This window comes from Corvus cornix, chromosome 3, assembly GCF_000738735.6.
Source record: "Corvus cornix cornix isolate S_Up_H32 chromosome 3, ASM73873v5, whole genome shotgun sequence".
In the NCBI taxonomy this organism is placed as follows: domain Eukaryota; kingdom Metazoa; phylum Chordata; class Aves; order Passeriformes; family Corvidae; genus Corvus; species Corvus cornix.
The window spans coordinates 10,719,088-10,774,534 of NC_047056.1; the positions used below are offsets into that span (position 1 = coordinate 10,719,088).

The 55,447-nt window shown below is 42.7% G+C and overlaps 1 protein-coding gene across 3 annotated transcripts; it reads left to right on the forward strand.

Moving 5' to 3' along the window:
* Positions 1-7,100: 7,100 nt before the first annotated feature.
* PELI1 (pellino E3 ubiquitin protein ligase 1) lies at positions 7,101-51,211 on the forward strand. Of its 3 annotated transcripts, XM_039569333.1 has the most exons (8): positions 7,101-7,387; positions 19,583-19,747; positions 42,874-43,018; positions 43,261-43,390; positions 44,932-45,033; positions 46,958-47,155; positions 47,279-47,467; positions 48,439-51,211. In XM_039569333.1, exons 2-8 carry the CDS (start codon positions 19,693-19,695, stop codon positions 49,003-49,005), a joined length of 1,386 nt encoding a protein of 461 aa, XP_039425267.1. In that variant the 5' UTR covers positions 7,101-7,387; positions 19,583-19,692; the 3' UTR covers positions 49,006-51,211. The 3 variants fall into 3 exon arrangements, with proteins under 3 accessions (XP_039425267.1, XP_039425268.1, XP_010409295.1); XM_039569334.1 differs by lacking the exon at positions 19,583-19,747 and having other exon boundaries at positions 7,258-7,387; XM_010410993.3 differs by lacking the exons at positions 7,101-7,387; positions 19,583-19,747 and adding an exon at positions 33,336-33,490.
* Positions 51,212-55,447: the final 4,236 nt, after the last annotated feature.

Genomic DNA, 55,447 nt, shown 5'->3' on the forward strand with positions numbered 1-55,447 from the left:
CTTGCTGGGAAGGTGGGATGCTGGCTCCTGTTAGCGAGCCTGTACTTTCACAGCTCTGATTCATTCTGCTCAGCAGGCTGCCATACCCCAAGCCTGCAGACACCTTCAGAACAGGGCTTTTTCCTCTACAATACCCCAGTGGTTTCCTTCAGGAGAGCCCAAGTGAAACCGAGGGGCTGAAGGAGAGAAGTTTTCCCAGCTGAAAGACAAGATCATGCCAAATGAAGTTCAGTGACTGTAAATGCAAATTAAAGTGCATTGCCAGGAAATGTTTTGATCCCTTAGGTGAGAGCAAGGGGATTTGGTATCAGTCATATCAGTCCAGGAATGAAACACAGCTATGAATGGCTGAGTATTGACCACAAAACCCAGGTGCAGACCCCAGAGAAGGGGCAAACACAATGGGCACTAGCAGGTCCAGAGAAGAAAGATCAAGAGCTGCCATGTCCCACAGGACTCCTCAGTTGAATGGAGAAACTGAGATTCGAAATACTCAGCATACAACCCTGGAAGCTCATTGACAAAAGCATCTGCAGCTGGTAGGAGCTTTTCAGTTCCTCTCCCAAAGGTGTTACCCATGTCACCAGTGGTGTCTGAGCCTCCCTTTGGGTGCTTCTGGAGCTGCCCAGAAAAGACCTGGTGAGTCCAGCCAGAGTCAGGACACTGTGGGACTCTCTGTAGGCATCTCACAACCCTCAGAATGAAGGGTTGAAGGTGGCTAGGCCAGCCTGGCCTCAGGGGGACTTTTAATCAGGTCCTGGCTGCAAATCTCCCTGGAGCAATGATTAAACAAACCTTGTTTTGACAGAGCCCATGGTGGCCTCCTTCCCTTTAACTTCTTCCTTGGACTGAGAGACTTAAACCATCCAATAAAACACTGTATTAATCATATTGTTGGAGTTAGAAAGCCAAAGAAAGAGTATTACTCTGTTACCATGCAGCCAGCTCATGTGGCTTAAATCATAGCTACAACAAGCAGGCCTTCTGGCAGATGAGTTCTCAGGCAGAAAAGAGAGGATATCTTCCATGACATGCAGAGGGGGAGAAAAAAACCACAAAAAAAACCAGACAAAAAAAGACCCAAACAAAAAAACCAGACCAAAAAAAAAAAAAGATCGCATTGGCTGCTATACTAAATGCAGGCAAAAATATATATACATCTGTGGTTTTGTGTGTTTTCAAGGACTCAGAATTTGATTTGTTTCTTCAGCCAACCCATGGGTAGACATCTTGGACTCAGGCACAGCACAGACTGGTCTCTAAGTGTTAAATTGATAAGGAGACAGTGGCTGTTCCTCTCGAAGGAGGGTATGAGATGGAAGGCTGAAACATCCGGATGGATATGGGTGCTGTGGGTGTCCCCACTGCTTGCCAGTCCTTTTAAAATATGGGTAAGGTACCACCTCAGCGTGTCCCTGCCTCACTCTCCAGTGCTGGCCCTAATGCTGCTGATGTTCTGGGCCAAGCCCCTTCATTTTTCTCTGCCTCAGTTTCCTGATGTGTAAAAGGGGCTGGAGAGCTCAGCTATAAACTGGACCCATCCTATGGGTGCTGGGAGCACTCACATGCTGAAGTTTATGTACTGATTTTCTTACTACTTCACCCTCCAGCAGCTGTAGCGAGCGACGCATGGTGTTTTCATTTCGCCTCATTAAAGGCATTTAAATATGCCTTGCTCAGGTAACACCTGCCTCCCCCATTTTTTGGGCTGTGCTGTGGGTTGGGTGAGGGGGAAATGCTGCCATGTCCCCCTCCCTGGGAAAAGGCTGATGTCCTTCCACACGACAGCTTCAGAGATCGTGTTTTAGGGAAGAACAAAAGAAAGAGAAGAGCGAGGGGAAAAGACTTTAATTTTGGGAGTGCATGTATGGAAAAGCTGGGATGGGTGTTTGCATGGTCCTTGGGAGGACAGCTGTGATGCTGAGCAGCAGCCAAGCACCTTCTCCTGCCTGAGCAACCCAAGAGATGCACCTGGGAGGTGCTGGTGGAGGTCTTGCTTACTGCACCAATTAGGGCAGAGTTGGTGTAGAAATCGCTGCAAATGCAGAACAAATTTTCCCTCCAGATCCACATTCAAGGACAAGCAGTGAAAAACATCCCAGAGCCCATGGGGTGCAATCCCATCCTCAGCGAAGCGACAGCAGGAGGCTTTATGTTCTGCTTAAACCTCCTCTTTTGCAGTTGTATTCAAAGGGAGGTCATCTGAAAGAACTTCATATTTTGTCCCACATCATTAATTAATTAATGTATGTCAGGGGGATTGACACATGTCCATCCAGGTGGCCAATTCCTGTGACACCTCCAGCAGCATCCTGACTAAACACTGTGCTGGTACCACAGCTCCATCCCTGCTTCCCTCCCTCCTTGCTGCTTTTCTGAAGTGCCCCTTGATTTTACAGCTCTGCAAATACACTTTGAGAGGGTAGATGTTTGCTTATTAACTTAAAGCAAATTACATTTCTAAGAACTGGTGGAAGAACATAATTTAATCGGTGTATGCGATCGGCCTGATTGATTGCGGATGATTGCACAGCCACCCCTTTACTCTGCCTGAGTGCAGTGCAGGTGCAAGTGTGCACCACTGGGCATGGAAAAGAAAGAACCACCTGCCAGGCTCAGGGTGCTTCAGTTTTTCTACCATGATTTGATGTTTAGCCCCTGACGAACCCAAGGCTGAGTTTGTAACAAGTTGAAGGAATTAGCACGCTCCTTTGGAAAAGCCCGACATCTGATGATCAGGCAATGTCTGTGCTCAGGGTTACAGCATCATGTCTTGTGTTTGACAAGCTCTTACCTCGTGTCCGCCAGAGCTAAATATTAATTTCCTCAACCCTTACAAGAAGGAATTCAGCATTGGCTTGTAATCTCAAATATTTTCACGCGACTGACTAATGACTTAATCACAGCTCGTGGCACTGAGCCACGCTGATTACCCACGCAGGCAGGAATTGCAGCATGTCGTGGCACCAGCAGCTGCCCAGCACCCTGTCATCATGCTCAGTCCCAGCAGCATCAGTCCCCAATGAAATTTGCTTGGGTGTAGGTTAGAATCCCTTGGAATCCTACGGGCTGGATGAGAAAGGTGATGCGAACTTCAGTTTTGTAACCCAGGGAGGCAGCCGGTTTAGAGAGGCGTGAGGAACCCCCTTGGAGACACAGGTTCTCCCCCAGGAATGAGGGGCCTCTCCAAGGTTTTGGGGAGGACTTGGTGAAGTATTGTGGCAGGCTGAACTTGGCAGCCTGGGTCTGGAAAATGATCTGGGCATGGCCAGGAGATGCACTGAAGAGTTTTGGCCCAGCCATGGTGCTTTAGGGGACGCGGTGTTCAGTAGCGTGGCCCTGAGCCCAGCCAAGTCACTCTGGCTGGGGATCATTTTAATAATATAGACAGGGGCAGTGAGGTGTGAATGAACTGTTGCTGTTGGGGCCATGTGCAGTGAAGAGCAGCACAGAAACCTGGCCAAGAGCCTTCGCTGTTTCCTTGTTGCCGCAGTGAGATCATAGGACGATACGTGCTCTGATGGGAACATTAGAGGGGACCATGTGTCACTTTATTTTGCATCTGACTCAGAGAGCCTGTTCGACACGAACACTGGAACAGCATGTGGCTGTCAGAAAACAGAAAATAGTTGTTTAAATATCAAAGATGATTTCAGGGCTTCAATTCGCTGAGTTGAAGCTCCAAGTTTCAGTGTTGGGAGGGAAAAACCGGTGTGAAATGAGACGGATCAGCAAAGGTGATGCTCTACCTACCTACCCACCCTTCTCCAGGGAATTATCCATGGTGCTGGGTCACCTCAGGCCAGCTTGACTCCCCCAAAACATTGGGTGGTTTATGTTCCAGCTCCCTGCTGTCTCTCCATGTAGTGGTACAAGCTTATGGTACAAGGGTACATGGCAGGATCAGAGGGAAAAGCAGCCCCCAGGCTTCCTGCTAGCAAGGAGCTGAGTTCTGAGGCCCAGTTTTTAGCACCAGCTTCTCCAGACCTCTGGGCATGTCACAGAGGGCTGTAAGCCTTCAGTGGTGATTGCCCTTTTTCCATAGCAAGGGACATGTGTTAAATATAAGGAAATACCAAAAACAGTCACCAAACTCAGCTGTTTCCTTTTTTTTTTTTAAAGTAGGGAGAGAAAAGCTTTCTAAAAATTGTTTCTCCTACAAGAGGAATGCTTTGTAATGCTGATTTGTCTCTTAAGCTTCCTCTGAAACGTCTTTGAGAAAGAAATGAACCCTGAGGCAGGATCAAGATGAAAAGGGAACCAGGAGCAGTGCTGAGCCAGGGGGTTGTGTAAAGGATAAATGCTTGCATGGATATAAGAAGGGATTGGGCCAATTCGTGAAACAGAAGTCCATCATGAAGGTGCTAATCTAGAGTTAAATAAAAGATGGTCAGCAATGGGACACAAGCCCTGGTCTGGCTGCAGGTGCTCTCCCAAGACAGGGCCAGGCTCAGCACTGGCATGGCTGGCACCTGGGGCCCATCCTCAAGGCAGCTGGGACAAGGCTGCAGCAGGGATGCTGGGATACTGGAAATCTCTCACCATCATTTCACCTTATGCAGGAGGGTGCTATGGCCAGGCAAAATCAGGGAAGAGCCTCCCAAGGGTCAAAGTAATAATCCCATCAGATACTACAGAAGAGCACAGCGTGTGACAGCAACCTGGAGCAGCTCTTGGGAGCTGAAGGGGACCCCATTCAACACAGCAAGAGGGATTATTTGTTGTGGCAGGACAAAAAGGCTAGGGGCAAGGCTCTGTACTGTGAATGCCAAGCTCATCCTCTTCCCCCAGGCTTTCTTCAGCATGCTCTGTGTCTGCTTCTGCCAGCTGCACCTAATTCCTATATGGCTTAGTAAAGTGAGCATGGGATGGCAGCGTGAGGCCTTCTGTAATCTGGTCTCAGTATGCCCCAGGCATAATATTCACCTCTCCACACCTCAGTTTCCCCTAGTAAATTGGATAATAATGAGATCTATTACCACTGTCATGTTACATCACATGTGTGGCAAGTGATTCACTACACGCAAAGCTCTGAGTGCGTCAGGCAGCACGCAGGGGTCAGGCAGCAGCCGCTCATTCCAGCATGATGCCTGTCCATGACTGCGGTGCTTTCCCACCTATCCTTTGCCTTCTTCCCATCCCTTTTCCTTCAACTTTTGCCCACCATGTCTGGAAAGGAAGCTCCTGGTCACTGGGTTGAGACATGACTTCCTCACAGGCAGAACTCAGCAGGTTTTCCATGTCGGAGTTGGAGGCAGGAGCTTCTCCACCATGCCTCTGCAGTGCTGTCACCTGCCACCCATCTGCCACGTGCCTGCACATGTGTTCCTTACTCCCTCATGCCTGAGTCCCGTGGGAATGTCCAGCAGCTATGGGGAGATGCGGGGTATGCTCCTGTGCAGGGGTGAGGGTCTGACTTGCGCCGTAGCGAAGGGTGAGGGGATGCCGGTATTGGGAGCTCGGCAAAGAGGAGACTAAAGCATGCCCCCATCAGAGGGCTGGAAACACCTGGGTTGGAAATATGGCAGGGAATAACAAGCTGCCGAGCACAGAGACAAAAGTTATGGCAAATCCAAAGGCAAACCAATAAACGCTCCAAGGAGAGCTCAGTTTTAACACCGGGCTTTGTTCTCAGCAGCCACCAAAAGCCAGGGTGTGATGAATTTACCATCAGGACTATATTTATCTCAGGTGTTTCAAAAGAATACTGCATTTGAGGAAAAAGCTATTTTTGGGATGTGCAGGGTTATGCCAGAGATCATGAGGGATGATCACCTAGACCCGTTTTGTTCTTATAATCTGGGAGCTGTGAGTTATATCTCTTAATCTCTCCTTAAAAACCCCAGGGCCAGTGAAGCTCAGGTTAATGACAGGTAGAGTTTACACAGCCTGGCACCACTAATATTTCTGACCCTGGATAATGCTTCAGCAGCTCATGGTGTGATGACTATGAAAGCATCTCCATTGACTTCATGTGTTGTGCTGGGGAAGGACCACGTTGTTTTCTGAATGATGTGATGATAAAAACTCCCATTTCCCTTAAAAAATCTGTTTCTCACCATGTATAGGAAAAAAATATTTGAAGACCACATCAAGGCTGTGATTTCTGTAAGCTGTGGAAAACATAGAACAAAATCAATTAATATAGTCTTTCTTTACGTGGCTAGAAGGGTGTTTCAGTTGAAAAAAATATATATATACACACATACAGATATGGGTATATACACATACAGACATTTTTCTATACACCTGTATGTATGTACACATACACACACACGTGCACACATGGAATTGTAGAATTATAGAATGTCAAGGGGTTGGAAAGGATCTTAAAGATCCTCTTGTTCCAACACCCTGCCCTGGGCAGGGGGCACCTTCCATTAGACTGGGTGGCTCAAGGCCTTGTCCAACCTGGCTTTGAACACTGCCAGGGTTGGGGCATCCACAACCTCCCCATGCAACCTGTTCCAGTGTCTCACCACTCTCACACTAAAAAAATTCTTCTTAATACCTTACCTAAATTTCCTCTCTTTCAGTTTGTACCCATTATTCTTTGTCCTATTGCTACAGCTTCTCTGTCTCCTGTGGAGGCTCCCCTTCAGACAGTGGAAGGTGGCTGTGAGTTCTCCACTCAGTCTTCTCTGGGCTGAACAGCCTCAACTTTCTCAGCCTGTCTTTGTGCGGGAGGTGCTCCAGTCCTCTTATCAGCTTCATGGCCCCTCTCTGGACTTCTCTGGTCCCACGCCCTTCTTATGTTGGGGACACCACAACCGTGCGCAGTATTCCAGGTGGGGTCTCACAAGAGCAGAATAGAGGGGGAGAACCTGCTGGCCACGCTCCTTCTGAGGCAGCCCGGGGCTCAGGGGGCTTCCAGCGCTGGGCAGCACAGGAAGCGCAGGTGGGTGGATGCACACACACACCTGCGCACAGGTACACACCCGCGCCCCGGTGCGCACATGTGGGGGCACACGGGCTGTACTCAGCGCGGGGCGGGGGGGGACGGGACTACAACTCCCGCCATGCCCCGGGGCGGGGAGGGGGCGTGGCCCCGCTGGGCCCCGCCCCGCTGGTGTGGCGCGCGGTGAGGCGGGGCGGGGGGCGGCGCGCGGCAGTCGGTGTGAGGGTGGCGGAGCCGGCGGCGTCCATCGGCTTCTTCTCCTCGCCGCTTCCCGGCAGCTGCCGCCGCTGCTCCCCGGCCTGTGGCTCGCAGCACCGGCCCGTCGGAGCCCTGCCGGCCGGAGGTGAGCGCTCTGAGGCTTCTTCCCTTGTCGTCCAGTCGGATCTATCGCCCTCCGTGCGGCCGTGAGGAGGCTGAGGCTGCCCCTTCCCCCCGCTCCCGGCCTGCCGGCGTGGGGTGCCTCTTCTGCCCGTTTCCTTCCTCCCTGGGGTGAGTATCGCGCTTGTCGCGACAGAGCCCCATCCGCGCGCTGCTACTGAAGGGGTGGGGGGCCTGCCCGGGGCCTGCCCCCTTCCTTCCTTCCTCGGGCTCCTTCCTCCCCTCCCCGCCGCCCTGCGCGCTTTGTACTGCGCCTCGCAGGGCTCGTTGTTGTGGTTGGTTCTAAAATAATTCTCCATTCTTATTTTTTTTTCCCCCGGGGGTTTGAGAAGTTTTTTGTCTTTCTTTTTTTTTTTTCTTTTTTAATCTTTTTTAATCTTTTTCTTCTTCCCACCCGCCCGGAGTTGGCCCCGCTCTGGAGCTGGATGTGCTGGGGAAGCTCTTTGTCATGGAGCGGCTGCTGAGTGAGCCGTCTGCCCTCGGGAAAAACATCACTTAAAAAAAAAAAAATGGAAAAAAAAAGTCGCTCAATACTTGAACACCAGGGTTCTGTTGAATTCGGGGGTGGATTTTTTTTTGGCGGCGGTGGCGGTATATGTATTTTTCGGGGGTAAGAACGAGCTCTCCCCCCGCCTCCCCCGCGAAGTCCATTGATCGCAGCCTCCCGTGCCGGAGCGCGGAATGGGAGCAGCACGCAGGCGGGTGACAACAAAACAAAGGGAGATTTTGTCTGGCTGTTGTTAACCTGAAAGATCTTGGTGGGAAAGCTTGCTTCTTTTTCTTTGGACTTTTAAAATTTTTTTTAAAACCCTAGCTCTTCCAAATTTGATGTTGTTTTACTCTGGAAAAATCCAGATGGGCGGTGGGTAAGTTGTGTCTTTAATTTTAAGCTTCTTGGGGGAATTGCAGGGTTTCTCTCCCATCTCCTCAGCTATGGCTCTTTTGTGAGCAGCCCGCCGTCCAGCGCAACTTGTGTCCGGCTTTTCTTTTCACTCTTGTTTTCACCTAGTTAAATAATGCGTTTTCAGGAGGATCTAGTACGAAGGGGACATTTCTGCCTGCAACAGCTGTAGAGAAGATATTCAAAAGGCAGGGGAGAGGAGCAGTTGTGTTTTCAGCCGAATAATTTTCGTTCATAAAGGGTATATTTTAAAGCAGTTATGTTTTTATTACCAGAAGGATTTTTCTCTCCCCCCCCCCCCCCCTTGTTTTTGTTTTAACTGCCCCCTCAAAAACTGCAGCTACTTCACCTCTGCAAAATGCAGCTTCTGGAATACATGTGAGGAAAGAGCAGTCTGGCTGTAACGCTGGTGTTTCTGGCCTTAAAGGCCACCCTTTTTTTTTTTTTTTTTTTTTTTCTTTTTTTTTTTTTTCTTTTTTCTTTTTTCTTTTTTTTTTTCCTCTGGGACTCCTCTGCCTTGAAAAAACACTACTTGGCAAGGAAAATTACGAAGCCTTTCAGCTAGCTAGAAGCTGGCGCTTCTGCATCTGAAGGGCGATAGGTTTATTTCTTTTTCATTTTGAACGCGTTTGGGGGCGGGGGGAGACCCGGGGAAAAAAAAAAGGCCGTTTCCGGTTTCTGTTCAGCAGCGTTTCAAATTTTTTTTCCCCACAAAGAAGCAGCCGGATGACCTGTTGATGATACGTCTTCGGTTGCTTTTTGTTCCACAAGGCGCCTGTAGGTTAGTGGAGATGAACAGGCTGCCCAGATCTTCGTTTGCATGTGTTGTGTGGTCTGTGTGGCTTTGGAATGTTTTAAGCCGACAATTTTGGAATGAGTAATGTAGAGCCAAAGTTCAGACCTCTGCACGGGACACCTCCCCTTTTCCTCTCCACCGCTGTCCTTCCCCTCAAGAAAAAGCATGGTTTGTTGAAAATTGAGCATTGGTAGTTGGAAAATTAGACTCTCTTAGTGCTTTGCAAGATCAGTGTCCTAACTCTTTGAAGTCGTGTGAATGGCCTGGCAGGAAGCTTTAGGAATGCATTTTGGTTGTATATAGGTTGCTACCGGGTACCTTAAGCTTCAACATCTCCTGTTTCAAATGAATTAAACATGTAGGAGCACCTACTGTTACGCTGGGTAAAATCGTGTAACGTGTGCCTCATGAATGTTTCCGTTCTTACCAAACACTGGAATTTGTTTCTCAACACAGCAGCTCACCGTGCTAGTGTTCATCTTGGAAATTTACATTCTGAGTAACTACTAGTATTTCAGTTAAAGTAGAACTTAACATACTACCTCTGCTACAACCATTTTGTATTTTGGTAGCAGTATTCGTTTCTATTAAGAAACCAGGCATGGCAAACAGGATCCTTTCACTTCAGCATTTTTAGCTAGTGACTGTGTTTGTAGGTACAAAGTAGAGGATCATGTGCTTGTAGCCAGTGGTATTTAAAACTCTTATTCATTTGTAAGGAGCTAATTAGAACTATTTTTTGATATAAAATGTCTTTTCAGACAGGAACTCTGGAATACAGGAAAGCAGAAAACCCAAAGCTTTTTGTAGATGCTAATCCATGCCCTGAGCTAAGAAAGGAAGAATGAGGGTGTTTCATGAGAAATCAGTCACCTTTAAGTGCATACTTGTAAGCGAAATTACACAGTTGATTAGCAATTCCTGCTGGATGCCAGTAATTGGAGGTACTTGTTGCTGGCTGGTCACTGTGCGCCTTGCTGGTTAGATTGTAAAAGTTTTGACTGAACATCAGGATGAAAAAGTCCGGCTCTTTTGCCTCCTAGACATTCATTCCTTAATCTCCAGATTCACAAGCGTGCTGACAAACTGTCAAAGGAAGTGACAGCAAAGCCATGGGATAGGAAGTAGGTCGAGTGCCGATGAATGCTGCTGAGTTTCAGTGGAAAAAAAAGCAAGCATGTTTCCATCTGATCTTGTTTCTGTTTCCTTTCAATCTACTGGTTAGCAGGATGCCCCAGGAAGTGTCACACTCCTACTGTAGTTCCCCAGTCCTACTGAAATTAATATTGCATCTCCAGTCAGGCCCAGTTAGCCTACTTGGATGAAAAGATTCATGGGGAAGAAGGTAAAACAGCAATTTAGTTGTGAAAAATCATGTCAGCTGGGCAAAACTTAAGTGGCTCTGTGCCTCTCAGGAGGTGGTGGGCAGCTCATGGGCTGGATTTCCCTGTCCGTGTGCTGCTGTGGGCTCTCCACTGCGTGCTTGCAGGTGGGCTGGGGCAATAAGGTAGCATCATGGCACATTCTTTGTGGCCTTAATGTTTTGTAATGGATGTGGCTATTAATAGTTACAAGTGATTGTGTTTCTTGTATAAAATGTTTGAATGTATGTATTCAAAAGCCTGCCTTTCAAGTTAAAAAAGATGGAAGCTGTTTGTCCTGCTAGAAATCATCCTAAAACTTAAAAAAAAAGCAAGCTCTACCTTGTTTCTGCCTTCTGCTAAAAGTAGTAAAAACTCTTTGACAATAACTTGATTTGCAGAAAAATGACAGCCTTGCACTATGAGTATATTCTTTTACAAGTATCCTGTATTTATATTGGTTTGAAAAGAAACTTTTTCTTCAGGTAGGCAGAGGTTCCTGGGTGCTTTGCACGAGTGAATGCACAGCTTATGGGCTGCCTAGGTGAGCTCTGTGCCATGGACTTCTTTTGCTGACACGTGATGTGATTTGGAGCACCAAATGTTCCTAGCTGCTCAAAGTGACCTTTCTGGAATAACCCTGTAGTGTGATGAGTGATTGTGAAATAGTTGACTGGAAGCTACAGGCTTTGCAGGAAAAAGCTATTGTCCTCTGCTGGCACCCTGTGCTGGAGGTAGGTGCTCATCAATACCAATCCTGCTCCAGCAATGTCTCCTGGCTGGCGTGTGAGGTGTAAGTGCTGTGAGGTGGCATTTGGGGATGTGGGCTCAAGTGTGAACAAGTCAGCAGCTTGTTTGGTTGAGACTGAATGCAGTGCCTGGGTGAAAGTGTTTGGTTAAGGACTGATGGTATCCTCTGGAGGTTGCCATGCAGGAGCACGGCTCAGTGCATGAGCAGGTAATAAAAGTTAATCTGCTGACCTTGGTTTTAATCCATGCTGCTGAATTTAATCACAGTGACTTGAATGCCACTCATGGTACTTATGTAAATGCTGAATTTTGGGCTTGAATCTCATACTCAAAAGCAGAGTGGACTAAACCTTGGAGTGAATTTCTGGCTGTGGTTTCAGGATTGGGAGTATCCTATAATTTTACTCTTCTAATTAAAGCTATATTGCAGGTTTTGGATTAGGAGCAGTCAAAACCTCTTACTCTGGTCCAGTAATCGTATTCTTGTCAGGAAGAGGATTTGTTCAATTCACACTCCCTTTCCTTGTTCACCTGTATATGTTATAGAAGACTTGGGACATGTGTCAAGGTTGGCTCAAAACACTCTTGATCTGCCTTGACGTTGGCTAGACAGCTATGCCAACCAGATGTTTTTCTGTGCCAACCCTGTTTGTAGAAGTTAATTCCATAAATGTGTTTTTAGAAGGGAGAAAAGCGTTCCTTGTGAGAAGTTTTTTTAATAGTACAGAGTTAATTGGGGCAGGGAGGTGCCAGTCTGGCTACATTAGGGTGTGTATGTATGTGTGAACAGCAAGGAGGGTATTGAAAGGCTATAGTTAAAAAGACCCAAACCAGAAATGGTCTTTAGAATATTTTTTGATATTGTTAAGGGTAGTTGATAATATGGATAGCTTCTAGATAATGGTGTTTTGTGGATTGATTGAGGTTTTGAGTGAATGGGATCTATAAGAAAAATACTGTGTGGGTACTTGCAGGTTACGGGTTTGGAGTAAGTTAGTCAGGTAGGATTCTCTGGGGGATAGTCTGTTGGAGCTAGGACTTGAAGATACAAAACAGCAAACAAACAAAACAAAAAAAAACCAACCCAAAGCAACCAAAATACAGAAAAATAATAAAACACAAATCCCTCCCTAGCCAGAATTTTGTTTTAAGTAGACCACCATCAATGGGTTTTTTCCTTCTATTGCCAGTTGATTCATCTGTCTGGATGTACTTAGCTGCTTGTATTTCAAGTTTGTAATGTTTCTGTAACTATGTAACCCTTTGGGCTTCATTACAAATGCTTACAAATATTCTTTTCTGAGCTGGGGTACCTATTTTCCTTATTGCATGGGCAAGGTAGGGAATAGAGATTGAATTTTAGGGCACTGATTTGTTTTTTGTTGAAAAGACTGTTAAGATTTGACACCAATGGAGCTCAAGGCCTGCAAGAATTTGTGAAGCCATAGTGAGAACAAACTTGGTGATGTGGTTTGTACATCTCACACTGTCCTGCTTGTCTCTTCAGTGTTTCTGCTTAATTGTCTGAACCGTGCAGTGAGCAACAGGAAAGTCACAGCTGTTGAGTTAGCTTGTCCCTGCCAGCTTATCCCCACGGACGATAACCCCTTGATCTGGGCTGAAAACACTAATGGCTTCATTGTTTTTTGGGTCAGGGCAGTCAAACTGGCATCTCTGGGTTAGATCTAGCTCAAAACATTTCAACCAGCCAGTCATCTTTGCCCAGGAACTGATCTGTCTGGAACAGCTTGCGAGGCACCCAGGTGGAACTGTGAACTTTTGGAAAGGGAGCTCGTGTGCCTGTGTAGCCTGCACATATGGCTTCCTTACACTGTAAGGAAAGGTTTAACCAGTCACAAAGTTAGGCTTAGGGTTCCATATGTTCGTAGTTCCTCTCCTTGAGTCAAGATCATGCCTTTCCAACAGGTCTGCCCCAAAGTGCCCACTTTCTCTGCTCCCAGATCCTTCTGCTTTTAATAGTCTAGCAGTATTAAACAGTAAAGACTAGATTTTTAAAATCATACAAGCTCAAGTACTGCATCTGTATTTTCTTTGTCCTAAGACAAATTATTCGCGTTAAATGATAAAAGTGGTCCCTGAAGAATTTCCGCTAAGAAATCTCAAGGCTCCTCTTCTCTTTAAGTGTTAATATATATACTGAGATTTTTGTCTTGTGCTACCTTGATATCCTTTCCACTTATGTGAAGCAGTTGTAGTTCCATACAATATTTTTACAAGAATAATTATCGCCTTAATTGTGGTTTAACACAAGTTTCAAAAGGGAAAATAAGCAGTGATCCTTATGTCAGATCATGGAGCTGAACTCTTTATTTGGTATGAGGCTAGGGGTAAAAATGCAAAATACATGGAGTTTTACTGTAAGTAATTTACTTACTTCTAAAGAACTTGTTGCTCATTTTCCTTCTTTAATGCCCCTCCTGGGATAAACTGCTATATTCTAAAAATGTCAGTTGTGTCATTTTCCACTAATTATTTTTCTTTGTTCAGCTTTGTTTACTTTTTTCCTGACCCACTTCAAATACTCTGAGGAGTGCTCAATGTGGAAGAAAGTAAATGCAGGCAGATATTAGAGTTGCTGTGTTTAGATCGCTGCTGTATTTTAAGGTTAGCAGAAGATAACTTCGAACTTCTGTGCTGCAGTGCAAGAGAGTAAAGTGGCCGCAACCCTTATTAATATTGGAGGTAGGGTATGTGCTCCCTCTTGGATTTGGATCTGACTCCTTTTTGCTGGGCAACTGCAGTCTTTTGAATTTAGGAAAGAAAATGGAACGTGCTAACAAATCTTCTGATAGAAACTGGGAGAGTTCCTCCTGTGTAGGAAACCAGAGTGCTTGACTTAATATTTGAGAAGCCAGAGTTATGGACTGTTCAGTCAATACTGCTGTTTTCATCTTCATGATCAAGCTTTCATGGTAATTAGGTTTCAGATTTAGGATGCTGCTTTCAGAAGTCCACAAAAAACTGTATCATGCCCACAAGTGGCACGAGCACATTGTCTGTGCAGTTGAGTAGTTACAGTGCAGAAGATAAGAGTCAAACTATAAAACAAGTCGTTGTGGTAACACCTAATTTCAACACCCGCTAATTGTGGGGGTATTTATTTAATGTACTTTGAATAAAGAGCTGGGAGAGAACCAGCTCAAATGGCCTGAAACTTAGAGACAGTCGGTTAAAAACTACTTTTTAACAGGACAAAGGTCTAACAGTTTTTCAGTTTTTCAGTTTGGTAATGCAGAGAACCAGAAGGCCCAAGAGCAGACACTTAATGTTTCATTTGTTCTTTTTTTCTCATGTGATAATGTTGAGGCAAATTTGTGATGGTAGTGCTGACATTTCAGATAAAGACTGCTTCCTGCTCCAGTCTGCTGTGCTTGTGCCTCTTAGAGTTACAAGACTGTGTTTTAATATACATACATACATACATATAGATAGATAGATATACATATCATATATATTTATAACTGCACTTTGTACTCTGGGAGTAGCAGACCAAGCTTTAGACAAATTACATTGTAATGCATATTAGTCTGAAGACAGTTGATCACCCCTTTGTGCTTAGATGGCTTTCATGGCCAAGTCATCATCTCTTGATTCCTGTGGTAGGTGGATCCATCATACTGGATCTTTGGTTTGTTTGTTTTTTTTAAATAATAAGGTAATTACTATGCTGCTGGTAGCCCACATCAGTTGTTTTAGTATTTATTAGGTACTGCATTTGGTGGATGTGAACTATCATTCCAGTTGAGCTTTCCCTTTTGGTGCAGGTGAACTGTTGCCTGCGGGGTGAGGTTTCTGTAAACTGCTCAAGGTTATTCCTAAGGGCTGGAGTGCACCATGATGAGGGTAACAGCTTGGTGGGGTTTTTTCTCTTGTCTTTTTTAAAAGAAGTGATGTATTACTGTACTGAGGCTATCAGCCACCTGCTGAAATTGAGGAACTCAACTTGATCATGCAGGCAAGTAAATGCACAAATAGCTTTTATTTTTATCGTTTTTTTTTTCTTGCACGTGTGCATATTTATACAGTCAGTACTGTGGCTAGTATTTTAGCTTTGTCAGAGGGTTTCTGAAGAGCAGATGTGAACATAGGGTAGGTTCTTATACCTCTCACTGCTGGCTGAGAAAGGTCAGCGTGCTCTAGTAGAAAGTGTGGGCTTGTAAGCCATTTGTGACTTAGATACAGCAACTACTTTTGAATTTCTATGCCGATATATATAGGCTATTTAATTTTTTCCTCACTGAAATAAGCTTTCATATATCCCTCTTCTGAGATATACATAGGCAGCAAGAGGAACCTCTGCCTCAAGAGGGGAAGTGTTACAAGAATTTTTGCTGCCTTTCCCTTACTCTCCAACTTTGGGGAGGGACTTGTTCAAGTTGCCAGTTTCTAAACAGGAGCAGAGAGAGGAGCCTGATCCAAAAGGTGAGGGAAGAGTTAACGCTTACTTTAAAGCCAAGAGAGACCAGTCATAGGGAGAAGTGAACATTATCATCTTAATAATCACGTGTCTGGTGTCTTTCAGTCTCTTGGAGTCCACAATAGCAAGTAGTGTAGACATTCTGCTATTATTTTACAGCTATTAGTGAGGAGGAGTAACAGTCAGATTTATCTGGCTGCTTTATATATTTCAATACCTCAATCACCAAGAAATAACAGCTTTAAAGATTCAGACAGTGCTTGGCTGACATGTAGAGTGAGATGGCATGAGAAGTTTCTTGCCTCACTTTGGGCTGGTGTCAAGTGTAGCATTGCCTATTTCCTCTTCTCTTGCTGCTCCAGTTTCCCAAGGCGGGGTTGCGACTGAAACTAACAAAGCTGGAATTGTGCTCCACTCTCCTGTTCAACTAGAAAGGAGTGCAGGATATAGGAGGTGGCAGGGAGAGGAACCTTTGTGCTGGGATGGTGGATGATGTCTCCAAAGTCCCAGATGGATGTTAGGCTTGTGTCCTTATTTTAAAAAAGGTAAGGAACTCACAGGTTGTTGATGCTTAATTTGTTAATGTTTGGAGGCTGCTACGGAAATGCAAATAACTATTCAGTTACTAATCTAACCTTGCCCTGCTTTGAGGCATGTAAACTGATGAAGTACCAACAAATGTGAAGGTGAGTGAAAAAAATGATAGTGCGGCGTGAGTTGCCTGAGTTCAGGCTTCTCATTTTTCTTCTGCTTTCACTGTGTCAGATGTTTAGAAGTGTCAACATGACTGAGAACTAGGTAGAGCGCTTACATGAGGCACAAGCCTGATGCTGAGCAGGAAAGCAGTGTTTTGGAATGTGGGGAGGTCTAACATCTGTTTGTAACCTTTTGTTACAAGTGGAAGGGATTATAGAATGACAAATGGTGATTCTCTGCCAATGGGCATGTGTTCCATTCAGCATTGCACAAAGCACACCAATTAGATTTAGTACAAATGTTCCCTCAGAAAGATCACCTTGATTTAATTTTTTTTCAGATGCATAAAGTAGAAATGAACTGAGGCTCTCTGTTTGTTCTTTAAAGACTAAGTACTATATTTCTAGCTCTTGGCAGACATTGTCCACAAGTACTTCATGTTCCATTGGGCTTATGCCAAATTTAATGTACCGTGTGTACTGAAAGCATCAAAACCAGGCTTACTTTAATTTTAGATTTTACAGCTACTATTACTGATTTTTCTTAGAGCTGTTCCATCCAATATGCTATCATGTTAATTTTTTTTCCCTGCAGGAGTTTGGGGAAGGATCATGACAGTCTTTATTTCTGTGGCTGGGGACTGTTTATGTGACTGAGAGCTGTAGATCAGACATCTCTGCAGTGGCCAAACTCTCCATTTGTAGAAGCTAAATCAGCACACTGCATTATTTGTGAACTCTTTGCTTTAATACTGACTGGTATGTTGTGACTGAGGGCAGTGTTAACAGAGTCTGTCAACCGTCTTTCAAGAAACTTGATTTTTATAAAATCCCGAGACAGGAAGCTGAACATAGCAAAAATTGTGAACTTTGATTTTTCAGCACTTCCATACTGTATGAATAGAAAGAAGCCTGACAGAAAGACCTTGGATTCCAAAGAGACAAAAAAGGGAAGAGGTAGGGGAGAGAAGCAGAGCACAAGTAGGAGTTATGGTAGGTAGACAAAGAGAGGAAGGAAATAACTGAGGGAAAGAATAGGATATAGTGCAAAACTGCCAACCAGCGTGGGCTGGAGCATTTGTAATGCTGCAGTCCTCAGGTCTGCTGATCCCTGCCTGACAGCTGTGTCTGCTGGCCTCAGATTTTGGCTGTTCATCTTTTATTTTCAACCCTCAAGGCCAAGTAGCTGTGCATAAGCATGGCTTCTGGCCAGGTGGCTCATAACACTCAGAGTGGAACAGGATTCCCTTCCATTGTGTTGATGCGGAGCAGCATGGCATTCGGTGGGGCCTGGGTTTTCCCTTTCACTCCTTCTGCTGAGGCTGCTTTTATTAAATGACAGTCTGTTTTGGTTTCTGCTTTGCAACTTCAACAACTCTAGTAGAGGGTAAAGTTGCTCAGTGCTTCAAAGACCTAAGTAGATAGTCTGTCTCTTGATAGAGACATAAAATCCCAATGACTTCTACATTCCCTGTTAATAGTAATCATTGTAGTTAAAGTGTGGGGGAATTCCTAATTAGTCTGTATTGTAAGCTTACCCCCGGCAGCTGGTGGTTTTTCTTAGGCCTCCTCTTTTGCTGAAGTACTAAGCATGGTTTTAAGTCGGGTGTCTAGTTCTCAGCCATGGTTTATACTTCAGACTTTACTCCATCTCTAAGATCCTGATTAATCTTTGGAAATGTTACTTAAGCTTTGACAACCTTCAGATATTACCTCACGATCTTCAGAGACTGTATTTTGTGACCTACACCTGTCTTCTTATTGCACTCCATGTACTGGGAGTCTCTTTTGGGGCCTGCTCAGTTTCTGCAGGTTATCTTTGCCAGGCAGGGTCAGAAGATGCTTTCCCAGCATGCAACCAAGTCATCAATTCAGAAGAATTATTGGTGGAAGAGTTTTTCAACTGGGCAATAACCTGTATTAATGTTGGTGTACCCCAGGTTTTATTGTAGCAACTGATTATGGTAACTTGCATTAATGTGAACAGACAAAATACTGCCCTGTGAAGAAATGTACAGGAAATGACTAAGCCTTGATGAAGACAGAACTATGGGTTGTTCCAAGAGTGTTTTTGTAACTGAGACAGGATTTTAATTTTTTCATTTATTGCTGTTACTGTGCTTGTTTTCAAGCTTAATTTTAAAACATCCTTCATATAAGCTTAGTTTTAACTCAGTATGCATGCTAATAAGATTACTGTTGTACTGAGCAGTCTTTTACTGATGAATATAGCTTCTGTTACCTAAAAAAACAAAATAAGTTGAATAGAAGAGCAAGTATACAGAAAACAAAATTAGCTCTAGTTGAAAATGAGAGTAGTTAAGTTTCCTTGTTTTTCAAGATTCAACACAGCTTTTAAGTACTGCTCAGAAATAAATTCTTACTTCCTGTTATCTCACTATTAATTGGTCCATGCATTTAAAAATACATAGTTTTACTGTTTTCCTGGAAATGAACACAAAGTCATATGGAAGGTGGTCCCAACTCTTTATTCCTGTCATCTGTTCAGGTGCACTCTGCACTGAGTAAATCCCAGTTGAGAAACAGTTTGGAGCATGGATCTGTGGAAATCATGGTTGTGGAGAACCTTGTGCCATGTAACTGCTGTGCCACAGGCAGGCCTGCTACTTTTGCAGGCAGCAGTGGTTTATGCCACCTTAAAATCGTTTAACTGCAGAATGTGTTCCTACTATACATTAACAACTAAATCCAGGCAATCCTGCAGTGATACAAATAGGTGATAAATAATAGCTCTGTGATGCAGGGCTTCTGTCTTTGCATGCAAAGCTCATGCCTCTCTGCTAGTGGCCAGGTTTGTCAATGAAGAGAAGAATTTGGAAGGGAACTCTGGAGTTCATCTGGTCCAGGTGTCCTTACTCTAAGTAGTTTAAAGTTAAAGCCAGCCTTTTCAGCTCTCTTATTTTGCAGGGTTTTGGATAACACAGCCAGGGTGTCTGCTGACAGCGCTTGTCTAATGCTTACCTGCAACTGGCAGTCTTCTGTAAATGTAAAACTATGGCTTATCCACTATAATGCCAGAACATATTCTTAAATTTCAGTAAATCCTGAGCACACCAACTGGCAACTGAATTCCCTGAATAATTTGGAAGAACTGAGCATTTGAGTTGCTTTGCACTAGAAGTATTGACTGGAGAGAATGGTATATGCTATGGTCAAAGACACGTTTGTTCCAGTAGACACTGAGCTAACCTCTACAAAACCACTCTTTACAGTGGCTGTGAGTGAGAAGTAGATCTCCTACCTGTGCCTCTGCCAGCTGACAGTTCTCAATTGCTGATGCTCCCTGTTGGTGCTGATGTGGATGGGGCTTAACCATATGGTCTCGCTCTGGCTTTCTCTCGCAGTGTTGAAAATCGTTGTCCTGTCTGCACTAGCAGCTAACTGATCTCAGCTCATTGTTGACAGCCACCATCATCAACAGGTCCCTTTCCCTCTGCGTGTGAGCCTTTTGATTATGTATCGTAAATCCAAGTGGAAGTGCGGTTACAATCTCGAGGTGCTTGGACATGGTGAGTTTGCATCTACACAGTTGTTCTACAAGAACAAACTTTTTTACTTGCAAATGAACTTTTCAGATTTTTCGTCTAGAGGATTCAGTAACTACTTCTACGGTTCCTTTCAAATAAAGCTTTTATTTACCTCTGGAAGATTTTGATTGAGATTAGCTGCTAAAAGTACAAGTGTAGAACAATACAAACTATTTCTATTGTCTTGCTGTAACTATCTGTGAAGGTATTTGTTCTCTAATCACTATCTTTTTAAAGAATACATGGAAGATAATGCTTTAAGTAGTTCATTGGACAGTATCTCACTACAGCAACCACTCACAGCTTTTATAAAAATGCAGAGTATTATATTAGCAAGATGCCTTCTAAACCGTACCAAATTTACTTTCTCGTGCCCCAATGTTTGATTTCTAGCTAAGGTTATTTCTAGAGGCTCTGATACAGTATTTACTACCTGCTGAGAGTGATGCCTTCTCCATTTCATTTCCCTGGCCTGTGCACACACATAGCTCCCCCTCCCCAGATCTGAGCTATGCAGTCCTTGGCCTGTCTTTACTCCAGACCTGCTGACCAGAGTTTTTCCATGAGCTGAGTTTTCTCACTAACTCAGGAGAAACAAATTAATTGTGGGAGTTTCCTAAGAGGTTCAGGGAGCTGTGCCTTAAGTTTTGTTATTAGACTGACTATATATCCTTCTGATGTGGTAGGCTTAAAATTCTTGCATTGCTTTCAGTAGCTTTGCCTGTGAATATATCTGTGGCTTGTTCTTTTTCCTTAGCTGTCTGGTTTGAGGACAACAGCTGCTGCCTCCTCTCAGTATTGCTTGAGCCAACTCACAATATACTGTTGTGAGAACATCAACTTTACCTTGCTTAGACCAGTTTTCAAGTGGAGTTAATGTACTAGTGAAATTGAGAGTACAACCTCAAGTACAAAGGGTGTGATTAATAGTGAGAGGACTTTTGGCATGTAACTTTGAAAGTGTTTATGGTTTTATTTTACATCTCAGGGGATTGGAGCAAATAGGCATGAGATGCTAATCATAATAATGTTTTTCATGATCAAAGCTATCAGCGCTTCAATGGCTGCTATTTCTGTTTCAACTGCCAAAGTCCCAAAACTAGCTATGAGCAGTCAGTATTGGTGGTTAACAGCCTGAAACATTTTAGGTATGGGAAATACCACTTCATTATTTCACATGAGTTTGCTGACTTGAATTCATGCTGCATATTTATTTTAGTTTCTGATCAGCCCTGTATTCCACTGTGCCTCTCAATTTTCTGTCAAGTTTCTTTCATGAGTGAATTCTTAGTCCAAAATTCCTTAACTCTGCAAGTGTGTTTCAAAGGGAAGCTCAACAGATAATGCAGTATGGTGTAGAGCTTTTAAAATAATGTAGGCGTTAGAACATAAACTTGAGAGTCTTGTTGGAAAATGCATTAGGAAGAAGATTCTATCTCATGAAACATGGTGGGTCAGAGAGGACTTGCTGTGTTCAAGTACTAGTATATAGGCCAAAAACACTCAGAAAAATTCTAAAGGAGTTGTGAAACAAAGTTGAAGCTGGTGGCTTGAGAAGCTGGAGGGTAGCTGGCATTTAAGTGTTTCATCCCTTCAGAGAAACAGTAGACAACTAAATACTGTAACTGACAGTGAACATTGTCTCTGACAGCATTGTAATTATTTTGAAGGTCTGGGACTTATCCAGAATCAGAGAGGTGAATTAAATTACATGTCCCGCCAAGATTTGCTCTAGTACAGTCTTGCGCTGGTAGGCTGATAGTGATCTTGCTTATGCTGCTGAATTCAGTTGCCTTCAGTGCAGCTGAATCCTTACTTACACCTGCATAGTTGGGCTCAAGAATCAGGTTTGGTGAAGTGACCTCGTAGATGAAGAAAAACAGAACATGGGCTTCAATTTTTTTTTGGCACAGTATGCTTAGAAACAAAGTCCTGCTTCTCAGTACAACTGATCATCTGCTAATCAGATGAGCTCCAAATCTCAGTTTTATTTTTGTGATACATTGGGAAGGTTTAATATAGTAATAGAAAGAGAGAACGAAGTCTGCTGCTTCGTTACTGTGCCAGGAAATAATCCTTCCTCCCTGACCAGTACCTTAGCTGTTCCAGCCATGGCATGATGTAGTTTTATTTTTTTAACAATGGCTTTATTTAGATTATCCTTTTAACTAATGGTTTTGGCATGCTTTAAAAAGACCCTTAAGGAAGAGGATCTTGTTGCAGAATTCCAATCTGGGCTAAACTTACAGACTGCAAGTATTTTTACTTTTTAAAATTTAATTAGATATTCTTCATTTGTGCCACACTAAAAACCATCTTTGGAGCATGTTCAGTTTGCAGGCAGTTACCTGAAAGGCTGAAGTTCTGTCAAAGGATTCAGTCTTCTGTACACTGGAGCTGGTTTAGATTACTCTGTGCATTTGTGGTGAAAAAGAGATTTCATGTTGCTTTTGATTAAGAAGAAAGCTTTTCTTATGATCTTTGATTTCAGTTGGCTGCCACTTCACTGGGAGTTTTGATTGTAATATTTCCATGCCCCTTTATGTTAGGCCTTCTGTTATCTTTGCTTAACTTTTGTATTCTGGACCTTTTTTTTGCCAGTAAAGATAAGCCTTGCTGCTTCAGTATATACAGTCACAGTGGTATTGTTTTGGGGGTGAGAATTGCAGCCTTTCTTTTTCTTACACAATTTTTGTTTTAGGTAGACTTCTCTATTAAAAGTTAAGGAATAAGCACCATGCTATGTCTTCATAAATGAAGACATTTATTTAAATGTATTAATAAAATAATTAGTAAGTAACGTGTGAGGATGTTGGGATGGAAATCACATTTATTATGATTATTAACCTTCTCATATTGCTGAATGGGGGAGGATGACTGGAAAAGACAGGACTAGCTATGAAAAGAAATCCAGTAATTCCTAAACTCTCACCCCCTCATGTTAGGCTCAGACCTGTTTTTAAAAAGAAGGACCTACAACAAGTAAAACATGTAGCTAGTCCTGCAGCTGGACTTTTGTAGTGCAGTAAATATGGAGATGCTTAGTTGTAAGTTTCAATACCAGAAGCAGTAAAATACAGCTCTCTGTCACAAAACTGGGAGTGTGCAGTTGTTCCCAAAAGTGGTGTTTTGCCCCACAGGCACCGAGCTCTAACTCATGGTTCTCGTTGAGCAAGTTTCAGGACTGAAGCTTTGTGTCAACAGCTACACGTCTGCATTTTGGCTATAATATTTACCTCAGTCTTTTAAGTAATTGAAAAAAGTGTATCTAATTTCTGATATGAGAGAGCTACTGTAACTGTTAGATTTTAGATATACAGCTATTTAACTTTCATTATATCTAAAGTTACCGGTTCTTCCCCCCCATGGTATTAAACTATACTTTCAAAATAAAGAGCTTAGGCCACACATTGGTTTTAAAGTGAAAACTTTTATAGAAAATAGGGGGTTTTGTGCTTACCTGTTTTTCTTGTTGTTGGGTTTTTAAAAATTTTTCTGCAATTTAAATGAAGTGCCTCCCTTCTAACAAGGAAAAAAGCCTCAGCTTGGAAGTGGTTACTAAAAGATAAATTTCACCTCAGAAACTAATAAAATTATTGGGACTGATATACTCCTCATGTTGGTTTTGTAACACTGTATAGCGTTGATAACATTTCAGAGTAGGTGACCTTGCATCTTTTTGTCCTAGCAGTCATGTTTGCACGCAAGGAATACCTATTATAAAAGGAGGAGGCCAAGCTTCTGACAGTGCTGTATTTATTGGTACGGTTCAAAGTTTCTTCTGGGGACATGTAATCCACACACTTCCATCAGTGAAATGCTAAAAGTACAGAATGACTTCAGTGTTTTAAAAAGTTTAGGTACAACAGTGGCTGCTAAGCCAGAGAAAGTGTTTCCTTTATGTTTAGAGAATATCTATTCTGCAGCTGGGGTTGATGTTGCTGGAGTGACACTGAGCATGCTTGACAATTTGTTCTGCCACTAAGTTGCATTGAGGCAACACACAGTGAATGCTAAAGGCAGTGCCGATGATCAGCCTTGACAGACTTGTAGCTTTCATCAAAACTCGCCTGACACTTCATAAAGTCATACTGGGTGTCTAGTGTCATATTGGCTCCAATGACTTTGCCATATTGAAGTTCTTTAGTTCTTTTAGTAATGTCTGTTGAATAGTTAATTACATAAATGGTATTCCGTAAATGTTTGAGGGTTTTTTGGTTGTTTTGTTTTACTTTGAGTTTGCATTGGTCCAGAAGCTTGAATGAGTCGGACATCTCTGCCGAATCTGGGCAGTGACTTCTTAACGTGTGTCAAGGTTGCCCATGACAGTTTGTACCCTTGGAGCCTTCTGCTCTGCAAAGGGATGGCCTGACTGGAGACATCCTTAAACATAAGAGTAACTGATGACAAGCAGCAAACTGAATGTGCGTGGATGCTAAAAAGCTAGGAGCAGAGGAATTTTCCAGCTGCTGAAGCATTCTGCGAAGTTTTCCTGTCTCATACAGCTGGCTGAGAAACAGTGAAGACGGTTTTGTAAACTAATTTTCTATCTCTGCACCTGGGGTTTGTTTTCCAGCCTTGTTGTGGTATATTGGAAAAAATATTTTGAATGGGTGTTAGAGAACCTCAGCCAATCCTTCTAAGGGGTGGTTGGTCAAAGGACCAATGACCTCCTACCACTCTTGTGGACCACGTTATATAAACCAGTTTATAATTAATTAAATAGAGTTATTCTCCTGACTTGAATCGTGTCGTTCTTCTCGCCGTTCTCGGTACAACAGCGACATATGTGAGCAGGGCTTCTACAAACCTTTATGAATAGGTGTGAGTGAGGCACCGCTGAGCTCAGCCTGAGTAACTTAGCAATTTGAAGCAATGTTCATAAACAACGTCAGTCCAGAGAGGGCCAATCTAGCCCTAAAAACTTGCAAAGATCACTCCTGAAGAGCCAGATTTCTTGGAATGAATCGGTCTGCACTGAATGGGTGAATGAAAAGGGGCAACTGAAATGGCTCCTCCTGACCAGATTGTTACTGTTAACTTTGCTGTAGTAGAAAAGCAGGGCCCCTAAGGTTTCTGTGGTAGGCACAGATGCACTTGAAGATACCCACACAGGCTATGTTTGGCTATCTGGAGGGCACATCATGGGTTAAAGTGGAGGCTTCTCTTAATCTCTTTCCCAAGGTTCAGAAAGGAAGAAATCTGTACCACATTAACCAGTCAATGTGGTTAATAAATAAGTGATGCTGTAAATCATGTGAAATTTATTTCCAAACTCTCTAAAGTACTACTGTGTTCTGAATCGTCTGGTACTGTTCAAAAATCACTTTGTTGTGGTGCTGTCACAACTGCCCTTTTTTTGTGGCTGTATGCTCTTTTCAATGTATTTGCCCAACAGTGTTTCCCATTTCCTGAATGGAAAAATTCTTTTTTGAGAGAAAACAAGTAATTCTTTGCACAAAGCCTGCCTCTCAACGCATACAGGTACAAAGTGCAAAGTAGAGGTCAGTGCTAGAAGTGAGTTTGCAAGTGTGAAGATACTCCTGTGTGTCAGAAAAATGCCCAAATGAGAAAGAAATGTAGATTTTATTTCATGCTTGTGTTAGTTCAAATCTAGCTCCATCTTTAACTGTTCAACTCTTTTTTTTTTTTGCTTTGGAAGCTTCTCCAGGTAGCTTTGAAATATGAGCTGGTAAGTACAGAGAGCCAGAGTCCTGGCCAAGATGGAGCTTTGGGCATGGCTTTTTGTTTGTTTTGGGTTTTTTTTCAGAAGAAATTGTTGAGCTGTTTTGCTTGAACATTTTATGTCAAGTAAGTAAACTAGTATTAGTTGATGAGAAATACTCTGAACTCGTGTTCTCAAACCTCAATTTTAAGAGTCTTAGTTTCTAGGCCAAATTTTGAAGGTTTATATTCACACAGAATTCTGCTGTGGAATTCTTGTTGCTCAAGAAAGAACTTTTTTGTCTTCGGGAACACTTTCTTTGCTGGTAGAATTACAAAGAGTCAAAGTGCTGCCTTGCTAATGTAATTGCATTAGAGTTTGTAATGTGATGTAGCATCATTGAAAATGCTGGGGCAGTCCATGAAACTACAACTGAACATTTTAACACTGCCTCACAATGGGTGCATCACTTTGGCAGTTGCTGGAAAAATGTTCTGCCACAGTGCCTGTCACTATCCCTGTACTCCACCAATCTAAAGTTACTTTTGTCTTCATCTGCTGAATTTTGTCTGACATATGCTGAGTAGACAAGAAGCAATACAGATTTCAAATGCATGGCTTTTTTGAAAACAAACAGGCCACTCAGTCTCAAAATGCCTTTGCTTATCTTCGATGACCCGTGCTCTAGGGAATATTTCTTCTTGCGGTTGTAACTGAAGGCTGTGCTAATCTAAAGCTGCCATATTGAGCTAGATACTTTCCCTTATTTGAAGGTAATATTTTTCTGTGGACATAGAAAATTGAAAATTTGAAACTAGTGATAACCTTGAAAACCTGCAACTGTAAGTCAAATGTCAAACATAATGATTTCCTTTGGTCTTAATTAAAACTCGACCATATGGTCAGACCAAAGTCCCGTGGGTCCCTATAGAAATAGTACAGCTCCATCTCCATGGCTGAGATATTCTGTCCTGGGCTTTTTTTGGTGGGAATATATTTGGCACAATAATACCAAACATTGCATGTGATAAGCGCCAAGAGTACCTACCAGTTCTCCCTTGTACCTCTAAAGAAGTAACTGTGCTTCTGTCTCAGCCAAGGAGCAGAATTTAGGGATGGCATCTCTAGCACTGAATTGTTACTATTTGGGAATGACCTTTTTGTTGTTAGGTGTTAGTGCCTGCGCAGAGGTAAAGTGCAACTGCCTGTTTATTTTTATAAGCAGTAAACCTCTTACCCAAATTGGATTAGAAGTGTAGGAAGTAACGTATTGTACCTGTCTAGATATGCCAAATCATGCATTTCCCATGGGATTAGAAAGGAAAGAAAAAGATCTGATTGACTGGCATGGGATTCTTTTCCTCTGAGCAATAACAAACTGTGAACAGGCAGGTGGTCTAACATGAGAAGGTTTTGGAACTGTCCTGTTTGAATTGCTGGCTGTCGGAGGTGGCGCACATGGGAACTAAAGTGTGCAAAAAGTTAGTTTTGTGTTTATGGATAAATACAACTTGTATTAGCATAAAAGTTGGTTCACCTTAGTTTTTAAGGGGCAGCTTTTAATGTATCTGGACATACTTCTGTATACCACTATTAGAAGCCTATTGCATGTGATAAGTAATCAATTCTTGTTCTCTTGAGTTACTGCCTAAAGTAACATTTGTTCTGTACCTGAGCTCATAAAACAGCATTTAAAGTATTCCTAAAAAGATGTCCTTGACTGTCAGAAGTACAGGGAACGGAGGTGCTGAACCCCGTGTGTCTGTGCGGAGCTGTAACATCGCCTAGCAGGCCGCTGTGAAAACCTGACCCTTGGCTTGCAGAGAGGAGGCAGCTCTCTGACAGCTCTCCAGAGGAATGTAGGTCATATGCTTTTATGTGCAAATGCTGGAGGTGATATGTTTAGAAAGGACCAAGTTTTCTACCTTGTGTGAAGACTGTCTAAAAGTTTGAAGTGAGGAGGAAGAATGTAGTAAGATGGTTATGTTTAATAGCAGTGATTTGCAAAATATTCAGGTATGAACTATGGACTTGGGACACTGACATGCAGAGGTGAGGGGAGCTGTTTTGATGTTATCCAGCACTTTTTTTACCAGAATTGTGGAGGGACTACAGTCAAAATAGTGAGTGTCAAGAGTTTAGTAAGTGTGGTTAGGAACTGAGAATAAAGCAGAAGGCTGTTGGATAAACTTGGCTTTTTGCTTCACGCGCTCTTTAAAGGTAAATATATTTGCCTTCTTGTAAGAGATCCATTTGTGTGTGAGTTGATTAGAAACTGTACTGAATAGTTTTCAAACTTTGTCCCTCTTAAGATATTTTTTCCCTAGAATGTGAGTGTGGGGACACAGCCAGTTATAGCTGAATTTCCATAGCTGAATACTTTTCCTTTTTTTGCTAATCTGAATGAATAATCTAACATGAAATGTTTTTCATCACTGAGACAAAGGTATTTTTCAGAACTGACAGTGTTACTACTTCTAGCAACTGTCTTAGCATTCTCTGTACAAGTCCGTGGCCAAATGATCTGGCTTTGTGGGAATGAAAAATTTCGGGTAGTGCAGGTTCAGCTAGTTCTGCTATAACCTTAAAGGCTTTGCAAGTACAAAAATCGTGTCTTGGAAATGAATTCAAATTGGGCCTCCCTTTCTTTATTTAGGGGAAACCATAATACCTGAAGCTCAGTGAATCTGGGTTCTGATGCTGCAAGATTGCTGAACAACAGCTAAAAAATTCTTTAAGGAAGTGCTTGTGCATAGCCAAGATTAATTGAACCAGAAATGATCCTAGAGAACTTAAAAAAAAAATCTTTTACAATAGCTTTTTCCAGGTATCTGGAAAATTAGAAGTTTACTGTCTTGGAAAGAAGCCTGGTGTGACTACATCTGTATGGCTCTGACTTGGCAGGTGACTTGCATCAGTTTGACCATTTTGGAAACAAATGTGCTTTCTTCAGAATGAGGAATGCTTTGCCTATCGTTCTTTCAGTCTTGAATTTTTATGAATTCAGCACATCTGGTGCTTCAGGTGGTACTTGAAGCCAGGTGAAGAACCATCTTCCTCTGGTTTCAGCTTGGGATAGAGTTAATTTTCATAGTAGCTGTGTTTTGTGTTTAGGATGAGAATAGTGTGAATGCACTGATGTTTTGGTTGTTGCTGAGCAGTGCTTACTCTGAATCAAGGACTTTACAGGGTCCCATGCTCTGCCATCCAGGAGCTGCCCAAGAATCTGGGAGGGAGCATGGCCAAGACAGGTGACCCAGTCTGGCCAAAGGGATTTCCGTACCAGAGGACATCATGCCTAGTATTATGAACTAGGGGGAATTGGCGGGGAAGGGCTGGGTGCTGCTCAGGGATGGTTTGGGCATCAGTCAGTGGGGTGGTGAGCAATTGTGTGAGCATCACTTTCTTGGATTTCCTTTCTCTCTCCTTTTATGTTATCTCCCTTTTCCTTATGTTTTATTTTAGTTTCTTTCAATTACTTGATTGTTCTTATTTCAACCTGAGGGTTTTACCTTCTTTTCCCTGATTCTCCTGCCTTTCTCACTGGGCAGGGGAGGTGTGAGCAAGCAGCTGCATGGTGCTTGGTGGCTGGATGGGGTTGGTTAAACCACAACATTGTTTTAAGAGCAGCTTAATTCCCAGATGTCTTACTTGGGCAACAGTTGCTGTGTTGAACTGCTCATTGGGCCCCGTTTCTCTTGTGAGGGACTTCCATGGTGTAGCTGAGGAACGGGCACACAAAGATGTAAGGGTGGAACAGGACTTCATAGGAAGTGCTCATTAGGTTTGTCTGATGGCAGAGTATGACTCCTGTGATGGGAAATGCTTCTGTGCAGTGTGATGACTTATTGCCACTCTGTAACTAGGCTCCTTCAGTGACAAATTGCTCCACAGTTGCTTAAGAATTACCATGGCTGGATGAAAGACATTTTAGAGTTGGCAAATCTGTTTGAAGGAACGTTTGTTGTGCCTCAAGAACTTGAGATTCTATTTAGGTCTTTTACCCAGCTGTCCTACAAATCTAATTAACCTCTCCTACCCCTTCCAGAAGTGGTCAGTGTAGAAGAGTTCATAAAGTACCACCTACCCTTCATGTCACAGAAACTTGAGATGCAGAAAAGGGTTCTTATCTCAAAGCTGTAGCTATAACAACGGACCTTTGTTTTCTCAACCCTTGTAAGAACTTTCTTACTCCTTGCCATAAGCCACCACACAGTAGTGTGGGGGATTAGGTCATTTCCTTCCCTTCTCCTCTTCCTGCAGATTATTTGATTAGCATTTCTATTGTATACTCCAAATAGCATGTTCTTGGCTTCAGGCTGATCCCCCCCCCCCCCCCATAATCTCTTTAAAACACTGTAGTATGACTTTTTATTAACGGTGTGACATGGGAACTCTTTGCACAGAGATTACATGTGACGTAACACAATAAAAGATTAATGGGGCTGGTAAATCAGTAATCTTCCCTTCTTTCTTCTTCCCTCATGCACCTGAGGGTAGGCTTCTGGGAACCCCCTAACAGTGTTAGTGCCTTATAACACATGAAATATTTTTCTCTTTTGGATATCATTGGCTTTGATCAGAGTTCAGCCTCTGACTTCTTGGGAAACAAAGTCCAGGTTGTGTGTAGTGTATGTTCAGCATTCAGTATTGAGTGTACAAATATACCTCCCCCATGGGATCATTACATGTCCTGGTCTTCCACATTTTTTGCTTCCTTTTCTGTGTTTCCTTTCCTTCACTCTCTGTTTTTATATACCCTGTGTGCAGTAATTTCAAGCTCTTATCCTGTGTGGGGTTTTTATTCCACTTCTTGCCTGTTCTGTTGAATAAAATTATCAACAGGTGTTTAAAATGTCAGTCTTGAAATTCAGTTGTAATATGCTAATCAGGTTAACTCCAGCATAAGGAGTTTGCCATTCAGGCTTCTTGCCAGTCAGGACACTAGAGGCCATAGTGCTGCCAATTGCCTTTGTCTGTAAGGCTGTCTTTTTAGCTGGAACAGCTAGAAATGCATTCCTCTTCAATGCTCATGTTGAATGTCATGTGAAATCACGTAATTGTGTCAAACTGTACAGCATCTGCCTGTGAGTCAGATAGAAGAACATGACGATACAGCCCTTTATTTCTTTAACAACTTCAAGGAAAGAACCTCCCCTGCAGTTCAGCATCACTTTATGAAATTAGCAGTGATATCTTGGGCTACAGATTGTATTGTTTTAGTCTGGCATGGTATCCGTACTCCAGGGGAAATCAGATAGCTTGCCTAGCGACAGCATGCTGGAAGCATTTGCTTCCAGTCCTCAAGGACTGGCATAGTTCTTGTGATTCCATGAAAATCATTAAACCTTCCTCATCATAAAAGTGGGGGGCAATGTTGACACAAGAACAGTTGAGTAGAGCATGGCTGTGAGTAAACACAGGCAGGGAAACAGTCATTCAAACTCTGTTGGGTGAGATTCAGAGGCAGCCACATAGAAGTGTGCCTAGGGGCAAAATGAACCCTAGAAAAACCTGAATTAAGATGGGGCATGATTAGCTATAAAAAGGACATTGTGTGGTGTTGCCTGATAGCTCCAGAGGGTCACTAATATGAAGGCAGGTAAGGATTGCTATCTGCAGGAGGCTGGGTGGGGTGGTAGAGAGCAAATCCACCTGTAGCTGCTTCTTAGGTGGCTGCAGCATAAAGTGATCTACAAGCTTATTAACCTGAATGCTGAACAGCTGCATCTGTAAAATGAGAATAAAGGAGTTCTAGGAGCAAATCAGTCTTCGAGTTCTGCTTTTCAGGATGAATGCTTTTGAAACAGTACAACTCAAGTTTTACAACTTGTGTGAGAGAAGTAATGCAACCTAGAAGTGGTCATACCAATGTAACTAATCACTGCAGTTAAATACCTGAATACAGAGCACCTTTTGTACTCTTGGTGCCATATCTGTGTGTTAAGTGATACTAATGCAGTCCTGATGTGCTTTTCTTTTTTTTTTCCTTTTAAAACAATCACGAAAGCAAACCCTTAGCCCTGATTAAAACAGCATCCAAGCTGCCAACTTTGTATAGGCTGGGACAAAATAAAAAATACTTGAAAGTGATGGGGGAGGTGGGGTGGTGTGACTCCTCCACCCCAGTAAAAATTGCCATTTTAAGGATCTACAGATTACCAGTGGAATAGCTGGGTTTGTGTGTCAGTAACATGAGGCTGTTGATTTTTGGCAGGGGGGAGGATTCAGCTTAAATCTCAAGATTGGACTTGACAAGTCTCTGGGGTTACTGTTGAGATTGATGCAGAAGGTCCCTATCTATCCCCTCATTTGCATTGGTATAGTGGGATTACAGAATAAACCCACAAACAGATAAGCAAAATTATTTGGGTTGAAATAGTTGGAGATTTGTGTGTGGTTTTGGTTTTTCCCTTAGACCCTTGCCAGTTTAGTAATCTGATAGCTGTGATAATAACCATACCATTTCAACCAGAAGAGTGGAAACAAGGGAGCACCTGTACATCAGTTTTCCTCCAGGCACTTTCCAGTGTTCAGGAGCTGTGGCTCAAACACTTCTGTGGAGTAAAGTGGTATCTTTGTGCTTAGTAATCTACAGTAGGAGGAAAAAAAAGTGTCTTTGAGCCTATGTATAATTTTATTATCCAGAATATCCTATGACAAGGTGTTCTGCAGCTGAATTTTCTGGGTAGGTGACAAGATCCTGTAACAGGACAGCTGTACAGTATTACTTAGGGGAAAGTTGGCTGTGGAGTACAGGTTGAGAAGAGAGAAAATACAGATGCATTCAGCTTGTTTTCAGCAATGAAGCTGAGTTCTGTGGAGCTGTAACTTCTGCTGTTATGGCATTATGAACAGAAAAGCTGTTTTGACAGTTACAGATTTGAGTGTTACCCAGTGGCTATACTGTGAGGTGAACTGGGGAAGAGATCCAGCTAAAAATTCAACAGAGCTGATAACCCAACTTTTTAAAACATTGACAGATCAGTCTATAAAATTGTGTTTAAAAGATTGAGGTGGCAAGCCAAGGAGGGAGCAGCAGAAACAGGAGCAACAGTCACTTGAACAGCTTGGAGATGTGAGATGTCAGGCTGTATCTACATTGCTTGAGCCAGGGTAATCATGTACCCCTTCTTCACCCACTACAGCTGTCATGTAAAACTTGATGTAAAGGTTAAGCTGCTGTGTCATATCATGCTTGCAGCAGCCTCACAGCATTTGCATGATCAGTTCCACGAGGTAGCTTGGAAGCTGTGGTAACTTCATCACCACTTTATGGCTCAGACATTTAAATTATCCCACCCACTGGCTTGATGCAGTGATTTCAATGTTGGTGGAATGAGAAATGAGCTCATAACCTGGTCTGGCACATGCAGATTTGCCTTTCTAAACGTGCATCCTTCAGGAATGAGCTGTTGTAGAATCATTGGCCATGACAGTCCAGTACACACAGGTGGCATCTGCAGGTGTGCCATGTGTCCAGTCCTACAGTGTTAGTGAAAATGGAGATAGCAATGCCTGAAGACTTTCTGCTGGTATAATTCTCACTGTATTAAGAAATTACTCTTTGTGTGGGAGGTGAGGAAAGCTAGCTGGGCTAATAAATTATGGTTAAAAAAAAAAAGAAAAGGTATAGCATGCATGGGTACAGTTATGTAAGAGAAGGAAATAAATCAGTGTTTCTCTGAGAACCTCATCCACAGAGCTGCCAGGCAATTGGGCTGCAGTATTGTTCTCAACACACCCTCTGCTTCCTTTTTTCCTTTTTGGGGCCCGGGATGGATGAATTGATGGAGCAGGAGCAGGATGCCGGCTCTGCTCCAGCCAATGCTGCGTGGTGCCGCGGTGTTTACCCAGCTTACGCAAGGCAGAGCCGGCCCCTCTTGAGGCAGAAGGCGCTTCCCACGGCTGAAGTAAAAGCACACAGAGCAGCCACTCAGTCTGGCAGTTGCTGGGGGTTTAAAGGAGTTGGTGGATTTCGGCTGATTTTTAACAAGATCGAAGGGTTGGATTTTTTCTTCTCTACTGTGTAGGAATACTGAGAGGACGCAAATATCCTGGTAAGTGCTCTGCATGCCATCGCTTTTCCCTTTTAGTGTGGCATTGTTTCAGTCTCTCTTCTAAAAGCCTCCTCAGCTGCAGTGATTTTCAGTGATTCGGTGGAAAGGAAGTCTGAGAGCGGGCAGTGTGTCTGCAGGCTGCCCTTCCACCTCAAAGAGGTAGAGACATTCAAAGTGCACAGCATAATAAGTGCTGGTTGATCATAAGAAGTGTCAGTCACTTCTCATTTTTTGAGTGCAGAGCAAGGTGCCTTAAAACTGTCATTACCTGATAAAATCATACCAAGAGGAATTTCTCATGGAGCTGTTAAATATTTGTGTTGTCTAAACCAAAAATAAAGGCTTTAAATGTAACTGTAACTCCTATTTTTGCTAGATGATGTAGTATGCCATGTGAAAAGGCTTTAGTGTAATACAAACAGCTATTTAGCAGATACTTTGGTACATGAACTGCCTCATCAGGAAGTCAGAGGCTCATAAAAAGCAAAACACTAATGTTCAGGCATGTAGAACAAGAAGTCATTGTGGTTTTTTGCAAGCCCAGGCTCCTCAGCCATACATTTCAGTACAGGTGCATCAGACAGTAGACTTTCCTGGACTTGAAAAGCTCCATTGCTTTATGTAAAAATAAGATGCCTCTGTTTTGGTCTAAGCTCTTAGGAAGTTTTGCTCTCGTGACTGACTCTAGGTGAAAATTGGGACTGCTTTTTTTTTTTTAAGGTAATACTGCATAATTTTTCTGAAGCAGTAGAGAGGATGATGTTAAAAGTTTCTAACTGTAGAGTTCTGTGTAGCAGAACTGTACTTCTGTACTAGTGTTGTACGAAGTTTTTTTCTTTTCTGCTTGTCCTTGTGCGAGGCACTCTCTGAAGATACAAATAGGTATGCTATGGCTAATGAACACCTGACGTTCTCCCAGCATATATACATACCAGTAGTATTGTTTTATGGCTTTTTCATATGAGTTACAGGTTATAAGTAAACTGCATTTGATAATCTGAGTGAAATGAAGGTAAAATCAAAACTATACTTTTTTCAGCATAGCCCACAGAGTTTGTACTAACAGGCAAAGTGCAAGTGCAGCCAAAACTTCATGGAGAAAGCTGCAAATTAATCTTCTGAAGTAGCTTGCATGAGTAACTTTGACAGGTAGTTCAGCTGGTGGAGCAAGGACAAGCTGTGGTGTTTGGCCCTCGTGCCAGAGGGGCTGAGCCCCGTGCCAGGCTCCGCGCGTCATCACCACTATATCCAAAAGCTGCAGGAGATGGGTGGCAAGGGGGTTCAGACTGCGTGTAAATGGAGCAGGTTAACTGGTGAAGAACTTTCTGAGCTAATTAAGGATACAGATAATATTGCAGTGACAGCTTTAAAATAGACACCTTGTGCTAAAAGACAAATGTTTTTGGCTTCCCACACGCAGTCTGAATTACATCATTTATAACCCGTAGGAGGTTATCGTGGTTTCCTCAGGGGAGGATCAGCTGTTACTTTTCATAACTGAAAAAAATTCTGGACTATTTCTTTTTCCAAGGGAATATTTTCCGAACCGATTTTTGTCAGTCTGTTGGAATGGAGCATTATTGATTATATAAATCTGCCAGGTTTAATATACCCAACCCCATTCTCATGTCATCAATGGCAGTTCAGAGTAAGAGAACTGAAGTTAGCAGAGGTCTGATTGAAATGAGGCCCCTGTGCTTAGATGGGTTTTTTTGGTCTTCTGAAGAGGAATGCTATTTTTGAGTACTATCATAAAGTACCGATTTTCATATAGGTGCCTATAATAGAAGTCCTATTCTAAAACACTTCCCTTGTTCATTGAGCAAGGTTGCTTGTCCTCAAGGTGCTGTTCCTGTCTTTCCTGAAATTGCTGCAAACTTCTCAGACTTGTTTCTGAGGCTGGAACAGAATTTGAAGCAGAATGCTAGATGCCAGTTCAACCAAAACTGCTGTTTCTTAGACTGAACAAAGTTACCCGTGGCGTTAGAGCAGAACAGTAGATTTACTCTTGTCTATCAAGTTAATGCCCCTTTCAAAGTGTCTACAGACAATGGGTTTTTGTGTGTGTATGTGCTCTGACTCTTGCATGACTTGCTTCCACGATGACCAGACCACTAATGGCAGATGTCCATGGTAAAAAGATGCTTTCATTCTGTTTGTGACAATGAAAAACTCCTCTACTGAGATTTTACAGATGTTCTCAAGACAGAGTAGTAGATAGTAGATAGCTGTTGCATTGGTTTTATGCTTGGTGTCTTGTGCTGGATCGGCTGCTTGCTCATTTCAGAGCTTGGCCTCATTGTCTTGTTTTTGGTATCTTATTTTTGTCTTGCTTTCATATCATAAGACGCTTGTGTATGTGTAGTGGATGACTAAGCTTATTCTGAGTTACAAAAGAAAAGGTATGCAGTATAGACTAAGGAAATAATAAGCCATACTAAAGTAAAAGGCTGGACTGATACTCCACACTCCCAAGGCTTATTCTTGGAGATTTTTGATGCTGAAAAACTCCCTTTTCTAGAAATAAGGAAGTGAATTATCCTTCCTTAGAAAGGTATTGTATGGCTATTGATCTAAAGTGATAGGCATTTAAATTGCACTAACAGATGCATCACTATACCTTCCCTGTGCATCTGTAGTGAAGGATACAAGCTGTAGGCAGAATGTGGCTAATCTCAAAAGTGGAGTCTAAAACCTGCTGATGTTAAAATTGCAGGTGTGTGTGGGAAGGAAACATTAGCTTGTTTTTTAACTGGAAACTGGGAGAAGTGTTAAAACGATGGTTGATAAACACATGCTCTTTTTACCCAGTGATCACTTCAGTAAAAACGATTTTAATAGCAGCTTACGAAAAGATTAATAGGGAAAAACAGTTAAAGGAGAATAATTTTCCAGTGGTGAAAATTACTTCACCCATCACGTAGAAGAAAGTGATTTCTCAACCTTTGTCTCAGCTTTCAGAAACAGTGATGCAAGGAGCCGATTCCTTGTTGCTCGCACCGGTGGAGATCAGTAACATTATTGATATTGTTTGTGCAACCTGGGCTTGGTGGGAACACATACTCAAACAAGCAGTCAGTCTGCTGGGAATTACTGTGGTTTTTTGGGTTGGTTTTTTTGAGGCTTTGTTTCCCCCCCCCCCTTCTCTCTGATTACTTATTGCCTCCCCCTCCCTCCATGCTTGCAAATATCTTCATCTTGGGGGACTAGTATTCTGTACAGCTTGTATCTCACAGTGACTTTTAACTTTGGTATTCTGGTTGTTTAAATCTGGAAATCAAGATTTTTACTTTGAAGTGGTGAGATGTAACTACAGAAGAGAATACGCAGTGCTGAAATACTGTACATGTATTCAGAGGATTTTGGTTTCTGATCTTGCAGTTGCAGGAGACTTGCCTAGTGGAAACTGGAGTGATAAAGAGCTTAAATGTGTAAATGGATGTTGGCAAACTTGGGTCCTACTTTTATCTTGTCAGGTATTGTCACACTATTCAATGGGAATTGTTTGTTTGCAGTATGGGGTTTTAAATCCAAATAAAGCTGTAGGCAGTAACATGTAAATCTTGAGGGATAAGGACAAAATCTTGTTTTGTTGATAATGGAGTTACTTATAATTTATGTCTAACTGGTCAAAAAGTGCACCTAAAGTGCATATTCCAGTTGCTTGATAAAATTATGTGGACTTCCTAAAATTAATGGTATTCCTTGAATAATTTAGGTTGGGAGGTTGTCTGGTTCAGTCCCTAGACTCAAAATGGAAGTGGACTGCCTTAGATTGGGCTGTTCAGGGCCACATGCAGCTTGGTCTCCAAGGATGGAGATCTCATAACCTCTGTGGATTGGGGGTTCCCCGCCCCACCCCCCCCCCCCAATAGCTAATCAGGATTTTCTGCATTGTAGTTTGTTAGTTGCCTCTTGTTCTGTCACTGCATACCTGTCAGAAGGACTAGGTTCCATTTTGTCCCTATTCCCTCTGGTTTAGCACAGAATTGCTGAGGGAAGAGCTGGATGTGAGAATTGCAAGGGTAGTCAGTGGAGAACAGCAAATAGTATAAAAATAAAAACATTGATAGATAAGATGTCTTGTGCTTTATTTCTAAAAGCAAAAAAAAAAAAAACCCACGCTCAAAAAGTTAAAATATGTAGATGCAGAAAATAAAGATAATATTATAAAAATGGAGGGGAAAATTCCCATTTTTTGCATCTGAATCAGCATATTTTTATTTTAATGTATTCATTGACAGAGGACTTCTTTCTATACTGTGAAAGTGGTTTTCTATGCAGTATTTCAGAAAAGGGCTAGTCTGGCACTAGCTACAGTTGCTAGCAGCCTATAATGCTGTCTCTGTGTTTAGAAAATGACGGTAATTTATTACAAAGAGACTTTTATTCTAGTATTTTTAGCTTTCAGCCGAGTGTTTAATGAATCTCTGCTTGGGCTCATTGAATTTATGTTCTCCCCTCCCCCTGCCCCATTTTAACCATTAAGATACTGCTATTCTTGCCACAATTCCAGAAGCTGTGCTTGGTCTAAGAAATAGCAAACTTATTCACAAGGCGCTGTGCCTTACTGCAAACAAAATCTGAAGACTTGCTGAAGCACCTTAAGACTAGTTGTGAGTGAGTCTCATGATCAGGAAAGGCAGCTGAACGGTTGAGGATGACTGCTAAGCGAGAGCTGGTAGCTCAAAACCAACCAAAATTCAATCTGTCTCTGTCCCCCATGGAAAATGATGTGTTCAATGAAAGTGTGCTCTTAACCTCATGTACTCCGAAGCATGGTTTGTGAGGTCTTCCCAGGGGATAGTCTGGATGCAGGGACCAGTGTTTGCATGAGACAGGAGCGATTACATTGATACGACTTTTCTTTCTACTGGAATGGAGTCGGAAGTCTGTGGCTTGCTTTCTCTGCTATAGCACTCTGCCTTCTGTGACTTTAGTGAGTACTGGAGAAGAGGAAGGCTTGTATGAAACCAGACTTACATTCCTCAAGCAAATTTTAAATGCTTTTCTCAATTTAGTTCTTATCACTTTCTAGTCCTTCAAAACAGTTGCACGTGATAGTATTGAGCAAGTTATCCTCATTGAACTTTCTGCTGTCCCCAGAGGAACCAGTGTTAAGAATAAAAAGGTATTACCTGTTCATGAGTTCTTCCTGTTTTTGATACTGGAGGGTTTTAACTAGTACCTGTTGTGGTTTGGGGCTAATTGCAAACAGTTGTGCTCACCTTTAGCCATGCAAGTTGCATTACTCACAAAATCTTTTCAAATCCATAATACAGGACTGTGCAAAGGTAAGGGTTTTCGGGCTTTGGTCTCTTCTCTTTGGCAGAAGCAGAGATCTTGACGTGAAATGTTTGCTGCTGCCAGTACTATGATTTTTGGAAAAATGTTGGATGAGATGGGATCTTCTAATTGGCATCTTATTCCTTATCAGTGTCAAAGGTTCTTGGAGGAGTTTAGAAGAGTCTGTTGTTCAGAGCTTGCTCCAATGAAGCCTGTTCCACTGATGTTTGGAAATGCTGCTGCAAAAAGCAGAAAAAATGTAACTTGCATGTATTTTGAACAAAAAGTCCATTCCTTGGCTATATACTGGCACTTCAGAGCCAAGTTGTCTTTTTAATTAGCCTTTCATAACTTTTTGAAGAAGTCTCCTATAGTACTGTAGGAATAAAAACTAGTCAGGTTATACTACAAGAGAAGGCCCATTATATATTTTAGTGGATCCCTTTCTTCTACTCAACAGCATTCCTTCCAGTGAGTTCTTCATTCAGCTTTAAATGATCCATAAGCCTGCTCTGTTTCAGGACTGGAGATGTTATCCCATGGCAGATTAGACTCATCTCTAGTGGGACAGCAATTGAGTTTTATTTGCAGACACGAAATTTCCCTTGCACTGATCTTCAGGACCTCATTGGAAGCATATCATTGATCTTTATTATTTTTGGGAAGAAAAATATTTTTCTTTTGGATACAGTGCACCAGGCTGATCACAGTGGAAGAGAAGTAGTGTGTCTGTTGGACTGATTATTTTTTTGGGAGTGCTGAATTTTGTATGTGTTTTGAGTTGAAGTAATCTGAGGGTGTAGTAGTTGTGAAAGTGGCATGTGAAGCTCATAAAGGTTCTGAGATGTATTTTTAAAAAAATGAAGTTCAAACATTCCAGCCAGACTTCTGAAAGTGGATGAGTAAGCTGTGTTATTAATGATGGCTCTAGATTTCTAATGCTCAAACCTTCCTTAAGTCTAATAAGAAGTGGATTTCCATCATGTGCAAAATAAACTTGAGTGGATTTCTTTAAATGTAAAGCAAAAGAAAGTGTTTTAAAGAGGAGCTGAGCGATAGATGTGGGACATCTTTCCTTATACCGAGATTCCCTATATAACTACTTGTATTGCTGAGGTCTGTCCCTGGGAACTGCTGACCCCTTTTATTGTTTCTGCACAGGTCTCTGGCCACTTGTGCAGGTACTGCTTTAGAGTCTCCCCTAACATGTTACTTTCATGAGACTTTGAAGTTGACTCAGTCTGAGACATGTATTTTTTTAGTTTTCCATTAAAATTGTTCACTTGGATGAACAGAGGAAGAGGAGAAGCTGCACCAAACCTGTTCTTGTACTAATGGCTAAAGTTATTTTTAATGTTTGCCTTCCCACTTTCTCTAAGTGAAAGGATTATCTCTTTATCTAACACTTTAATGTGGGGTTATGCTATTTAAATCTTTGGTTGCCGTGTCATGGTATTTCCTAGTCCTGTGCTGTTTCCTAATAGGCACTGCTGTAGGTTTCATGGCAGTATTTCTTGTGAGTTGGTAAATGTCAAGGCAGAGGACAACTGTTGGCCAAGATGAAAGTAGTTGTATGTGAAGAAGCCCGAAATGCAGGGGAGAGGCTGTTGAAGAGATCAATATTCAAGCAGAAAATAGGTTAATCATGTGGGGAGGAGATGAGAACATGAGCTCTTTTAGAAAACAGCTATACAAGCAACTATAATGCAAGAAGATTTTAAAATAAAACAAGAAATGCTGGAGTTGATTGTAAAAATACTTCATAGAAAATATATCCTTATTTTTATATACAGATAAATTACGAAGATTCATACTTCTTAAGTAGAAGTACTTCAGAAGGGAAATGTGTGTAAAGAACTGAGCGCTATTAAACACTAGGATCTATATAGTTCAGTATTAACGTCAGTAAAGCAGCCCCGAGGTGTGTTCACAGGCACATCGTTTCAGAAAGTGTGGTGCTCCAAAGCCGGGTGTGATGCCAGGAGGCAAGGAGGACCCTGGAAGACATGCAAATTGTGAACACAGTTAATGTTGTGGGGCCCTCTTTATCAAATAGGGCAATCTTCAGTGTGTTGTGACTACTGGCATCATACGGATTTAAGGTCACCTTTTCATGTGATAAGTTTGCTTTAATGTCTTTAGTTTAGAATTTTAAAGACAAAGCCTACAACAGTGAGTAACCTCGAAATCTCAGGGGAGTTACCACTACACTTGGGTCAGCAATCTAGAAATGCTTTGGCGCAAACTGTAATCCTTGACTCTCTCCTGTGCAACTGCTGCTGTTCCTGTGTGACAGAGGAAGACTGTTGGATCAGTAAAATGCACTTTGAGCAGCAGCTGAGGATGGGTACCCTAAGGCTTGAACCAGGACAGCTGCTGAGTGAAAGTGCTCACTGCTTCCCAGGCAGCAGAAATAGGTTGGTGTCACTGTCCTGGAGATGGGACACAGACACTTCACAGCAGCATTGTGCACATCGAGTTTATTGTGATGCACTCACACATCTCTCAGTACTGTTGTGATAATGTTAAGTGTGTGCTGGCCACAAAGACAGGCTGCAGTTAACTTGTTTCAAGCACTGTGAAATCTACAGTACCCAGACTTGAAAAACAAAAGAGATTTGGAAAATAATGAGAAATGAAAGGGGAAACAAAAAGGTTTCTATTCAGTCTCCTGGCTGTGTTTTGCAGGCATCATAGCAAACGTTTTGAGTACAGTGTGATGTCTTTGCCTGTGTTTGTGAGAAGCCTTCCCAAATATGTGGAATAGCATGAAGGAGCAAACTTGAGTTTTTAGAGAGCACTGTGAGCTGATTGCAGATGGCAATCAACATATGCATGCTGAATATGAATTTGTAGATTTGAGAAAACATGTTGAAGGCCAAGCTTCTCTGTGAAGGAGCAAAGACTGGGAGAGGGCGTAGAGATAAGGTCAGTAAAGGGATCTTTGCATCAGCTTCTGAACAAATGTGAGCAGGCTGTCAAGCACTGCCACATCTCTTCCTCTGTTCTTACGACATAACATGGGGATAGATAAAATCTGCATGATGACATCTATTCTGCTAATAACTATGGTCTAGTTAAGGTAGAAGAAAGTGGAGATACAGCATTGTAGTTGTGATCAAAGTTGATGACAGGATTCAAAAAGTGCTGTGTGGGTCAAAAAGTGCATTTGCACAGAAGGCAGAATGTTAACCATCAGTACTGAAAAAGATTAGTAGCTCTTCGAGCTGGTGTGGAAACTCACCTGGAAGGACCAAGGGAATGTTCTTATTTCTGTTAAAGAAAGCCTCAAACAGGCTCTCATCAGCTTTATTCTTTATCAAGCAAGTGCTCTGCTGGGTAGGCTTTCTCTAGAGGAAGGTCAGAGATGAGCTGCACAGGTCAAAAGTGTCTGGAAATGCTACTAATGAGAAGCTGTAAAAAATACAGTAAGAACTGTTCCTCAAAGCAGAAGTCTGAGTGAAAAATGCATTTCAAGACTGTTTTCATTAGGAGTTATGTGGAATTCCCTCAGGAAATCTCCTTCAAACAGATGTTTATATCACTTCTGTCTCTGGCTAAACATGAGAGATCACATTGCACACCCTAAACTTTTATGGTAAGCTTGATATCAAATTGTCATACGACTTCCTTCCATCTGCAAATCCAGAAACTTCTTGGAAAGCTCTGAATTAGACACTTCCCATGAAAACTTCTGCCTCTCTAGCTAATGGGCTGGTCTTGCTTTGTGGGGTTTTTTTTCTTTAAATTTAGTACCTATCTGGCTCTACTTCTCAACAGCTGAACGAAATAAATGAAGCTATGTATCATTTATTCTAAAAAGTAGCATGGAGGAAAACAAATGTGTATGTTTTAAGGCCATAGTGGAATTTTCTAAATGCTTTTTTTTTTTTTTTTTTTGTGATCTGGCAGTTCTTCAAGGCAATGCAGCCTTAATTCATGTGGTTTTATATATCTGTTTTTTAAAATTATTTCAGGCAAAACCAAAACATGGAAAACACAAAATATTGTACCTACTGTATCAGATTGGTGTGCAAGTTTGTGTAATTGGAGTAGAGTATTTTCTCTTACACTTAATTTTGATTTTATTTTTACAGGAAATAATGAAAAAAGTGTGCCACAACTCTTGATCAGAGACCTGAAATTTGAGAATAAGTCATTAGCTAAGCTCATGTTTTCTCCTGATCAAGAAAATCATCCATCAAAAGCACCAGTCAAGTATGGTGAATTGATTGTATTGGGGTAAGTGTTTGTGTGTAAGAGAGTCTGAGGGTTTTCTGTGCTGTAATATTGTGTAATTCTGGGCATTGTGTTAATCAGTTCTTGGATTTAAATATGAATAATTGAAAATCTGTAATTAATAACACTATACTAATTAAGAGTACCTAGTGCTTAGAATGAAAGTTCTTGTGGGTCTGTATCTCATGAGGAGCTAAGCAATACAGGAATGATGGACTTTGTTCTTTTTCTGTGCTTTTTGATAGGTACAATGGGTCTCTCCCAAATGGAGATAGAGGAAGAAGGAAAAGTAGGTTTGCTTTATTTAAAAGGCCCAAGGCAAATGGGGTGAAACCCAGCACTGTGCACATTGCCTGTACCCCTCAAGCAGCAAAGGTAAGCTCCATTTCTCTGCTGAAGTCTGTCTCATTTCTCCCAGTGCCATATAGAGAGCTGTCAGGGAACAGCTTAAACAGCATAAAGTTCTGACTGTGAAAAGAATGGTTTGTGTTTATCTAAAGTTTTTTAGTACCTGTCAGTGTTAGCAAGAAACAATTTGGCGAAGATGATTTGTTGCCTAGTCCTTGCCATGGTCAGAAAAAAAAAAATTCGTTTTGAAACATGAATGTTCTGGGCACAGGCTAGTCATAAAACACTTTCTATTTTGCTTTCTTTCCAAACTCGCTACAGACATCTGTTCTAGGCTTTGTGGTTTTGCACTCATTCTGCTTTAGGACTAACTTTGCTTCACATGCAGCTGACTTTTAAATGATCCTTTGCCAAAGCTCTACGTGCACTTGCTGCTCCATCCAATGGGTAGGAGTTCCCCAGGGATCAGGACGGGTGGGTTTGCAGGGCATGTTTCATGGGGCTTGTAATCAGAGTTCCCATTAAGAAGCAGTAAAGGAAGGGCTTAGGCCCTGAAGTTGAACTGTATTTCATGTCAAAATGAATACATTATAGCTAAGGTATTACCTTACCTGCATTGTAGCTATCCAAGTGTGTGTGCAGTTGTGTTCAATAACTAATGGAGCATTTCTACTAAAACAATGGAATTTGAGGATGCTTAGTGGTTGTTTAGAAATTGCCAGTGACAAGATCAGGCCTTTAAACAAATACAGTAGTGTTAAGTGTTTGACTGCCAGAACGCCTTGACGCTTAAGGATATTGACCCTAAATCAGGGAATGCTATGAAGTATTCTGAAATCAAAAGCATTTTACTAACCAAAATTCTTGTAGTAGAATAATGATCATAGGGGATCTGTGAAAAGAACATTTCTTTTTGCAAGTGCTTTATGGTCTGGTAAGTGCTGTTTAGCAGCACTTTTAGAAGTGTTTGTCAGTTCCTAGTAGGTAAATGCAGAATGAACATCTAGACTAACAAACTGAAACCTTTGCTACAACTTCTGCAACCTGTGCTGAGTTTCTCCATTTTACCCTATTTACCACCACTTTTTTGTCTGTGTATCTTAAATCAGTCATTACTGATTTTAGTATTAACTCAAATCCTGTTTTTAGAATGAAGTCCCTAAGTTTTTGTCCTCACCTTACTGTTAGCCAAGTTCACACTGAGGTGACCATGGAGGTGTTACATTCAGTTTTAGCCTTTGCATTTGGTTGTTTTGTCCTTTTGTATTCAGGCTGGTGTTGCTTTAACACAAAACATGACTAATAATATGCCCTGGTTATGTGTATTTAGTTGCAGCATGTGGTGAAGAGACCAGTTTGGTCTGTTGCTGAATTAATCTTTTTTTTTCTTTAATGGCTGGGACTGGGTTTTGTGAAGTTTAACTACAGGTGTGTCATTAACAACCATCTGCCTTAATGCATTAATTAGCACAAGAGCCTGGTGTGTTATATATATATAGTCTGCTTTGCTGCTGTATACTGTAGAATTATTGTGCACTGGTTCAATAATATTTGGCATTTTTCCATAGGCAATAAGTAATAAGGACCAACACAGCATATCTTACACTTTGTCTCGGGCCCAGACAGTCGTAGTTGAATATACACATGACAGCAACACAGATATGTTCCAGGTATGTGAAGTAAATGTGTGTCTTCTCACTTTTGGTAGTTTCAAACAAGGCATCCTCTCAGCAGGCTGTTCCCCTCAGACCCAAAAGTTTGTGTGTGTCAGTTTCTGCGCTCACTCTTCAGAGCAATTTAATTCTGTTCATTCCCAAGGCCATCCTGTGAACAAGGCTGTGTGTCTGTACATCTCATCTCTTTTAGACTTAGGCAAAGGTGAAAGTTTGGATTTTTTGTGACTAATGTTCAAGATTATGATTTTGTCTTTGATTGCTGGTCTGCAAGTCACGTAATCTGTCTCCTAGTCCCTCCTTGCAAAATGAAGAATAAAGGACACCGTTCTCTTTACGCACTTGGAACTTTGCTTCTGGCATTTACAAAGGGATTTGGGATCAGCCAGTTGGAGACAGGGTAGAAGAAATACAATGTGAAACACAGGAAAGCTTTTGGCACAACTAATATGAAAAATACTCTGAACTTCTTTAAGCAAACCCAGAAGTGTCTAAAGCACTGGGAGATGTGAAGAGAGGAGCCTCAGTGCTGATGCTGGCAGATCACAACAACTTTGCTGCAGTTCCTGTGTGTATGACAAGGGACCACAAACACATTTGCAGCTGTGGTGTGCCCTCATATCTTATAATTGTTTCCTGTTTTTCTCAAAAGGAAGGGTTTTGTTTTGGGGTTTTTTTAAATGTGTGCTTTGTGAGTTTTGCTGTCACAGCATTTCGCTGTGACGCCACTGTAGGATCTAAGGAGGTGGGAGGTGTTGGGAAGTGGTGGAGGGGAAGCTGCTTTGCAACTGCAAACACTTACAACAGAGCAAAAGGACTGTAATGAAATCACCGCAGCATAAGCTATTGTCTGTGTGAGTGTTCTCTCTTCAGGCATGCTTTGGCATGTGTGCTGCTCTGAAATCGCCCCTGGCAGTCCCTGTGTACTCACAGGTTATCCTGCCTAAGAAGCAATAGAAAAATACATTCTGACAAAGCAGTTTTAGTCTCATGAAAGCTCTCCAGCCCTCACCAAAAAGCACCTCAAGCTTTTGGGTCTCTTGCTCAGCAGTTAATCAGTCTTAATATAACCACCTATTTTCAAAGAGCCTGAGAGCTTTGGAAGTGAGTGAGTAGTAGTGTGTAAAGGGGGCTTTAAACCCAGCTTTGTGGGTGTTTGGGAAAGGGTTATTACTTTTCTTCTTACTTTGTAAGGAAAAGGACAAGATGAGTTGACTGGAAAAGCAGTGATACTCATGCAGTTCTATCAAACTCAGTAGAGTTGTATGGGACTGCAAAACTCACCGTTCCCTGCAGCCAGAAAAGGAGGCACAGCTACCAAGAAACCTGACTGTAGTCAGATGTTGTTACATTCTTGTGTTCTGTGAGTAAATGTAGCCCCTCTCTGCCACAACCACCTAGTACCTGGTCTTTCACAAAAGGTTTGCTGCTCCTCAGTGCCCACCAGAGCTGAAGAGAGCTCACATAATCTGATTTTCATACATCTGTACCGTGACTTAGTCTGGCACTGTTCAGAATGTTCTGGGCATGCAAAGTGACTGCATGTCACTGTTCTTCCCTCTGACTGCTGTTCCCTGGCTGTTTTGGTGCTCCTGCAGCTGGTCTGCCTGACCTGAGTGTAACCTCTCTGATGAAAAGGCCTTCAATGGGAAATCATCTCAGAATTGATTTAATTGCATCATTTTATTTCTCCTTCCTTCATTTGGCTGTACCCAGCTTTCAGAATAACTTTGATCATTTGGAAGCAGAAAAATTCATCAATTCAGATGAAGCTTTAGAAATTGATAGATTGCTAGACAGGAATGCTTTAAATTGTAACGTCATCATTTTTGTATCATTGCTTTTAAGTGCTTTGAATTTGAATATTCCTAGACCCAAAGACAAACTTCTGACCAGTTGTTTTTTTTTAATCCCTTTCCAGATTGGTCGGTCAACAGAGAGTCCTATAGACTTCGTAGTAACAGACACAGTTCCTGGGAGTCAGAGTAATTCGGATACACAGTCTGTGCAGAGCACTATATCAAGGTTTGCCTGCAGAATCATATGTGAACGAAACCCTCCCTTTACAGCAAGAATATATGCTGCAGGATTTGACTCCTCAAAAAACATTTTCCTTGGGGTAAGGGAATTCTTTTTCTTTTTTTTTTTCCCACTGAAAGTTCAGTGCAGGCTTATTTTTTAAACTAATTCATAGCTCCACTTCAGCCAAATTAAAAGTTCTCATTGATGTAATTTCTTTTAGGAGAAAGCTGCAAAGTGGAAGACATCAGATGGGCAAATGGATGGACTAACAACAAATGGAGTTCTTGTTATGCATCCTCGTAATGGATTCACAGAAGACTCCAAGCCGGGGGTGTGGAGAGAAATTTCTGTGTGTGGGAATGTGTTCAGCCTCCGTGAAACCAGATCAGCTCAACAGAGGGGAAAAATGGTGAGAGGAGTGACCAATGTTTTATGCAACCTGTGTAAAATGGTGCAGCCATGAGGGGTATAGTTTGGGCATAGAGCTGGAATCTGCTGGAATTCTGTGTAGTTGTCAACTCTGCAATTAGTTACACTGCCTTTTATGTGTCTGTGTGCGTGCACAAAGGTGTCTTGCTCAACCTGAATAACTGACTGAGTTTATCTGCAAACTAGTACCTAATTGCGCAGCTAGGCTGCTCTCCTAAATTGAGTTCCCAATCTACTCGGTATTCTGCAAACTCTCCTAGGCCTGTGCACATTCTACAAGTATTTTCCTGGTTTTCCAACTTTTCCTTTTTTATAGAATAATGAAGGATCGTTATAATTTTATTGGATATTCATTTTTATGTTGGCATTCTGAGTTTTCCCTCTTCCTCTTGTTTCCAAAGCATTGGTGACATTTTCAGGAGATATTTGGGTTTGGTGTGATGTTTCAGCAAAGAGGAATGCTACACTGAACACTTTAAGTGACGTATTTAGCTAGGAGTGCTGACTGGAGGAGGGGAAAGCCATGTGTAAAGGGATGTTTTAAGAAAACAGCCTAAAATATGGTGGAGGACTAAACCAGGCTTGTGCTGCTCTTTGAGCCATTTCAAGTAACACAGTTGGGGAGTGCTATAGGGATGTGGAATAGAGAGGAGTTGTTAAGAGGAGCTGTTCTTGACAGTGGGAGAGGAGCTGTTCTTGACTCAGTGTGGTCTATTTTAATGCACACATTAATCTCTTAAGATGTTGGGGTGGGGTTTTTTCAAAAAAAAAAGAAAAAGAGGGCAGAGAGAAGCTGATACTGGGCTCTCTGTGGGTGTCTTGTGTAGACAGTCAGAATTCTGCTGCTTGAAACTGATGGATCTTCCAGGCAGATTTGCATTGTGGAAGTGCACGTTGTTACTCTTCAGAGACCCTTAGGTGACAGCTCTCTGTGTCTGTGTCCATGTGAAGGTTGAGAACGAGACGAACCAGCTGCAGGACGGCTCCCTGATCGACCTGTGCGGAGCGACGCTGCTGTGGCGCACGGCCGAGGGGCTCTCGCGCACGCCGACCGTCAAGCACCTGGAGGCTCTGAGGCAGGAGATCAACGCAGCCAGGCCCCAGTGCCCTGTGGGCTTCAACACCCTGGCCTTCCCCAGCATGAAGAGAAAAGATGTCGTGGACGAAAAGCAGCCGTGGGTGTACCTGAACTGCGGCCACGTGCACGGCTACCACAACTGGGGGAACAAAGAGGAGAGGGACGGCAAGGACCGCGAGTGCCCCATGTGCCGCTCCGTCGGCCCCTACGTGCCTCTGTGGCTCGGGTGTGAAGCGGGATTTTATGTGGATGCCGGACCTCCAACTCATGCATTCAGCCCGTGTGGACACGTGTGCTCAGAAAAGACAACTGCATATTGGTCCCAAATTCCTCTTCCTCACGGTACTCACACTTTTCACGCAGCCTGTCCCTTCTGTGCGCATCAGCTGGCTGGTGAGCAGGGTTACATCAGGCTCATTTTCCAAGGGCCTCTCGACTAACACAGGTGTTCCCAAGGACTGCAGTAAACTGATAAGCTAAGCGATTCTCATTTTTAAACCAACTGTTTTTCGTATTCTCTGGGCTTTGCTGGTTTGCATTAAGATGAAGAATTTTTTGGTTTTTTTGTTACAACAGCTAAATCCCTCTTTATTGAGAAAAGTCTGGAAATAGAAGAAATGGGGAGAGAAGGGGGAGACCTCCTGCTTTTTTTTAGTTAATAACTACTTCAGAAGAGGTGAAGGAAGTGTTGTAGAGTGAACTTCAATGCCTTCAGTTTAATGGTTTTTGAATCATATGCCCACAGTGTTTGAAAGGTGTTTCATTCTTTTTGTATATGGAGGGTAAATAGTTCAAAGAACATTAGTTTACAGCTTGGATGCAAACATTGTAAAATATAACATGTATATTAACTCTTTTCTATTTATCTTTATTATTGAAAATATTTAGAATGTGTAGAGAGTAGCATGGTCATAGTGTGTTACATCCAGCGATTGGATGTATAGAGTAGTTCTGGATGGAGAAGAATGTGGGATGAAAATGGTAGAAAAATCTTTTAATCTAAAATACTGAGTTCTTAGAATAGTTAAAATGCTTTTTAAACAAAGCTAATGCAAATTATGATGGCATAAAGTTGTGCTTTAACTGTGTTGAAAGGTAGCTAAGAAGGACTTCTTAAAATGTCTTTTTGGTAGGACTGTACTTAAGATCTGGTTATGAGGAGAAAATTTACCAGACTCTTTGAATATGCAACTTAGTCTAGATTAAGGATTTTTTTCTCCCTTCACGCTAACACTTCTCTTTATTTAGCATTAGTGACATTTGTGAGGATTTTTCCAATGTTAAACATGAACAGACCTGAAAGATGAGGCTTGTTCTGTTCCTTGCTGTTTGGGGAGGGGGGGGTGGTGAGGGGAGAGGTGGATGCAGCTGGGCACACGTGTGGGGAGCAGTTTGTGACTTGGCCACAGTCCCAGCTTGAGAGGGTTTTGTCAGCTGGATGCTCAGCCTTCCACCTGCTAACTGGTGGGGGGGGCCTCAGGCCTGGCCTTTACCCCTCTGCCAGGTGCAGATGCTCATCTGGGCCACACGTGGAACAGAGGTGGAGCCTGGTACCCAGGGGATGTGTGCCTGTGTCCCTGCACCCTCGCACAGCTGGGCACAGCTGGCAGTCTGTTGGGAGAGCTGGGGCTGGGCTCAGACCCTCCATGTGAGATGCTGCGGTGGGCTCTGGTTACTGGTCTCTCTCTGCTCTCCCCTTCCTCCCCCTCTGCATCCACCAGAAAAGACCAGTACACTACATGCAGCTCTGCTGCCAGCCCACTGTGCTTCATGGCAAACACACAACCTGACCTTTTTAGGATTGATTTGAGCTTTTTCGGCCAGCTTCATACATTTTTTTTTTTTTTAATATGTACTGTATAATTGACAGTAACGAATTTCTGTACTTTATAGCAAAGCTTTCATTTTTCTTTTGAAGCTGTTCTAAAATTTTCTTTGTTTAAAGAGACCTGTGTTGCTTAGATGTCATGAATTACTTATTTTGACTGTCAATTATTTCTCCATTTTTAAAAAGAAATTATATATATTGTTTGGTTCACTCAGGAAATGCATGTGTCAGGAAACCTGTGCTATAAATTCAGTTAGCTGTCATGTACAAGTAACTGCTGTTACTCCCTTTTCATAGAAATATAACTGATTTTGACATTTTCCAGATTATATGCATTAAGTAATGAAATTTATGCAGCAAGAAATCCCTGTATTGTAGTTGTTCTAATCATCTTATTCAAACTATAGTATACTGTAGTTTTAATTTTTATTTGCAAATTAATTTATTTAAACTACGTGAGTAAACACTTTTCAAAAACAGAAATTCTGGGATTGTCTGTGGCTTTGTTTCCAAGAGATGGGAAAGGTGGCTGGGGATGGCCCTTCTGTTGTCACCTCAGGTGTCCCTCTGTTCTGCACATGTGGATTAGGAGCATGGAGAAGCAGGAGCTGTAAAGACTTTGGACATTTTGCCTGGTCATGGCTTCGAGTGGCTCCTGTCAGATGTGTCCTCTCAGTGTGTTTTATATTCAACTCTGTGTTAAAGGTGAGATTGTTGTTTAAAAGACACAGTTAAGTTATCTCTTCCCTGAGAAAGTTACAAATACTGAAATGTAAGCAAAATCTGAACTAAATGTCTGGGCTCTTTTAAAATGACAAGAGTTCTTGATTCCATCTTCCACAAAATCTAATTGACACTTCTCTGGTCCTGACCTTGTTGACTGCAGGAACATGAAAAACCAGAAAAGGACATGATGAAAGCTACACAGCAGTATGAGTAATGCAGAGCTGAACTGTGAGCACAGATGGAGCACAGGATGGTAGGAAGAATATGGACAGTGGTGTTGGAGGTCCAGCTGGAGGCTGGTGTGGAGCTAGGGGTGCAGTTGGCCACATGCACATCTGACTGCAGAGGGGCAGAAGAGAGGGTGATGCCCAACATGCAGCCCTTGTTAAGGCTCTACCCCATTTGATACATTGTGCTTACACTGTACTTCTCTAGCCTTCTCCTCACGCCCCACCCCCCCTCCCAAAAAAATACATCCCAGACAAAGGTGTCCGAGCAGAACTGGCTGTGTCTCTGGAGAGTGTTAGGCTAAGGGCGCTCTTCAGTCTGCCCCATGCTCTGCCTGTTTTGTGTACTTTTCTTGACCCAAGCTGGGCTTGTTAATCCTGTTTTTAAAAGGGCAGAACATGAGCATTCAAATGTTTGAGACAGGGAAATCCCACTGTCAAAGGCAGCATAGCAATTGTTGAGTAGTTTGAGGAGCAAGTTCCATCACCAACAGCAGCAGCTCTGACTGTGGTTCCATGTTTGACTAACAGACTTCTGTTCCTTGGTAAACAATTGCAATAGTCCTCTGTAAATGGCAAAATGAATTTCAGATTGAAAGTACTCAAACCAGGTGACTGAAGCACTTCGAATTTAAGGCCAATCCTTTTGAACAAATTTTGGGGCTGCAAGAGGTGGCACCATGCTGGCTTTGAGACAATCACAGCTCCACTTGTGACAGCCTAAAACAGCCCCTAAGGCAGCTGCAAAGACCAGCCCCAGGTGAGACTTGTGGCCTGCTTTTAAAAGGTTTGCTCCTGGCAAGCAGCATTGGTGATGCAACCAGCAGATGGGACAGGACTGTTCCCTGGGAGACCACTGCGGGTATAAGGAACTGCTAAGGGAATGAATGTGAAAATGACATTAAGTGTAGGTACTTCTGTAGCCTTAAAGTTCAGTGAAGCTCTGGAAATGAGCAGCCAGTGTTCTGGTTTGTGTGTGGCTGCTCTGTTCTGGGCAGTGCTATGTGTAAAGCAGGTGATTTAATGAACTAATTTGCCTTTCAGCTGTAGGAAATTGCATGGATTTAACACTGGTGGAAGGCAGCAGCTGGCTAATAAAGCCCTTTTGTTTTGTTTTTTCCCCAAAGCAGAAGTGGGGCACCACAGGGTGCTGGCAGGAGGGCAGGAGCATAGACAGGGAGGTTGTTGTGGCTTTCCCTGGGGAGAACAGACTGCTCTGGTTCCTTTACTGAGTTGGCTACTGGGTTGGAGCCGTCCCACAAGTGCCTGGTGTGGCTCTGAAGTGTGTGGTGCAGGCTGGGGATGAGGCCTTCCAATCCCAGCTGTGCTGGGCTTGTTACACCTGCAGGAATGAGCCTGGTCTCCTGGAAGGTTTAGCATGAAGTCACCTCAGGAGAATCCTGTGTTGGAAGGTGCTCTGCAAGTCCCATAATGATCCTGCCGTGGCACACTTGATCTCCTTCTGAAGTGACACTTTCCAGGCTCAATTCTAAAAATACATTTCCAGTTTTGCAATATAAATCTACCCTGATGACTACAGCTACTTGCACGCTGTCTTTCAGCCTGGATTAGGCCTGGTTGCTGTTGAATTAGACCAGATTTTGTGGTCCTCATCTTGGCTCATCCCTTTCTGTAAAAACACTGGCAGAGCTCATCTATTTTTAATTGTAGCACTTGGCTTTAACATAAGGGCTGTGATCATCCTAGAAATGCAGTTTCTAAGGCTCTTTGGTGTCTGTAGCAGATCACTTGTACCCGCACTGTTGTGCATCCTGTAAAGAAGATCTGGGAAAGCATCTCTGCAGGAGCTGTGATGGTTCCTGTCACTTGGGTCAGGGACTCCTTGACAAGTATGGTCTCTGCAGGGGCAGCAGGAGTCCTGCCCCTTCCCAGGTGCTGCTTCCAGGGCAGCAGCAGGAGCTCAGGCCCCTGTTTTCTCCCAGAGAACAGCTCTACGTCACTGTGCTGTTGGAGGCAGTATCCCATGGTAACATGGCTGGTGACACAAGGCACGGCGGGGAAACACCGATGGGTGCTGCTGCAGCAGGAGCAGCCAGCTCCTTCAGCTCTGCTCGTTCTTGGTCTGGTTTGGTCTCATCTCCAGCCTGAAAGCAAAGTGGGGCAGATTTAAAGAGCAGAAAAAATGGGCTTTTATTCCCTCAAGCCTCAGGTGCCTCTGTGAGAGCAGCCATGCCAAACCCAGCCTCGGGGAACTGCAGCAGGGCCAGTGGCCTCGGACATGCCCAAGGCTGGGATCAGTACAGCGTTAGGGAATGGCACTGTAAACCCCAGTGCCTGGATCTTTATGTTCCTGCCTTGGGCCCACCTGAGCTGCTGCTGCCCATCCTCCTCGTGCCTTCCAGCCCTGGCACTACAGCCCATTCTGCAGTCACAGTGAACAGGTGCCTGCAGAAGCAGGTCCTGTTTGCCTAGCCCAGAACAAGGCCCTGTGGGATCAGGTTAGGCATTGCCTGCGGCTGCATTCCTCGAGGCTAAGCTTGAGGGAGGATGAGTAACCAGAGGCAAAGTGCTAGCTCTGGCAGTCAGGAGCTCCCTGCCCACTCCCTACCACTCTTGGGTTTGCTGCTGTTGTGCCCACTCTCCATCCTTGTCCTACTGCCCCTCTTGCAGGGCTGGCAGGAGGGGATGGGAACCAGCACCAACATCACCCTTTTTTCTGGCTGTGCTGCTTGCCTGGCTCTGCTGGTGAGGACGTGTTTGTGGCAGCTGCAAAGGCACCAGCAAACTCTGAGTTCTGCCAGCCCTGCTGAGGGCCCATCGCTCCAGTGCAGGGGGCTGAGATATTTCACAGGAGTACAAATGACCTCAAAATCAACTCAAGAAGGACTTTCTTGCTGCAAAGGCAACACCTCTGTACTTTGGCAGCACCTGCAATACTGTAAATGTTTTTATTTTGAGTACTTTTGCTGATTTAGTGTCACTAAACAGCTCTGAGGCAGGAGTAAATTATTAATCTGCTCTGACTTCCTTCCTCTACCTTGTCTACATCTGTAGTACGAGTTCTGTGCTGAGATTGCTACTGGAGCTCTGCTACCTTCCAGAAAAACAATGAGGGTAGAGTTCTTTGGAGTTAGAACTCATGCCAGGATGGTCTGGTTTTCCTTTCTGTAGTGGAAAGGTCTCCTGAAAAGACTTCTCCTCTTCCAGCCCTGGCATGGCACATGCCGGACTCCTGAGGATTCCCTGTGAGCACTGCACAGAGTGTGAGCGGCACAGATGAGGGAGGACATGAAAGTTCACATTGTCAGTCAGATTTGAGTGCAGTTAAATCAGTGGGAAAAGCTTCTTTATGTGTCTTTTCTTTACACGCACTCCCAAGATTAACTGTCTGCTTATTTATATTATCTTGACCCTTATATTTGTTTCTGCCTCAAGATCCCCCTCCCAAAAAAAATTAAATCACATTCACTTTTCTCTGCAAATGTTTTATCTGAATGTTTCTCAATCGTGTTTGCTGTGATTATGCCTTTCCTTAAATGATTCTATTAAAATACGTTACTTTTAATGCATTGAACCATGTTGGCTGGACCCAGGCCCTGCAAAAAGTATTCTGAGATTGTTTTCGTCATCTAGGTTTCAGCCCAGATAGCAATTCCCTTCAGTCTGTCCTGGAAAATGCTGGAAAAGAAGCTGGTCGAGGATTAGGGAAGAACAACGGCTTTCCTGGGCTCTTGGGAAACAGCTCATGAAGGTTGAGTCTTATGTTAAGCCTGTCTCTGGGCAGAAGGGATCCACTTCTTTCCCTGGATCATGCTCAGATCCCAAGCACCTCCCACTTCCCAGCTCTCTGTAAAAGAACTTTTTAATATAACCACCTTACGATTGGGATCTACCCCTGTCATTCCCTTTGGCTGGCTGCAGTTTAGGAGCTGGATGAACACGAAGCCTTTAGTGCTTCCATATCTACATCTCTCCAAAATAATATTTTTAGCTGATCCCAGAAGATTTGAAACAAAACAAATGCATGCAGCAATATTCTAAACTTGCCTGGATGCAAAGCTAAAAACTGCAGCTTGCTGTCATGTGCTGGATGAAAGGAATTGAGTCAACTCATCCTTTCCAAAAATCCAATGCTTTTTT

Bases quoted from the DNA above. Each gene is read 5' to 3' on its own strand.
- PELI1 (XM_039569333.1), top strand. From the start codon at position 19,693: ATGTATCGTAAATCCAAGTGGAAGTGCGGTTACAATCTCGAGGTGCTT. The intron at 43,391-44,931 runs GTAAGCTCCATT...ATTTTTCCATAG, and splicing joins GTACCCCTCAAGCAGCAAAG to GCAATAAGTAATAAGGACCA. The intron at 47,156-47,278 runs GTAAGGGAATTC...AATTTCTTTTAG, and splicing joins CAAAAAACATTTTCCTTGGG to GAGAAAGCTGCAAAGTGGAA.